At 43.1% G+C, this 72089-nt stretch overlaps 1 protein-coding gene across 4 annotated transcripts; it reads right to left on the reverse strand.

Moving 5' to 3' along the window:
* Window positions 1-7341: 7341 nt before the first annotated feature.
* LOC125457088 (cysteinyl leukotriene receptor 2-like) lies at window positions 7342-56460 on the reverse strand. Of its 4 annotated transcripts, XM_048540804.2 has the most exons (5): window positions 18157-18211; window positions 17986-18073; window positions 17846-17887; window positions 11073-11111; window positions 7342-8361 (listed from the first exon to the last, which is right to left on the reverse strand). In XM_048540804.2, exon 5 carries the CDS (start codon window positions 8323-8325, stop codon window positions 7342-7344), a length of 984 nt encoding a protein of 327 aa, XP_048396761.2. In that variant the 5' UTR covers window positions 8326-8361; window positions 11073-11111; window positions 17846-17887; window positions 17986-18073; window positions 18157-18211. The 4 variants fall into 4 exon arrangements, with proteins under 4 accessions (XP_048396761.2, XP_059506026.1, XP_059506024.1 ...); XM_059650043.1 differs by lacking the exons at window positions 17846-17887; window positions 18157-18211 and adding an exon at window positions 56434-56460; XM_059650041.1 differs by lacking the exon at window positions 17846-17887.
* Between the last annotated feature and the right edge of the window lie 15629 nt (window positions 56461-72089).

The raw sequence follows: 72089 nt of genomic DNA on the forward strand, positions 1-72089 counted from the left end.
GACTGAATTTCTTTCATCCACTGGGCGAGCAGATTCTAAAGATTCACCACACTGAGTGAAGAAGTTCCTCACCATCTGAATCCTAAGTGGCTTCCCATTTATTCTGAGACCATGTCATGTGGTTGTAGACCTTTACAGTCAGGGGAAACATACTTTTTTGATATACACTTCCTGTCTCTAAACTCTTGAGAATACAGGCCTTGTCCCCTCCATAACTCCTCATAGGACTGTCCCACAGCTCCAGGATAAGTCTGGTGAACAGTCATTGTACTCTCTCAATGGCAAGTATATCCCTCCTGAGGCAGGGAGTTCAGAACAGCACCACAATGATGTGGTGGTCTGACCAGTGTTCTATATGTTTGAAGCAAAACCTCTTTGCTTCTTTACTCAAATCTTCTTGCATGGTGGTTAACATATTATTTGTCTTCCAAGTTGCTTGCTCCACTTGCATTCTAGCTTTTGTTGGCTCTTGAAGAAGGACATCTAAGTCCCATTGGACTGCAGCACTATCCAATCTCTCACCATTCTTCTACTAAAATGGATAACTTATCCACAGTGTATTCCATCTGTCATGCTCTTGCAGTCTATTTGAATCTCTGGAAGCCTCTTTATATTCTCCTCACAATTCACATTCTTGCCAATTTTGTATCATCTGCAAATCTGGAAATATTGCAATAGATCCTCAAGCCAAAATCATTGATATGGATTGTGAAAACCTCGGATGGAGCACTAAGGCTTGTGTTACTTTACCAGTCACAGTCTGCCAACTTGAGAATGACACACTTGTCCCTACTCTCTGCTTTCTGCCTGTAAACTAGTCCTCGACTCATGCTAGTATATTACCCCAAGTCCCTTGTGCTCTAGTTTTTTTTAACTAACCTCATATGTGGGACTTTATCAGAAGTCTTCTGAAAATCTAATTCCCCACGGTGGCGTAATTGTAACTTCACTGGGGCTAGTAATCCAGAACCACAAGCTAATGTTCTGAGGACACGGGTTCAAAATTCCGCGATATCAGGTGGTGAAATCAGAATTAAATTTTAAAAAGAATCTAGAATTAAAAAGTTAGTCTCATGGCAACCGAGTAACTACAGTTGATTGTTGTAAATGCCATCTGGTTCATTAATATCCTTTAGGGAGGGAATTCTGTTGTCCTTAACTAAAACAAAGAACTATGGATGTTGAAGATCTAAAAGAAAAACACAAACTGCTGGAGAAACTCAGCAGGTTTGAGGAACCATTCCACTTCCATGCTCTTGCCAACTCAAGAAGCTGCAAGAACTGCAGACACTGAAAATTTGAAGCAAAAACAGAAATTGCTGCAAAGTCTCAACAGATCTGGCAGCATCTGTAGAGGGAAATCAGAGTTAATGTTTTGGTCCAGTGACCCTTCATCAGAATTGATGATGGCAAGGAAACGGATCGTATTTATACAGAAGATGGCGTATGGGGAGGGGGAAGAGTAAATGATAGTTGGAGATAGAGCCCAAAGAGAGAGAAAAAACAGTTTGACTGACAAAGGAGTGGTTAAAGGTCAGTCCGGGGGAAGTAATAGCTACTAATGGGGACAATTAGTGGTTGACAATACATAGTATGTGGTAGCAGTCCATGTGACAACAGAGCCTAGTGTATGGGGGTGAGGGAAAGCATGGGGAAAGGTGCTCAAGCCCTAAAATCATTGAACTGAATATTAAGTACAGAAAGCTTCAGGGTTCCCAAGTGGAAGATGAGGTGCTGTTCTAGCTTGCGCTGAGCTTTGCCAGAACACTGCAACAAGCCTGAAACAGAGATATTGGCCAGAGAACATTGTGGTGCATTAAAGTGCCAGGCAATTGAAAGTTCAGGGTCTGTCTTGTAGGTGTTGTTCTGCAAAGTGGTCACCCAATCTGCATTTCGTTTTCCCCATGCAGAGGAGACCACATTGTGAGCAGTGAAAACAATAGAATAGATTTAGCGATGTGTTTGGAGCCTTGGGTGGTGAGGAGGGAGGAAGTAAATGGGCAGGGGTTACACCTTCTGCGATTGTGGGTGAAGGCTCCATGAGAACGTGGGAACTTGTTGGGAGTCAAGAAGAGGTGGACCATTGTGTCCCAGAGGGGGCGGTCTTGGGGGAAGACTGACAAGTAAGTTGGGGGATATATATGGCATCGCACTGGAGGTGGCAGAAATGGTAGAGTTTGGCTGGAAGAAAGAAAACCAGCTCAACCTTTGCCATTTTTTGAGAAACCCTTTTGCCAACTCACTCAGTCTGTCTAAGACTCTGGAAGCCTTTTTGCATTCTCTTCACAATTCACATTCCTATCAATTTTTTTTCTGAGAGACCTGCTGAGTTTTTCCAGCATTTTCTGTTTTTCATTCTGTCATCCTTACCTGGTCTGGCCTCTGTGCTACTCCAAATCTACAGCAATGTGTTTGTCTCTTAACTGCCGTCCAGTCAATTAGGAATGAGCAATAAATGCTGTCCAAGCCAATAATGCCACATCCCATGAATGAATTAAAAGAAGTCCAAAGTTTCACCTTCAATAGCTCTGCCAGTAACACCCTCACAATCTCTCAGGTTTGGCAAACAGAATTTTCCCTTTATAAGTCCATGCAGACTCTGCCCGAACAGACAGAAATTATTTAAATACCCAGCAAGCACATCCTTTATTTGGATTCTAGCATTCCTTACTACTGATGTCAGGCTAGAAGGTCCCTGTTTTATCCCTCTGCCTTTTGTTAAACAGAGCATGAGGTTACATTTGCAACTTTGCAATCTGCAGGCAACATTGCAGAGTTAATAGAATTTGGAAAGATCACCAGTTCATCAGCTATGTTTGTCTGTTGCAACTTTTAACAGTTTAAGGTAAAGATCATTGGTACTAGGGAATTTTAGCTTTCAATTTCATTAATTTATCCAGTACCTTTTTTTTTACCTAACATAATTTCTTTCAGTTCCAGTCTCATTCGATCCTTGGGTTTTAATTATTTCAGGGAAACGTTGTGTCTTCCTTATCAAAATAAATTACTTAGCTTTGTGCTATTTCTCTGTTTCCCATTATGGATTCTTCTGTGTCTGCCTGCAATGGAATCATAGATAATAAAGTGTGAAGCTGGATGAACACAGCAGGCCAAGCAGCATCTCAGGAGCATGCTGCTTGGCCTGCTGTGTTCATCCAGCTTCACACTTTATTATCTTGGATTCTCCAGCATCTGCAGTTCCCATTATCTCTGATGCAATGGAATCATATTTGTCTTTGCTAATGTCTTACTTTTAAATACCTATATAAGGACTTACTGTAAGTCACATGTCACACGTTTAAGTTTATGGCTGTCCAGAGATTGGCAATTTGATACTGCTTTGGAGTTCAGTCAGAGAGTAGTTTGTAACTTGGTGGAGTGTAGCTGGAAGAAGAGCAACCAGCTCGGCATTTGCCACTTTTTGAGAAATCCTTTCAAGGAGCCTGCATGAGAGCTGAATAGCCAAAATAGCAAAACACAAACGGCTTCTCCAAGTTTCCATCTCAACATCCTGAATGAACTGCATCTGAAGAGATCCCAGCAGGATGACACTGCTTGCGTCTTGTGACCCATCAACTGGTTTAGTGACACTGGACTGAAAGTAATCTGGGATATTCTTTTCACTTCTGTTCGGAAGATTCATTCTTTTTATTCTGAGAATTAAGAAAACACTTTGAAACTATTTGATAACAAAACTCCATCACCGCAAGAAAGTTTCATTTTGTTTTAAACGTGTTTTTGGAGGTGGGAGGTTATGTAGATGAGTATATAGTTAATGTTTAAATGCTCATTTCAATCTCTGTTAGTTTTGCCTATTTGTTGAATAACTTACGTAATTATAATAAGTCATCATTTTATGTATTAAAGAAATTGGCTTGACTGATCTTTTTAAACTGAACATACTATGGATAAATTACATTATTTACCATATTAGTAATTAGGTAAAACATTTATATTGATATTGTGACAAGTGGAGTGGTGATACTAGAAAGGTAGTGCACAGTTCCAACCTTGGCCATAACATTGCCAGCTAATATAAAAAGCCTCTAACAGTAAGAAGGCAGTAAAAGGAGGATTGAGCCCTGTTAAGGATCAAAATCTAGATTTACACAAGGAGACAGAGACCATGCCTGAGGTATTAAATGAATACTTTACATCTGTCTTTATAAAGGAAGAAGATTATACCCAGGGCTTGATGAAACTAGAAATTCAGTCATTATAATGGTTTAAAATTGATAGAGGAGGCATTGGATACACTGTCTGTATCTTTGATCACAGGTGAGGTTCCAGGGGATTGGAGATTAGCCAATGTTGTTCCCATGTTTAAGAAAAGAAGCAGGGATAATTATAGGCTGGTAAATCTATCGTCTGTGATGGGGAGGCTCTTGGAGAAGATACTGAGAGACAGGATATAAGCACATTTGGAAGAAAATGGACTAGTTAGTGACAGGCAATATGGTTTTGTCCTGAGATGGTCATGTCTCACCAACCTGATGGAATTTTTTGAAGAGATAATTGAGAGACAAAGTTAATTGGTAGAAGAGCTGTGGATATAGTTTATATGGACTTTAGTAAGGCATTTGATAAAATCCCACATGGCATATCAGTACAAAATCTAAAATCACATGGGATTTGGGGTGGGCTGGCTAGAAGGATACAAAACTGGCTAGGTCACGGAAGACGGAGGGTAGCGGTACAAGGGTATTTTTCAGAATGAAGACCAGTAACTAGTGGTGTTCCACAGGGATCGGTCTTAGATCCTAGATAATAAAGTGTGGAGCTGGATGAACACAGCAGGCCAAGCAGCATCTCAGGAGCACAAAAGCTGACGTTTCGGGCCTAGACCCTTCATCAGAGAGGGGGATGGGGTGAGGGTTCTGGAATATTACAAGAGAGTTGCAATGGGAGAGTGATTCCCTGAGGTTGGTCCAGAGGGAGGAGGGTAACTTCTTCAGGTTAGTAGGTCTTAGATCCTCTGTTGTTTGCAGTATATATAAATGATCTGGAGGAAATGTGGGTGGCATGATTAGTAAGTTTCCTGATGATATGAAGATTGGTAGAGTTGCTGATAGTGCCAACGATTGTGAAAGGATATAACAGGATATAGATAAATTGGTGACTTGGGCATAGAATTGGCAGATGGAGTCTAACCAGACAAATGTGACGTGATGCATTTTGAAGGATCAAATTTAGGTGTGAATCATTATGTAAATGACAGAACCCGTAGGAACATTAATGTACAGATGGAGAGATAATGAGAACTGCAGATGCTGGAGAATCCAAGATAACGAAGTATGGGACTGGATGAATGCAGCAGGCCAAGCAGCATCTTAGGAGCATAAAAGCTGATGTTTTGGGCCTAGACCCTTCATCAGAAAGGGTCTTAAGCCCAAAACGCCAGCTTTTATGCTCCTAAGATGCTGCTTGGCCTGCTGTGTTCATCCAGCCCCACACTTTGTTAATGTACAGATGGATCTGGGTATGCAGGTCCAAAGGTCCCTGAAAGTGGCAACAAAGGTGGCCAAGGTGATTAAGAAGGCATATGGCATGCTTGCCTTCATCGGATGGGGCATGGAGTACAACAGTTGGAAATACGTGTTGCAACTATATAAACCTTTACTCGGCCACATTTGGAGCATTGTGTCCAGTTTTGATTGCCACATTACCATAAGGTCATGGAAGCTTTGGAGAGAGTGCAAGAGAAGGCTTTCCAGGATGTTGCCCAATCTGGAGGACATTGGCTATCAGGAAATATTCAAAAGACCAGGAATGTTTTCACTGGAAAGATGGTAGCTGAGTGGAGGCCTGATCGAGGTCTACAAAATTATAAGAGGCCGGATAGGTTGGATAATCAGAGGCTTTTTCCCAAGGTTGAAGTTTCAATTACAGGGGGGCACAGGTTCAGGATGAGAGGGTAAAAGTTTAAGGGAAGTGTGAGAGGGAAGTTTTTCATGCAGATTGTGATAGGAGCCTGGAATGCACTGCCAGGAGGAATGGTGGAAGCAGGCATCTTGCTGACATTTAAGAGGCGTCTGGATGGCTACGTGGATAGGGAGGGAATGGAGGGGTACAGACCAAATAAGGGCACAAGGTTTGTCTTTTAGTTTAGTTTGGGCATGATTTTCGGCACACTCTTGGCGGGCTGAAGTGCCTGTTCCTGGGCCGTACTTCTTTTTTATTCCTTTGTTATTTCAAAGTTAACAAAGGACCACAAGCAGGTTAAATGTATCCAAAGAAACTGAAGAAAGTGAGAATAAAAATTGTGGAGGCACTGGCCATAATTTTTCAGTTTTCAGGAGTGATTTCAGTGACTGAAGAATTGGAAGCATCATACCCTTGTTCAAAAAGACTTTACCCATAGAGGCACAGATTACAAGAGCAAGACGTTTCTTCTGTACTTGTGTAAGGTATTATTAGTCCTTAGCTGGATTATTGCTTCCAGTTCTGGACACCTCTCTCCAGCAAGGAAGTGAAGCCATTGGAGACCATGTAGAGGAGGCCTCTGAGATTAGTTCAAGTACCCTTGAAAGGATTGACCATGAGAGGACACAAATTCAAAATAATAACTGAAAGAAAGAAAAGTGATATGAAGAACATTTTTTCACACAGTGAGTGGTTGGAGGCATGCATTGCCAGGCAACATGTTGCAGGCAGGTTCAGTCAGCATAATCGAAAGGGAATTGGATGATAATCTTGAAAAGAACAATATGCAGGTTTTCAGAGAGAAGGCAAGAGCATTGTACTAAGTAATATATTTAATTAAACAGCTGATGTCGACATGATAGCTGAATGACCTCCTTCTGCACTGTAACAGTGCTATGATTTTGTGATTCTGTGATAAGGAATTTGGATAGACACAAGGAAAATTATCTTGCAGGCCATGGCAATAGTAGATTGCTCTTCAGAGAACCTGCATAGACTCCGTGAGCCAAAGAGTTTTCCTCTGTGCCATCGTGACTCCATGATTTCATGGGCATCTTTACAAAATTTTCTCATCCTTCTTTCTGAACAGGTTTAATCTTGCCATCAATTTTCTGACTGTGATTTACTAACTCACAAAGCAGAAAATCATCATGGATCTCATGATGGTTATTGCCCCATGTCACCCTCCACAGTTTAGATTTGCAAACCTGACACTGACGCTGTATAAAATTATTGTTGCAGGATTTTGGACTTACCAAAATTGACTTTCAATACCCATTTTTTAAAGAAAGACTGAAAGAATATATTTGAAAATCTTGATCACTTTCTAAAGATACGCTGAATTATTATCTTAAGCCAGATCAGAATGCTTGAAAACTTAGAATAATAATTAGACATGAAAATGAATTCTGTGGGGGTTCAGGTTTGACGCATCAAGGCAAGAGACCCTCTGAATGTGGTCTTGATTGTGCTTCTCACCTTACTTCGGAAGGTTTCCGCAGCAAAGTAATATAAAAGGGGGTCCAAACAGGGATTGATTGCCACTGCACACAGGGTAACCACAACCCCTTTGTGAGAGGAACAGCTGACCTGGGGTGAATTTACCATACTCCTTGTGACAAGATAGACTGTTCGTAGAATGTGATATGGCAAAAAACTGGTTAGAAATATAATCATTACAATAATAATCAGTGCAATTGCTTTTCTGCGGGAGCGCTTTTGCTGGTGGTGCTTTGCTTCTGAAGTTAGCAAAGTCTTAACAACAAATATGTAGCACACAATGATGGTTAAGAAGGGAATAATGCACCCTACTACTAGGGAAAAGAAATTCATAATAGATACGTTAGGCGTCAGGCTATTTTCATTCTTAATCTTATTGTTGAGTTCAAAGCATTTTTCTGTATTCGAAACATTTTGCTCATTTTTTTTAATCACCAAAGGGACGGTTGAGACTCCCACAAACACCCATATTACAACACACATGATTTGCACGGATCTGACACTTCTGTACTTTAAAGTTTTCATTGGATGCACTACAGCAAAGTACCGCAATATACTCATTAGGGTTAGAAAGTAAATGCTGCAGTACATGTTCAGGTACAGAGCATAAGTCAGGAACATGCATAAGGAACATGAAAAGTGCCAAATTCTGTCATTCCAATAGTAATGCACCCGCCAGGGCAAAGTGCAGACGAAGAGCAGATCTGATATTGCCAGGTTCACCATGACGATGCTGAATGTTGTGTTGCTCTTGTATAACTTCAGGAATATGTACAAACAGAAGACATTTTCAGTGAATCCAAAAACAAATACGATGATATAAGTTTGTATGTAAGTGCTAGTTTTGAAGTTTGTAATGTTCCCGCATGAAGCATTGTTCAGGTTATTGTTGTCATTAACCATTCCCTGCTTTGAGTAAATCTGTGTGATCAGATGTTTCTGTAGAAAGAAACCATTAATTATAGTAATAGCAAATGGGTGAAAAATTAAGCATTTTTAAAAGTTGGCTCCATTTGTTGCCAACTAACTTTCATTATATTCACAGTTACTTGAGTATAGTTAAGGACATCTTTTCAATGCTGTCTCCGGCGAAGTTTGAAAGAAAGTGTTTGTTATTTTGGCAGAGATAGTAGGAGCTGCAGATGCTGGAGAATCTGAGATAACAAGGTGTAGAGCTGGATGAACACAGCAGGCCAAGCAGCATCAGAGGAGCAGGAAGGCTGACGTTTTGGGCCTAGACCCTTCTTGGCCTGCCATGTTCACCCAGCTCTACACCTTAATTATCTCAGATTCTCTGGCATCTGCAGTTCCTACTATCTCTGAGACCATCATTTTTTTGACAGGTTTTGTGGTGGGGTTCTCACTGCAGTGCTTAACAAGTTTTCTCATGCAGTTATTCCAAACAGCCTCATTATCTATGCCATACCCCGAGGCACCCTATTCATTATATTCTCCTACTTAGCATAGGCGGAAATGTTTGCCACTGCTGAGATGTCCAGAAGTCCTTGACACTGGCACCATATTTCAAAAGCAGTTAGGAGTTGCCCTTCACAGGTTGTTTTATTTGACTTGGATGTGGCAGACAACTCTACTTGGCACCCTGCTTTGAGGGATCTTGAGGTCCCAGTGGTATTAGGAGTGATGTCCCCTCCTAAGGATGCCGTGATAGCAGACCCAGTCAGGCTAGTCTGAGAATGACACCCGTGTCAGTGCAATGCAGGTGAATGTACAGCAATGCCACAAGATCAATGACCTTCTCTGCTCCTTCAGGGCAAATGTCACCACCTTCTCTCTGCTACCTCAATCCATCTATCTATGTGAGTTCAAGGGTCTGAAGAAAGTCATTTTGGACCTGAAACATTAACTCGGTTTCTCTTTCCATAGGTACTACCAGACCTGCTGCGTTTCTGCAGCAGTTTATATTTTTATTTTAGATCACCAGCATCCACCGTATTTTGCTTTAATTATTTCATAAGCATTTGCTTATTTCTCATTCATGATAGCTGTTTAATGTAGGACTTCTAATCATTAGTCTTTAGGCCAGGAATGAGGTTCAGGATGCTTCCAGTCAACATTAATGAGGGACATCTACATAATTTATTTCATCAAAGCCATCACTGATGTCTTGTAGATGATGGGCTGGTTTTGAGGACTCAGCAAGTGAGTTACGAGCCACAGAAATCCCAGCCTTTGAGCTGCTCTTCTGGCTGCTGTATTTATACGGCTGGTTCAGATTTCAGAACCCGTGCTTCTGATCAATGCAAATGAATCACAATCAGCTATTTTGCTCTCTACTGAAGAAATTGCTTATACAATTATCCCTTGTCAGTACCTCCACTTTTGCTGGTATTCCACATTATCTTTTCCATGCCTCCCTCCCTTTATCATGTTTTACTTTGTATTCCTCATTATCAATCGTTCTCCGGTCTTTAACACCCTATCTGTAAGTTTTAACTTTTCTCTGTCTGGCATATACTTTTGTCTGCACACTTTGTTTTCCTATTATTTTACTTTATACTCTAAATCAGTATCCAGAAGCCTGAGAAAGGATGAAGCCAAGAGACATGGATTGGTCTCTTGTAAGCACATGATCAATATAAAACTGACATTTTTCAATATGTCATTACCAGGAACAGCTCATAGAATCCCTACAGTGTGGAAATAGGCCCTTCGGCCAACAAGTCCACACCGACCCTCAAAGCATCCCACCCATAACCCATCGCCCTATAGCACTCATCCCTGAGGACTGTGAACAATTTAACATGGCCAACCCACATAGCGTGCATATCTTTGGACTGTGGGAGGAAACCGGAGCATCCGGAGGAAACCCACGCAGACATGGGGAGAACATGCAAACTCCACACAAACAGTTGCCCGAGGGTAGAATCAAACCCGGGTTCCTGGCCCTGTGAGACAGCAGCACAAACCACTGAGCCACTGTGCTATCCTGAGCTCATTTTATTGATTAACCATACTTTAAAATTCCCAATTAAACAACAACATTTCTCACACCTCAATGTGTATCAGGTGGGCAAAACACTCGATTGTATCTTTTTTTAACATAGCTGGATTTTCCTGGACATGTTGCTAAGCTTTTACTTGAGGTTACAACTTGAGAGGCATCATTCCATATCAAGCATGGGTGACCAGGAGACTTTTCCGTTTATTGCCATCAGCTGCAGACTTTTAAGAGGTCAATTATAAACCTGTTTAGCCATGTCATGATGTACCTTGTGTGGCCATCAGCTGCTGGAGTGCCACTTGAGTGCAGACCTTCAAGCTTAGAGGCAAGGACACACAACTAATTACTTTACAAAACCTTGCTTTTTCTTGCTGATTTATAATATATTAAGTTGTAATGTTTACAATTTTACTTTTGCAATATTGCATCAAAGACCTCAACATTAAATACCTCATAGATAGTATAAAAACCAAACTTTGGAACAGATAAAACTTTGCTATTATGCAAAAATTTGTCAGTGACCACAATAATGACAGGGAGGTAAAGATGATATGCAATATAAAACTCGCAGTGACCAAAACTAATTTTCCATTCATCCAAATTCATTTTCTGCATACCAAACTATACAAACAGCTGGGCATGTAAAATAAGCTCATTAAAAGTTATTATTACAATAAATTGTACTTACAAGAATGTGATCTCTTTCTGTTGAGAAGGGGACGGTGCACTTGAATGAAAATGTGGACAACATTACCGACTTAACATTGTCAGATATACGTCAAAACACTTCATAAAATAGATTACTTGATTTTTACTTCACATTTATCAGCTCCATTTAACGAATGGCTTACAAAAGCTATTATATATACCCGCAAAGCTTGTTAGTTCAGGGCGCTGTAGTCAGAGATAAGGTTAACTGCTTTTGCACGAAGATGTTTGAGGAATTTGAACAACTAGAAAGTACAAAACCATCGATGCTCTTTCTTTCACTTTTCACTACCACCTTCTCAAGGGCAGTTAGAGATGCCAGCAAAACTCAAATCTCAATAAACAATTTTTAAAAATCTTAAACATTGCTAAAAGGAGAGAAGGGTTTGTAGGTTCTTATCTATGTTTCTTTAATTTCCGTACTGAAACATTTACTTCTTAAAAAAATCTTTCTTCCTTGTATCAAATCTCAGATTGTCTGAGAATTTTCACAGCGTAGATATTTGTAGACTGTCAACTATTCTTCAATTAGAGTAAAATTAACTGTTAAACATTCTGTATATGCCCAAGAGAAATGGAAATAATAGCTTGGAATGATTTCCAGTAGGAACCTGCCTTTGTTTAACAATGTTTGAATGGCCACTATTGTATAAACGACAGTTGCTTCCTTGCATAAATTGAAACAATTGCAACAATGGAAAATGACTTCCTCAGAATCTGGCAATGAAATAGATACAAAAGAATCTTTAAAATGCTCAACTTATTATTAAAGCTGAGTTTAAGTGTCATTAATCATTTTGCAATGTTTTCATGTATTCTAAGTTTGCATTTTTAAACATAACTGTGAAGATATGTTGATTGTTGTAACAACAACTCAACCAGTCCCAATTTCTCCATCTTTTGCTGTGGACCTGCAAGTTTTTCCTTCACAGATGATTATCCAATTCTCTTTTCAAATACATGATTGAAGTTGCCACCTCTATACTCTGAAGCAGTGCATGCCACATCCTCAGCAATTACTGTATACAAACTCTCTTCCTCATGATTCATTTGTCAATCAACTTAAATCATTGCCGTTTGGTTCTCAACCCCTCAAGGAATGAGAATTTTCAAGATTTACTCTTTCCAGATGTCTCATGATTTTGATCCCTTGTACTAATCTCCATTCAATCTTCTATTTCCAAGGAGAATAAGCCCAATTTCATCAAACTATCCATATAACTGAAGTCTGTCATCCTCAGAGGTGTGAAAAACTCTTTTACAGCATCTCCAATGGCATCATATCCTTCTTGGAGCGTGGTGCTTCAAATTAAAGACAATACTTCTATTGAGGCCAAATCAATGCTTCATAAAGCTTTATCACAACTTATTTGCTTTCTTTAACTATACTTCTGTTGATAAAGTCTAGAATCCGTTATGCCTTAGAACATCTTGTTTAATATGACTTGCCATCATCAATGATTCATGCACATTTACTCCAAATCATAGAATTGTTTTAGTATAGGAGACTATTTTGCTCAACACCAGCTCTCTGAATGAACAATTCATGTCATGCCACTCTCCCACCTTTTCTAATCCGATAATCTATAACATTCTATCTTTTCGTATATCAATCTAATTTCCTTTTGAATGTTTCAATTGAACCTGCCACCACTACAGACCCAGGTGAAGCATTCCAGATCTTAACCATTTACTGTGTGAGAAAGAAGATCTCACAATGTTGTAACTGCTTTGTCTAATTACTTCTCATTCTCAAACCTTTCATCAATGGGGACAGTGTCTCTCTGACTACGCTGTCCAGATCCCTCATCATCTCGAGCACCTCAATCAGATCTCCTTTTAGCCTTTTTCTCCCCAAGAAAACAGTCTTAACTTCTCCAAGCTATCTTCAAAATGAAATTCCTCAAACTTGCAACTACTTCTGTGAAACTTTTCTGCACTGTCTCCAATGCCTTCACATTCTTACTAAAATGTGAAATGGATGCAATACTTAAGTGTTTTAAACACGTTCAACATATTCTCCTTACTCTTGTACTCTATGCTCCTACTAATAAATCCCAAGATGTTGGTATTCTTTATAACTATTTTATCAACTGCCCTGTCACCTTCAATGACTATTATGCATATACATCCAAGTCCTTTGCGCCCGCATCCTATTTAACTTCTGCTCTTTGTTTTGGATTGTCGCTTCAAGTTCTTCCTACCTAGCTGAATTAATTCACATTTGTTTGCCTTGAAATTCATCAAAATATGGACGTACAAAGTAGAAGAAGAAGTAACCCATTTTGTGTTTCAGGTCTGCTCCGACACTCATTAAGGTCATGGCTGGAATGGGTAGGAACGTTTCCTCATGTGGGTTAATTCAGAACTACAGTTACTGTCTTAAAATAAGCGGTCACCACTTGAGGAAAAAGATGAAGAATTTTTTTTTCTCTCAGGGGCATGTGAGACTGAAATTCTCTGCAGCAGAAGGTGTGGAGGCAGGACCATTGAATATTTTTAAGGCACGTGCAGATAGACTAGTGTTAGGCAGGAGTATCAAGGATCATTGGGGTAGAAGAGAAAGGGGCAACACATGGTCCTCAATTTGCATCTGTGTCACATTCATGCCTGTTTATTTTGCTTACTGCCAAATCCCTGTCACTACCGTTTTTCCAGTCTTTGTTGAAACCAACACCTGAGCCACTCATGATGCCAGGGACCTTGCTTTAGCTACATTTTCCAGATGAAACATCACTTTCAGCAATATTTGCAACTGAACACTACAAGAAGAGTGGAATGCATTCAGAAGATGCCTGCACTACCTACCTATTCTTGTTTGTCTGCCTGATGGTCTCCCATTCTGTCTGTCTTTCTTTCTACATACTTTTAAGATGTCGGTGAACCACATCTGTAACAGTATTATCCACAAAGCTCTTGACTTTATGGTTCCACTATAGTGTTGCCATCCACTGTTCAAGTTCCAGATTCCAGACATTGCATTGCTGTGACTGATAAGACTTTCTGTAGAAATGGTTACTGATATTCTGGAGTTCCAACGGGATGTGGATTGTTGAGGTTGGAACAGACTTGCCTTTGCTTTATTTATTAATAATTCTTGCTACTACAAATAACATTACCAACAACAATAAGCCTTACTGTTATAAATAAACATTACTAATTTTGAATAGTTGTACTAATATCTGATGAATCTTACTGATATGTACTTGTAAATCTTACATAAAAAATGAAAATATAACATAATATCAGCCTCATACTTGTTAGATCATATTGTAACTTAATCATTTTACAGTTCTTAATTGGCCAATTGTTTGAATTTGATATTTTCCTTTTAGAATTGTAGAAAGATTGTCTTTCCTCATTCTTTCTGCAGAAATATATTAGGTCACAGATGTCTGCATAAATTTCATTGTTTATTTGCCTGCCCCCTCCACCTAATGTTTTGAAACCTGCCACTGACTTCCTCACAGTTCTTAATACTTTCCAATTTAGCTTTGAACTTCTGCCCGGTATGTTGAAGTTTAGGTCATTGCCTTGGAGCAAGACAAATAATGATCCTAATACTAGTGCTTGAGGAGAACCACTGCATACATTTCTCTAATCAGAGAAACAACAGTTTGCCACAATTCACTGCTGTCATTCAGCCAACTTCACACTGCCACTGCATTTTTTATCATGTCATTTCAACTTTACTGACACATCTGTTCCATTTTGGAGTAGATCTGTAGCTCAGGTTGTGGGTGTTGAGGTTGCTTGGTTCACCGAGCTGGTTTATTGTTAGAGTCGAGTTCAATATGTTTATTAATAGCCTGCTTCGTGGAGTGCCATGCTTCTAGGAATTCTCATGCCTGTCTCTGCCGAGCCTGTCCGAGGATCTTGGTGTTGTCCCAATTGAAGTGGTGGTTCTCCTTGTCCATGTGGATTGAGATGAGTGAGTATTGGTCATGTCTTTTTGTAGCCAGTTGGTGTTCATGTTCTCTTGTTGTTAGCTTCCCTCCTGTTTGTCCAATACACATTCCACTACGGAGGAAACCTGGAAGTGAGGCAATCCATCGCAACGGACCCCAGAGTTTAAAAACCAGGCGGGAAAACACACCGACGCTTCATCAGAGGCTGCACTGAGGATGCTACCCAGCACGGTGACGAAACGTCTGCTGAACAGCAAACCAGCTCAGTGAGCCAACCAACCTCAACATCTGTTCCAAGACACTTTATCAATAAAGTTTTGCAGTAAACATATACGTTACAACAACCAGATTACTCTTGGTATCCTTTCTATTCGCTTTTTGAAAAATTCAATCAAATTCATTAAATGGGTCTTCCCCTTAACATACCTCTGCCACTTTTTCTAATGATTCCATATTTGTCTAAGTAGCTTGTAATTTTCTCCATCACTGAGATTGAAGGAGCAGGCCTGTAGTAACTAAAATTATCTTCACACCTTTTTATCAAAGAATGTGTAACATTTGTACTTCTCCAGTCCTCTGGCAATATGCCCATATCAAAGAAGGTTTGGAAAATTGTTACAAGGGCTTTCACAATTTCTACCTTTACTTCAATATCCTTAGATGCGATTGAATTATGCTGGTGACTTCAGATATTATCTCCCCATTAACAGGGTGATGGGGCTCTGAAACTTACTGCCTGTAAGGGTGGTATTAATAACTTAGGAAGAAACGTTATTTATTACTGAACACCAAAGTACAGCCACAATTCATGGTGTCCATTGGCTTGCCCCATCCTGGGACAGATATTTCTGCAGAACCATCCTTAGGACTGCTTTTTAAATTTTTAATTAACCTATTTTTCTAGTCAACCTGATCAGAGTTTTTTTTATACTTCTGGAGTAGGTGGGCTTGAACCTGGGCCTCTCAGTTCCAGGGTAGGGACACTACCACTGTGCCACAGTGGGGCACCTGGAGGCACAAGATGCTCAGGTCATGAGTTCCAGATGGGCAGGCCATTATCTGTTACAGAGGGAACTCATACTCAGCGACCTCCACAAGAAGATTAGTGATTGCCCATGGGCATTGTAGGGATTATCATAGTGGTGGAGACAGAAACCCTCAAAACATTAAGAAGTATTGGATGTACATTTGCAATGCCAAGGCATACAATGCTCTGGACAAGTGCTGAAAATTTGGTTTAGAATACTTAAATAGTTGTTTTTGACCACCGCAGATCTAATGGGCTGAGGGGCCTTTTCTATGCTGTAGACCTTTACGACTCTTTGGCTGTTTCAATTTTTAACCCATTCAGTGTCTGAATCATCTTCTCCTCCAATACTACTTCAGCAACACTTTCTTCCTTTGTAGAAGCAGGTGCAAAACATTATCTAGTACCATAGCTGTACTCTCATTCTCCACGAATAAGTCCCCTTTTGGTCTCAATGTGGTCAACATTACTCCATTTATTATCCTTTTATATTTATAAGCCTATAGAAAATATTTGCATTCCTCTTTAAATTGGCTGTCAATCAATTTTCAGACATATGTTTTGTCTACCAATCTTTGATTTCCATTTACCTGGTCAGATCTGTCTTTGCCATACTGAAATTGGGCCTCCTCCAATTAATTATTTTTATTCTAGATTACTCCTTATCCTTTCCTGTAGCCAACCTAAACCTTATGATATTATACTCACTAAGCCCTGGATATTCTCCCAAAGACATGACCCATTTGTCTTATTTCATTCAACAGAAACCGATTCAGTAACATCTCCTTTCTCTTGGTCTGGAAACATACTGATATGGAAAATTCTGTTTTATAAACCTAGATGTCGTTCCCCCTCTCCGCAATGTACAGATTATATCCCAATTAATGTTAGGATAACTAATGTCCTCAATTATAACCATCCTAAAGGTTTTGCACCCTCTTAATAACTTGCAACTTTACTCCTCTGTATCATTCCCATCGGTGGCCAATAGAGTACACCCAATAGTGTAATAGTATCTCAATTGTTTCTTAGCTCCAGTCAAATAGATTCTTTCCCTGACATGTCTTTATCCAACTATATTATCCTTCACTTTTATATTATCTTTAATGTAGACGTGTGGATGTTGCACTGGGGTAGATAAAGTCAGAAGTCACACAATACCAGGTTATAGTCCAACAGGTTTATTTGAAATCACAAGCTTTTGGATTGCTGCTCCTTCATCAGATGAGCCTTAATTTTCATGCATGTAATTCTATGTGGCAATCTATGAAAGCAGCTGGAGCGCTCAAATCCTTTTTGCCATGTTTACAAACTTGCTAATTTACTTCCTTGCATTTCAAATCCACCCAAGCCTAATTTGCATCCCATTCCTTCTGATCCTTCCTATTTCTGAATTACATTCGAGTAAACACTGAAGAAAGGTTCTCTGTAACACATCCACAAGGAAAAATTAATTAATTAGGAAAGTCTAAAACTGAATCTGTATGGTGTGCAACCAGCATATGTGGACACTACATGGAATCTCTGTGGCATGAGTATATAAATTAAGAGATAATGGGAACTGCAGATGCTGGAAAATTTCAAGATAATAAAATGTGAGGCTGGATGAACACAGCAGGCCAAACTGCTTGGCCTGCTGTGTTCATCCAGCCTCACATTTTAGTATATAAATTAACATTGTTTATTTGTTCTGGTGGTGCTGACATAAATTAACTACATCCTCATAGTAACTTCACCTCCAGTGCTGAAGTTAGCAAACACCAATGTTACAAAACTAGTTTCAGACTCAATACCATCTCAAGTTCCAGTAACTCTTACCGTTTGTAGTTCTATTCACCAAAAGAGTTAAGCCAAAGGCGTCTGTAAAGTGCACATAAAACCAAAAACAGTTTAGTTTTTACAAATAACTTTAAAATAAGTTAGCAATGGCTCTAATAACACAGTTGTAATGTCCGTACCTCTGAGCTGGGTTCAAGTCCTGCCTGCTGCAGAGGACTGGTGGAAAATATCCGAAACAAATAAGTCTTGCATTCAATCAACCTGGATCTTCAAAAAATAAAACAGGATTCAAAACTTTGATATTTGACAGTTCTCTTCAATTAAGTAAAGAAAAGGAGTTTCAGTAATACCTGTCCAAAAATGCTTTCAAAATGTGCTATCCAGTGATATGACGGTGAATCTCTGTGAAATGGTGCTGCACAGTTAAGACCCGCTCACTTTAAACCAGCAGTGGAAATGACTTCACTAATTGCTTTTAACACATTCAACAACTGGAAGCTGAATAAAGTAACTGAACGAACACAATAGACTGTGTTCAATAAGCCAACATTCCTGTTATTAAACATCAGGAGTCCTTTGCTGCAGTGTGCTGAAGAATTGTCTTGTTTATGTTGTATAGATGCCCACAACAAAATTTAATGCCTAGATCAGACAGCTTCAGGGTTGGACGCCTCCTGCAGTGCCATAATGATGCCACCCATAGGTTGCAGGAACAGCAACTCATATTCCACCTTCGAACCCTGCAGCCCAATGGTATTAATGTGGATTTCACCAGCTTCAAAATCTCCCCTCCCCCCACTGCATCCCAGAACCAGCCCAGCTCGTCCCAGCCTCCCTAACTTGTTAGGTTGCAGGAACAGCAACTCATATTCCACCTTCGAACCCTGCAGCCCAATGGTATTAATGTGGATTTCACCAGCTTCAAAATCTCCCCTCCCCCCACTGCATCCCAGAACCAGCCCAGCTCGTCCCAGCCTCCCTAACTTGTTCTTCCTCTCACCTGTCCCCTCCTCCCACCTCAAGCCGCACCTCCATTTCCTACCTACTAACCTCATCCCGCCTCCTTGACCTGTCCATCCTCCCCAGACTGACCGATCCCCTCCCTACCTCCCCACCCATACTCTCCTCTCCACCTAACTTCTCCTCTATCCATCTTCAGTCCGCCTCCCCCTGTCTCCCTATTTATTTCAGAACCCTCTCCCCATCCCCCTTTTCTGATGAAGGGTCTAGGCCCGAAACGTCAGCTTTTGTGCTCCTAAGATGCTGCTTGGCCTGCTGTGTTCATCCAGCCTCACACTTTGTTAACTTAGCTTCAGGACTGGAAATGGACAGTGAGCACATTACTGCAATATAGGGATCCATGGAAAGATTCATGGCCCTTAGATTTTACAAGAAAATGATACTATGAATTTAGGGTTAAGTTTACAGACGCATTTGAGTTTGCAATGAGTTATATAAGGAACAACATTCAGATTTACAGTGGCTTTGGTGAAGAAATACTATTGACTTTATAGTGTGTTTGCAAGGAAGTATGTGGGAATTTCGGTGGTCTGAGAAGGTGGCAGAGTAGGATTCTTCAACTGGAGCTCATCTGCTCTCTCCGTTTCTTCTTCCTCTTTCTTCTTTCTTTTCCTCTTTTGTGTTTTTCTTCTTCTTTATTCTTGGCCTCGGGATCCATGCTTCAGTGTGGGCTTGGACACCCGGCTTTGGACTCTTGTCTTTGGACACCTGACCTCAGACTCTTAGCTTCAGATACCTGGCTTCAGACTCCTGGCCTAGGAGTCCCTGCCTCAGCACAGACTGGGGCAAGGCATCCTCTTGGCCTGACCCACAACCTCTCAGCCTGGCCAACTAGCCTAGTGTGGCAGTCTGGCATGGCTACGTCTTGGCCCAGCATGGTGTCCTCTTGGCCCAGTGTTGTGTAACCTCAGCCCAGCCTGGCGGTCTCCCAGCCTGGCATTACTTTCTCTCAACAGCCCATCATCGTGCTCTTTCGCCCAGCACGATCATCCTTCTGCCTGGTGTGGTGGTTGTTCAGTGGCCCATGGCAGTTTTTTGTTCTGGCATGGCCTCAACATGGCTTCCAGTCTCAAGGTGATTCCAGAGTGGTCTCCCAGCCTCGAGAGGTTTGAGGTGAAAATCAGCACAGACTGGAGGCTAGGATCCTGCGTGGACTGGCTTGGAGGGACCATTGTTCTGAACTTTTTATTTCTATATTTTCCATTTTCTCTCTTAAGAACTTGGACTGAAGAATCTGCGCCTAGGTATCCTTGTACCTAAGTGACAGCTTGAAGACTTTTCACTGTACTCATGCGAGTATATGTAACAATAAAGCTAACTAAATCCATTCTCTCTCAAACCTCTCTGATGAAGGGTCTAGGCCCGAAACGTCAGCTTTTGTGCTCCTGAGATGCCTCTTGGCCTGCTGTGTTCATCCAGCTCCACACTTTGGTATCTTAAATCCATTCAATTCATTTATAATGGACAATTAGAATGTAAGAAAAAGGAGCAGGAACAGATCATAGGGCCCATCAATTCTGTTCTGCCAGTCTATATTATCATGTCTCATTGGTTTTCCTACCTGATCCATATATCCCCTGATTCCCTGTGAGAAAAAATATAGATAAATCCATATCTGACCTTAAATATTTTCAACCATGAAGTATCCACAATTCTTTGGGCAGAGATTTACAAAAGTTCACAATTCTGTGAGTGAAGAAATGTCTCCTCATCATGTCCTAACTGATTCTCACATTATTCTGAGATTGCCCTTGTATTCTATGTTCCCCAATTAGGAGAAACAACTTCATAGTATTTACCCCATTAAGCTTCTTCAGAATTGTGCATGTTTCAATAAGATCACCTCTTATTTTTCGAAGTTCCATAGAGTATGGGCCAGTTTACTCAGACTGTCATCAAAGGACAACCCTCTTATCACAGGCACCAAGCTAATGAACATTCACCACATTGCCCTGTATATCCTTACTTAATTATGGAGACCAAAGCTGTATACAGACCTCGAGACGTTGTCCCCAGGTGTAGGCATGACCCTCTGCAACTTTAGCAAAACTTGACTTATTCTTATACTCCAATTCCTTTACAATAAAGGCCTTCTTAATTACTTGCTGTACATAAACACCAAGCTTTATGCTCCTTATATGAATAAACCCAAGTTCATCAACATCTACAAGTTTCACACCTTTACAAAGTAATTACTTCCCTATTCTTACTAAAAAAAAGTGAATAACGTCACACAATAAAAACCAAAAGAACTGCAGATTTTGTAAATCAGGAACAAAAACAAAGTTGCTGGAAACGTTCAGCAAGTCTGGTAGCATCTGTGAAGGAGAAAACAGAGTTAACGTTTCCGGTCCAGCAAGTCTGGTAGCGTCTGTGAAGGAGAAAACAGAGTTAACATTTCCGGTCCGGCGACCCTTCGTCAGAACTTCACACATTATTGTTCATCTGCCACATTTTATCCATTCATTTGAAATGTCTACATCTCTTTGCAGCCACTTTGTATCCTCATATCATCCATTGCCACCTAACTTTCTTTCTTCAGCAAACTTAGATACATTGCTCCTTGTATTTTTACTTGTAGTTAGTACAGATTGTAAATAGCTAAGACCCTCGGACTGATATTTACACAGTCCATAAGTTACAGCCTGCCAATTTCAAAATCCTCCATTTATCTCTACTTTCTATGTTTTGTTCATTACCCAATCCTCCAACCATGCAAATGTGTTATCCCATAGTCCACGAGCCCCTAATATGGAAATTAGCATTTGTATGACACCTTATCAAATGCCTTTTAGAAATCTATATCCAACATATTTTAATTTCCTATTATCTACTGTACTAGCTACATCTTGAAAAACTCTAAAAACATTATCAAACTGCATTTCCTTTTTGCCTGATAATACTATCATTTTCCAAGATAACAAGGTGTAGAGCTGGATGAATACAGCAGGCCAAGCAGAATCATGACCAGTCTGTCTCCTCTCCACCTATCGTCTCCTCTATCCATCCTCTATCCGCCTCCCCCTCTCTCCCCATTTATTTCAGAACCCCCTTCCCCTCCCCCATTTTTGAATAATGGTCTAGGCTCAAAACGTCAGCTTTCCTGCTCCAATGATGCTGCTTGGCCTGCTGTGTTCATTCAGCTCTACACCGTGTTATCTCAGATTCTCCAGCATCTACAGTTCCAACTATCTCTATCATTTTCCAAGTGCGTTACTTAAAAAGAAATTCCAAAATTTTACTTATGGTAATAATTAGCTAACTATCCTGCAGTTCCCTGCTTTCTCTTCCCCATCTTTCCTGTAGCACAGTTATATTTTCTAATTTTCAATCCCTTGTTTGCAAAATGCCTTTTAGAAATCTATATCCAACATATTTTAATTTCCTATTATCTACTGTACTAGAGAGGCAATAAATCCCGGTCAATCAGCGATGCCTACATCCCTCAAGTGAATAAAAAGAAAGAGCCTTCCTTCATAGCCTGAAGTTTGAATGGAAGACGTTACTGAATTTGGAGAATCAAAACTACGACATAGCTCACTTTTTTAGCATAATGGAATATGTAATACATGAGATTAATAGCTATGTGCTGATACTAGAACATCATCAGTGATTTCAAATCACATGGAATGGTGACCTAATTGTAGAAGGGTCCAGAGTTGAACATACTTAAACCACTCCTATACATAGTGTAAGTAGTTAATATAGGATGTTAGTTTTCACTAAAATGCCTGCAGACTCTACTTCCAAGAGCTCCCAAGCATCAATCCTGACGTCACAAAAGGGTGGCATTGTAATATACCCAGCCAATGCTGTGACAGGCAGTAGGCAGTAAACTAAAGAACAGTCAGCCAAGCAGAAAATACTCAGGGAATGTCTGCAATAATACATCATTTGATGAATTGCTAAACGAGTCGATCGCAGATACAAGGAGGGGTGGAGGAACCCTTACCCTGATCCAAATGCTACACCATGAAGGAGGCCTTGACCAAGCTTTGCATTGGATCAAATGGCATCACCAATACAACCACAACTCTATCATCCACAAACTTTCTCAAAAATATGCAAAGTTTAAGTCAGTGCACCCCTGTATGTAATAGGCTATTGCATTGACAGTAGTTTACGAAGACAAGGGGTTAATGGAGACACCACTGAGTGTGAAGAATTCAGTAACGTCTTCCATTCAAACTTCAGGCTATGAAGGAAGGCTCTTTCTTTTTATTCACTTGAGGGATGTAGGCATCGCTGATTGACCGGGATTTATTGCCTCTCCCTGGTTCTCCTTGAGAAGATAATAGTGAGCTGCCTTCTTGAACTGCTGCAGCCCATGTGCTGTAGGTTGATCCAGAATGCACTGAGGGAGGAAATTCCAGGATTTTGACTCAGTGACACTGAAGGAATGGCAATATACTTCAAAATCAGGATGGTGAGTAACTTAGAGTGGAATTTGCAATTGTGGTGTTCTCATATATCTACACCTTGCCCTTCTAGATGGAAGTGGCTGTAGGTTTGGAAGGTGATGGCTAAGAATGTTTGGTGAATTTCTGCACTGCATCTTATAAATAGTACACACTGCAGCTATCAAGCATCAGTGGTGGAGGGAGTGGATGTTTGTGGATATGGTGACAGTCAGGGGGCTGTTTTGTCCTGGATGGTGTAAAACTTCTTGAATGTTGTTGGAGCTGTATCTATCCAGGCACATGGGGATTATTCCATCAGACTCTTGACTTGTGTCTTGTAGATGATGGACAGGCTTTGGGGAGTCAGGAGGTGAGTTACTCGCCGCAGTATTCCTAACCTTTGATCTGCTCTTGTAGCCACTAGTGAGTCCAGTTAAGTCTTGGGTCAATGCTCAGCCCCCGGATGTTGATGGTGGGAGATTTTGTAATGGTAACATCATTGAACATCAAGGAGTAGTGGTTAGATTGTCTTCTGTTGGAGATAGTTATTAACTGACATTTGAGTGGTGTGAATGTTGCTAGTCATTTGCCACTCCAAGCCTAAATATTGTCTAGATCCTTTTGCATTTGAACATGGAATGCTTCTGCATCTGAGGAGTCACAAATGGTGCTAAATATTGTGCAGCCATCGGCAATCATTCCCACTTCTGATTTACAGACTGAGAAAATGTGCACGTGCATGAACATATGATCAATGAACAAGAGTAGGTCAGTCAGCCCTTGGAGCCCGCTTTGTCATTCACTGATGTCATGGCCAATCTGATTTTAACTTCAGCTCAATGTGTCTGCAGGCTCCTGATAATCTTTTGTCCACGTGGTAATCAAAAAGCTATTTATCTCTGCTTGAAAGATATTTAAAGATTCTGTATCCACTGCCTTTTGAGGAAGTAAATTCAAAAGGCTCGCTGCCTCTGAGAGAACTGTTTTTCCCTCATTTCTGCCTTAAATGGATGACCCCTCATTTCTGAACTTTGGCTCCTAGTTCTAGATTGTCCCACAAAACATCCTTACAACATCCACCTAAGTCCCACAGGATCTTATATGTTTCAGTTGAGTCTCATCTGATTCTTCTAAACTCCAGGCAATACAATCTGCCCTATCGAGCCTTTCCTTATAAGGTAATCTGCTATTTCCAGAGATTAGCACAGTAAACCTTCTCTGAGCTGCTTCTAATGCATTAAAATCCTTCTGTAAGTATGTGACCAGCACTGTACTCAGTACTCTAAAGACAGCCTTACCGGCACCCTTCACAGAAACATAGAACTTCACAGCACAAGTAGGCCATTTGGTGTTTAAGCCTGCTTTGCCATTCAGTATGATTAAGGTTGATCATCCAAATCTGTACCCTTTTCCAGTTTTCACTTGAGACTCTATGCTCCCTTTAGCTCTAAGAGCTATATATAACACCTTCAAGGTCAATGTTTTGACCTCAACCACTTTCTGTGGCAGAGAATTCCACAAACTTGCCTGGCCGATATGTTATAACTGAAGTACAACCTCCCTATTCTTCATTCAATTCCCCTGCAATAAAATATAACATTCCATTAGCTTTTCTGATTAGTTGCTGTACCTGCATACTAACCTTCTGCAATTAATTCACAGTGACACCCAGACCTCTCTTCATCTCCACGTTCTGCAGCCTCTCACTATTTAGATAGCATCTTCTTTTTATTCTAGCTGCTAAATAGACAGTTTCACACTTCCTCACTAGCGTAACTTATCTGCATCCCTTTGAAGGCTTTTTATATCCTCTTCACAACTAACTTTCCACCCTATCATGTCACCAGCAAATTTAGTTACCCTACCTTTAGTCCCTTCATTCAAATTATTCATACAAATTGCAAGGAATTGAGACCCCAGATCCCTAGATCATGCCATTTGAGACATTCTGAAAAAATCTTATTTATTCCTACTCTCTAGTTTCCCGTTAGCTAGCCAATCTTCTATCCATTCCAATATGTTACCCCTACACTATAAGCTTTTATTTTTCACAATAACCTTTGATATGGCACCTTATTGCATGCAGTCTGGAAATTTGTGTGCAGTACATTCACTGGTTCCCACAGCACAAATTACTCCATCAAAGAAATTCAGTAAATTAGTTCAATATGATTTCCTTTTGACAAAACCATGTTGGTACTGCCTGACTACAGTGAAATTATTCAAGTGTTATAAATGTCTTTAATAATAACTTGTAGCTATTTTCCCTATGGCAGTTGTTAAACTAACTGATCTGTAATTTTCTGTGTTTCCCTTCCTTTTTTGAATGAAGATGTTAAATTGGCTATTTTTAAATCTAAATTAACCTTCCCTGAATCTAATGCATTTTGATAATTTGAAACCAACACATTAACTACCAGACCAAGAGATATGTGAGTCTGCAGTTCCAACAATTTATTCAGTGATGCTTCCCTGGTAATTGTAATTTTCTGAAGTTTGTCCCTTCCTTCAATTCCTGAATTTCAGCTATTTCTTATGTTATGTTATGTTTCTTATGTTCTTTGATGTTACTTGTATCCGCTAGTGAAGCACAACAAAATGATTTGTTTAAATCATCTGCTATCTTTTGATCTTTGAATACTAATTACCCAAACTAATTTTTAATTGGATTAACACTTAGTTTGTTAATTCTTTTCCTTTTTAATATTGGAAGGATTATTTTTGAGCTGTTTTTATATTTTGGCTAATTTTGATTCCTTACAGCCTCAGATTTTAGCTAGCTGCAGAGATGGAAGGGCTGTAGAGTACTTGCAATATTTCAGAGCAGGAAGGCAGAAGGCACACTATCACCTTTGCCCTGTGTCTGCAGTATGGCTGGCAAATGCAACATCAAACTTGCCCAGTCATTAATGGAGAGTGCCTTTTGCAAGAGGGAGGGGCATTTTAAGACAGTATGCCACAGCAAAAAACATCTAATTCTCATTCAAAAATTTAAGGACGATCAGTTAGGTTAACCAAAGCCCTGAAAACAGAGAATGCAGATGAACATGAAATGCCTTTCTTGGGCAAGGTTGCAAAATCCAAGGAGAATCTTTGGAATGCTAACATAGTGAATTACCACAAATTTCAAATTAGCCTCTGGAGCAAGATTGTCAGTTCTTTCGGACATGACACAATAGCTGAAGCCTGATTTTCTCCAGTGATCAACTTTACGACTTCATGGTCCTGGAGCATTCGACTGAAGGTTTAGGTGAAGGGGCAGTTGACTGCTACATTTCAATATAATGAGAAAGAAATTACAGAAACTCTTTGTTATTCAAGATCAGGGTTGCTCATTATGGAGCTGATACTTGCAACCAATCCACAAACTGGAAGAGCAAAACAGCCAGGACAAATTGGAGAAACTCCGGTTAGACCTTCCAAACTACTCGAAAGCCCAGGGCGCTGCAAATGGCTCACCAGATTATATTAAGGCCAGATGCCAAACCACTCATAACTTTCAGCTAAACTTTAGAAATACAAGCACTTTCTGAAATAATTCTGCATAACCGTGGGGAATCTTATCAAATGCCTTGCTAAAATCCATATACATGACATCCACTGTTCTGCCTTCATCAATGTGTTTTGTCACATCCCCAAAGAATTCAATAAGGCTTGTGAGGCAATGACCTGCCCCTCACGAAGCCATGCTGACAATTTTTAATCAAACTGTGCTTTTCCAAGTAATCATAAACACTGTTTCTCAGAATCCTCTCCAATGATTTGCCCACCACAGAAGTAAAACTCACTCCAAGAAAGGCTCCTTACTTGCTCTTGAAAATGTTAGACCAGACATTGAAACCATGCTACACTAGGTGGTAACGTCACCACTAACACAGCCCACTCATTGGTGCTTAGCCATGGGTCCTGTACTATAACTCCATGGCACACTTCACATTATTGTGGACCTTATGCAGCTGAACATGGCTGAGAAATTGAAGAACCATTTTTGGATGAAATCTCACAAAAACCACCAAGGAGTTTGACTTTTAACAACTTGGAGACAGACAACAGATTTTGGCAGCTACCATGGATAGAGTAATCCAAATTATTGTTGACATTTATCACATCCTTTGATTACTTCTATCAGCTGGGATTTGGAACTGCCATGCTGCCTGATAGTTTTCAATATTCCATAATTTGGAAGGGCATGATGAATCTGCCATATGAGCAATACTCTTTCTAACATTTTGGAGCATGATGTTGGATCAGAGTAGAGCTGCACCACTTACATTCTGCAGGCCCAAAATCGTGAGTTCTCCAAATCCAGAACCAACTTTTCAAACAATGCTTGTGCATCTGGCATCAAGACTAACGATTGGAGGGTGGCAAATGTCATTCCCTTGTTCAAGAAAGGGAGTAGGGATAATCCTGGGAATTACAGACCAATCAGTTTTACTTCTGTGGTGGGCAAATCATTGGAGAGGATTCTGAGAAACAGTATTTATGATTACTTGGAAAAGCACAGTTTGATTAGAAATTGTCAGCATGGCTTCGTGAGGGGCAGGTCATTGCCTCACAAGCCTTATTGAATTCTTTGGGGATGTGACAAAACACATTGATGAAGGCAGAACAGTGGATGTCATGTATATGGATTTTAGCAAGGCATTTGATAAGATTCCCCACGGTTATGCAGAATTATTTCAGAAAGTGCTTGTATTTCTAAAGTTTAGCTGAAAGTTATAAGAAGTTGACACCAGCTGACTTTGATTGCTTGGTCTGTATTTGTCTTCTTCAAAAATATAAAAATAAAAAGTTAAAATGGTATGAGTTTTGTATGAACCATTAATATGCTACAGTCAAACTGATATGTGGAGCACAATGCTCCTGAATGTGTGTACTATCTACAAGATGCACTGCAGAAATTCACCAAAGATCCTCGGACAGCACCTTCCAAACCCACAACCACTTCCATCGAGAAGGACAAGGGCAGCAGATCTGTGGGAATGCCACCAACTCCAAGTTCCCCTCCAAGCCACTCACCATCCTGGCTTGGAAATATATCGCCGTTCCTTCACTGTCACTGGGTCAAAATCCTGGAATTCCCTCCCTAACAGTATTGTGGGTCAACCTACAGCAGGAGGAATGCAGCGATTCAAGAAGATAGCTCACCACCACCTTCTCAAGGGCAACTAGGGATGGGCAAGAAATGCTGGCCAGCCAGCGACACCCACATCCCACAAAATGACTAGAGAAAAAAAAAATGTTCATAGTGAGCAGTGAGTTAAAAACTCCGTAATCATATTGCAATGCTGTGTACATTTTGCCTGCGTAACTTTGTTGGGTTAATAGGGAAAGTTGCAATTCCTTGCTTGTTACAGCTGACGTTGTCTGGTAGTTCAATGGGAAAAGCTTAGAAGAAAAGAGAACAGTCAAAAGCAACAGTGTGCTGTGATGGGATAAGCAGGTGCACAGAGCAGGAGGTGTATGGGAGACAGGACAAAGTCATAAGAGCCATTTCACTGTCATACAATCAACTGATAGATACTCAGCTTCTGTGATCCCTCAGAAGAGCAGTACTTCTGCAGGCAGAGGTTTCATATTAGGTGGTTATGAAAATCTGCAGCCTTGTAGAGGAAAATCTTTTCGAATTGGTAGCCTGTGACTGTGAAGTTCACTCCCACCCTCAATTTCTTGGCTGAAGAAGTATCAAGTGTCTTACAGTCAACTACTCATGAATGTACAGGACAAGTGATGCATAGATTTTTGGCCAGGGCTGTGCATTATCTACACTTCCCCCTTATGACAAAAGCCACAATAAATGTGCTGTCGGACTCTCCTCTCTGATGGATCCCCACAAACCAAGGAACTCATCAGTAGTAACAAGTGACAATCTGAGTATAATAGGCAATTTTTACAAAATCCTGGGAGGTTTTAACCCATAAATGTGTGGCTAGTGTGAAGCCACAAGAAAAGATTAATTCCACACTGCACTTCTGTAGAATATTCCACTCATGGCTAAGAAATTCCCTCCCTACCTCCCCACCTATACTCTCTCCACCTATCTTCTTTACTCTCCATCTTCAGTCCGCCTCCCCCTCTCTCCCTATTTATTCCAGAACCCTCACCCCATCCCCCTCTCTGATGAAGGGTCTAGGCCCGAAACGTCAGCTTTTGTGCTCCTGAGATGCTGCTTGGCCTGCTGTGTTCATCCAGCCTCACATTTTATTACCGTGACATGTCCATCCTGCTTGCAAAAGCTAGTTGTTGGTTTTCCATTTGATAGTTCTGGTTAACTTTTATTGACCTGTTTTCTGACTCGGAAGACTGCTGAGAAAATTATTTTGCTGTATATTATGTTTCGGTGTGCTTTCGCAATATGGGTGTTCTGGTAGCACTGTCTGACCACTGAAGACGAAAGGAGAGAACAGAAACAGTTAGGAACAGGGGATGAAAATGAGGCTGGATCTAACGTAAATCTTATGGAGCAATTCTCATTCCTGAGTATCCAAGAGGTGCAATGTGAGAAGCTTTTGTGCTTCACTGAGAAGTCTGTCAGTGGCTCATAGATCACCTGCTGCAGCCACAACCCGAACATTGCACTAGCAAATGGACATCACTGCCTATGGCTTTCAAGGCCACCATCATCATAGAGTCATAGAATAATAGTCATACTGCATTGGAATAGACCCTTCGTTCTAACTAGTTCACACCTATCATGTTCCCAACCTAAAATAGCCCCACTTGCCTGCATTTAGCCAATAACCTTTCAAAGCTTTCCTATTCATGTACTTATCCAAATGACTTTTAAATGTTGTAACTGAACCTGCATCCTCCACTTCCTCTGGCAGTTTAATCCACACGCGAACCACTCCTTTTTTTTTTAAAAAGTTGCCCCTTATGTCCTTTTTAAATCTTTCTCTTCTCATCGTAAAAATATGCCCCACCTTAGGGGAAAACCTTTGTGATTTTCCTTATCTATGTCCCTCATGATTTTCTAAAGCTCCAGAAGGCCACCTCTCAACCTCCTACGCTCCAGTGAAAAAGTTCCCAGCCTACTTTTATAACTCAAACCCTCCATTTCCAGCTGCATCCTGGTAAATCTTTTCTGAACCCTGTCCAAACTAATAACATCCTTCCTGTAACAGGATGCCCAGAACTGCTTACAGTGCTCCAGAAGAGGCCTTATCAACAACCCATGCAACCTAATCTGGTGTCCCAACTCTTGTACTCAAAGGAGCAGCGAAGGCAAGTGTTTGAAACACGTTCTTAATCACCTTGTCTACCTGTGATGTAAATTTCAAAGAATTATGTACCTGAACCACCCAGGATTCTCTGTTCTACAAGAGTACCCAGGGCCCTACCATCATTGGTATAAGTCCTGCCCTTGTTTGTTTTGCCAAAATGCAATACCTTGCATTGATCCAATCGTCAGTGACTACTCTGTAGGTACATTTTGGGCTGCAGCAAGTAACGTGAGTGACATATCAGTTCAGAGTAAACCATTGTATGGAAAATAAGAGCAGGACTAGGATGTGCAGGCCTTTGAGCCTGCTTCACTATTCATTACGATCATAGCTGATCACAACTCAATAGCCTATTCCCTTTTCCCTCATATCCTATTAGCCCCAAGTGCTATACCCAACTCCTTCTTGAAATCATACAATGTTTTGGCCTCAATTCCTTTCTGTGGTAGCGTGACTGTCACTGAGGCTGTCTAAATCAGAGAGAACTTTCCACTTTAATCTGTCCATGGCAAAAATGACGTCAATGAGAGAACATTAGGCTTCATATTTATCAGAGATAATGGGAACTGCAGATGCTGGAGAATTCCAAGATAATAAAATGTGAGGCTGGATGAACACAGCAGGCCAAGCAACATCTCAGGAGCACAAAAGCTGACGTTTCGGGCCTAGACCCTTCATCAGAGAGGGGATTGGGGAGAGGGAACTGGAATAAATAGGGAGAGAGGGGGAGGCGGACCGAAGATGGAGAGTAAAGAAGATAGGTGGAGAGAGTGTAGGTGGGGAGGTAGGGAGGGGATAGGTTGGTCCAGGGAAGACGGACAGGTCAAGGAGGTGGGATGAGGTTAGTAGGTAGCTGGGGGTGCGGCTTGGGGTGGGAGGAAGGGATGGGTGAGAGGAAGAACCGGTTAGGGAGGCAGAGACAAGTTGGACTGGTTTTGGGATGCAGTGGGTGGGGGGGAAGAGCTGGGCTGGTTGTGTGGTGCAGTGGGGGGAGGGGACGAACTGGGCTGGTTTAGGGATGCAGTAGGGGAAGGGGAGATTTTGAAACTGGTGAAGTCCACATTGATACCATATGGCTGCAGGGTTCCCAGGGGGAATATGAGTTGCTGTTCCTGCAACCTTCGGGTGGCATCATTGTGGCAGTGCAGGAGGCCCATGATGGACATGTCATCTAGAGAATGGGAGGGGGAGTGGAAATGGTTTGCGACTGGGAGGTGCAGTTGTTTGTTGCGAACTGAGCGGAGGTGTTCTGCAAAGCGGTCCCCAAGCCTCCGCTTGGTTTCCCCAATGTAGAGGAAGCCGCACCGGGTACAGTGGATGCAGTATACCACATTGGCAGATGTGCAGGTGAACCTCTGCTTAATGTGGAATGTCATCTTGGGGCCTGGGATGGGGGTGAGGGAGGAGGTGTGGGGACAAGTGTAGCATTTCCTGTGGTTGCAGGGGAAAGTGCCGGGTGTGGCGGGGTTGGAGGGCAGTGTGGAGCGAACAAGGGAGTCACGGAGAGAGTGTGCTTATTTGTGTTGCTAACTTCAGGCTGTCCAAATTATCAGTTGCAATCCCTAGTAGGATCACAAGGTGAGGCTTTAGGGTCTGTAGCTCCGAGTGAACCATGGCTACCGTGAACTCAGCCTGATTTCCAACAGTTATGTGACCCTTCAAAGTCTTTTTTGGTGAGTGAGGCCTTATGGACTGCATTTCCTGCGGTTGCAGGGGAAGGTGCCGGGTGTGGTGGGGTTGGAGGGCAGTGTGGAGCGAACAAGGGAGTCACGGAGAGAGTGGTCTCTCCGGAAAGCTGACAGGGGAGGGGATGGAAAAATGTCTTGGGTGGTGGGGTCGGATTGTAAATGGCGGAAGTGTCGGAGGATAATGCGTTGTATCCGGAGGTTGGTAGGGTGGTGTGTGAGAACGAGGGGGATCCTCTTGGGGCGGTTGTGGCGGGGGCGGGGTGTGAGGGATGTGTTGCGGGAAATACGGGAGATGCGGTCAAGGGCGTTCTCGATCACTGTGGGGGGAAAGTTGCGGTCCTTAAAGAACTTGGACATCTGGGATGTGCGGGAGTGGAATGTCTTATCGTGGGAGCAGATGCGGCGGAGGCGGAGGAATTGGGAATAGGGGATGGAATTTTTGCAGGAGGGTGGGTGGGAGGAGGTGTATTCTAGGTAGTTGTGGGAGTCGGTGGGCTTGAAATGGACATCAGTTACAAGCTGGTTGCCTGAGATGGAGACTGAGAGGCCCAGGAAGGTGAGGGATGTGCTGAAGATGGCCCAGGTGAACTGAAGGTTGGGGTGGAAGGTGTTGGTGAAGTGGATGAACTGTTCGAGCTCCTCTGGGGAGCAAGAGGCGGCGCCGATACAGTCATCAATGTACCGGAGGAAGAGGTGGGGTTTGGGGCCTGTGTAGGTGCGGAAGAGGGACTGTTCCACGTAACCTACAAAGAGGCAGGCATAGCTGGGGCCCATGCGGGTGCCCATGGCCACCCCCTTAGTCTGTAGGAAGTGGGAGGAGTCAAAAGAGAAGTTGTTGAGTGTGAGGACGAGTTCAGCTAGGCGGATGAGAGTGTCGGTGGAGGGGGACTGGTCGGGCCTGCGGGATAGGAAGAAGCGGAGGGCCTTGAGGCCATCTCCATGCGGAATGCAGGTGTACAGGGACTGGACGTCCATGGTGAATATGAGGTGTTGGGGGCCAGGGAATTGGAAGTCCTGGCGGAGGTGGAGGGCGTGGGTGGTGTCACGGACGTAGGTGGGGAGTTCCTGGACCAAAGGGGAGAAAATGGAGTCCAGATAGGTGGAGATGAGTTCGGTGGGGCAGGAGCAGGCTGAGACGATGGGTCGACCAGGGCAGGCAGGTTTGTGGATTTTGGGAAGGAGATAGAAACGGGCCGTGCGGGGTTGGGGAACAATGAGGTTGGAGGCTGTGGGTGGGAGGTCCCCTGTGATGATGAGGTCGTGAATGGTGTTGGAGATGATGGTTTGGTGCTCGGGTGTGGGGTCATGATCGAGGAGGCGGTAGGAGGTGGTGTCGGAGAGTTGGCGTCTGGCCTCGACGATGTAGAGGTCAGTGCGCCGTACTACCACTGCGCCACCCTTGTCTGCGGGTTTGATGGTGAGGTTGGGGTTGGAGCGGAGGGAGCGGAGGGCTGCCCGTTCTGCGGGGGAGAGGTTGGAGTGGTTGAGAGGGGTGGAGAGGTTGAGGCGGTTAATGTCTCGACGGCAGTATATTTATGTCATATGTCATATTTATGTCTGTTTTTTTCAGGATGGAAGGTAGAGTTGCCTTGTGTCTCCCTGTGACCTGCATGACATCTTTATTTCTCAAGGTTTTCCATCCATTAGCTCATTGTAACTGCAAACAGTACATATAGCTGATCTGAGCAGAATATTCTGGAAATATTCATGCCTCATCCTTCCTGAACAGGTACTTTGTGATGCTTTCATTTCAACAATAAGTCAAGTTACAGGCTAGCCACTGGGTCACAAGGGATATCATCTTCTGACAGGGAATAAGGACACAGCTACAGATCAGGCGTGCAATGTGAGCCGTTCAGTCCAGAAATGTAATTGAGTCATTAATTGTCATTATCCTACTGCTCCAAGTGACCAGGTGTAGGATGGGTTTGTAGACCCAGGCGATGAAGCTAAGAAGCCATTATAGCAAGAAAGTTCCAGGTTGAGCAGGCTACCAAACCTACTTCAGTTCTCTGGAACTTTGTCCATGTCGTCTTAGAAGTTGTTAGACCCCTGGAACTCACTCCGAACACATTCTCACCTTCCACCAACCTTCCTTCTGCCATGGCTCCTCATACTGTCCATTGTCATTACACAATATCCACCATAGTCACATCTCAGAGGCCATGTGGAGATATCGAAAATAGATCTCTACAGCTCCCATCCAACACAGTAATGAAACACTCCCATTTGTGACAAGCGTTCAAAGCTTTCAAATCTCAAGTGGATGACCTCTTGTAAAAACCAAACTTTTATTAAGGCCCCACATCAAAGACTGCTAATTCTTTAGTATTCACTTTAAACTGTCAGCCAAACTGCCGTTTCTTTTCGTTCCTTCATGGGACATGGGTGTCACTGGCTGGCCAGCGCTTTTATTGCCAATCCCTAGTTGCCCTTGAGAAGGGATAGTGAGCTGCCTTTTTGAACCACTTCAATCCACATGCTGTGTGCTGGCCCACAATGCTGGTACAGAGGGAAATCCAAGATTTTGATCCAGTGACCGTGAAGAAACAGCAATATATTTCCAAGTCAAGATGGTGAGTGGCTTGGAAGGAAACTTGCAGGTCATGGTGTTCCCATGGTGTTTTGGAAGATACTGTCTAAGGATTTTTGGTGAATTTCTGCAATGCATCTTTTAAATTGTGCACCTTGCTGATGCTGATCATTGGCAGTGGATGCTGGTGGATGTGGTGACAATTAAGTGGGCTGCTTTGTCCTGAATAGTGTCAAGCTTTGAGTGTTGTTGGAGCTGTACACATCCATGCAAGTGGGGAGTATTCCATCAGAAGAAGGAATCTGGTGTGTTTACATATGAAAAGTAAATGAAAAGCAATTTCAGTGGAGCCTGTGCAGGGAATCCTATACACCTGTAAAACACTCTGCGTAAGAAACAACTCAAACATTTGATGAGTATGCCTCGTATGCAACATTTGATTTTAGCACACCCTTACACATTTCGGAAATGTATTACTGGACTGTGGGAGGAAGATCCTCCAACTCTACACATCAAACTAGAACACTTAAAACAAGGTGTGTATCCACACATAGGGTAGGAGGCAAGCATGTGAGAAGATATTATTGAAAGTTAAAGCGCTGGGGGAGGTTGGGGTTTGTGGAAAGATGCTGGTGTTTGCTGACCCACTAATGAAATCTGCATGAGTACATGAGCAAGGTGGATATGAACCAACATTTTCTCCCTGATATGCCATTCACACTTGTCCTGCATCACAAGAGATTTAGCATGATGTTGTTGGGTTTGGAAGGTTTGAGTTATAAAGAAAGGCTGGATAGGCTGAGACTTTTGTCACTGCAGCGTAGGATGTTAAGAAGTGACCTTATAGAAATTTATAAAATCATGAAGGGTATTTTCCCTAGGATGGGGCATTTCAAAACTAGAGGGCACATTTTTAGGGTTAGAGGAAAGAGATTTTAAAAAGACATGAAGGGGAAATTTTTCAAACAGAGGGTGGCTCACGTATGGAATGAATTTCCTGAGGAAGTGGTGGAAGTGGGCAGAATTACAAAGCTTAAAAGACATTTGGGTAAGTACGTGAATAGGAATGGATTGGGGGATGAGCAGGTGGGTGGGACTAGTTTAGTTTGGTATTATGTTCGGCATGAATTGGTTGGACTGAAGGGTCTGTTTCCCTGCTGTATGACTCTGTGACTCTATGACACAATAAAAATAAGTCAGACTGAATACAATCCTAGCTGATGAAGGATGTTTTGGCCAATCATACACCCAGCATTGAATCTACTCACTGGAAGTCCCATGGCCTAGACCTTCCAATTGGAAGATCATCATTGCTGAAACATAGAGAGGAATTGAGCATCAGGTCCAGTTGACTGCAGGAATTGCCCAAGAAGTTGAAACAGTGTATCTTGGCCCTTGCTGCTGATGCTGTGTACTGAGCGGATTTCTCGCTGGTTTCCTATGATGGCTGCATTGGGATAGATGAGACGTGGAATATTGGCTGTAAAAGTCACTTATAGGAAAGTGGGCAATGTTTAATAGGATTACTATTGGTCAGATCTGTACTGGTGATAATGAGAAGATCTGAGCCAGAATGTCACAACAGGATTAATGTTTATCTAATTTTAAATTTTAAGCATATTTTTAGTCCTCAAACACCATGTAGGCCATTGTTGTCGCAGCCTTGGGTCTGCTAATTTTCATAGTGACTCAACCATCCTGTCTTGTTTTCAGTTTCCCTTTTCTGCTTGCTCTGTGGTTACACAGACTACTATTGTTAAACTGCTGAAATTAAATTTCTAAAACCACCTTATTTGAAGACTATCATGCACTTTAATTTAATCCCTACTAATTTGAACTCAATCATCACGACTTTACTCACATTATTCCTTGCTAGGGATCACTGAGGATCATGTCCTCCTAATGAGCTGCACATTTTTCCTGTCAAGCTCCAGTCAACTTTTACACTGTACCCTCATGTCCAAGAACTGATAGCTCATGCAATAGGGTACCTTTGTCATGCAGTACTTCCCCGGAGCGGAGAAACTATGCCATGTTCTTCACCACCTTCAACATGACAATGAACATTTTGCCAAGGTTTTTCCTACACTTCCACTTCTTGCTTTCAAACAACTGCCAAGCTTTAAACAGACTATTGTTCGCAGCAAACTACTCAGCCTTCAGGACAACATCAACCGCAACACTATACAGCCCTGCCACGGCAACCTCTGCAAGACATGTCAGATCTTCCACATGGACACTACCATCACACGTGGGAATATCACCCACCATATGAATGGCAGATACTCATGTGACTTGGCCAACGTTGTCTCTCTAACACGCTATAGGCAAGGATGCCCTGATGCATGGTACATTGGCGAAACCAAGCAGACGCTAGGACAATGGATGAAAAGACATTGCGCAGCAACCACCAGACAGAGATGTTCCCTCCCAGTGGGGGGAGCACTTCAACAGTCAAGGACATTCGGCCTTGGATCGTTAGGTAAATGTCCTCCAAGGTGTACTTTGGGATGCACAATAACATGAAGACTGATAGCCAAGTTCCGCATGCATGAAGGCAGCCTCATCCATGATCTTGTGCTACAGGTGACCCCACCACACTGTTCTGTATCTGTTACATCTTCCATACAGTCCTGTTTTGACGCCATCACCTTGATAAACTGCTATTATCTCCCTACCTTACTCAGTTTGCACAGTTTTGGTTTACTTAATACAGTCTCTCACACACACTGTCTCTCAAAAATTGCGTAACACCAGGTTACAGTCCAACAGGTTTATTTGAAAACGCCAGTTTTCACAGCTCAGCTCCTTTCTCAGGCATAGTGTGAGAATGAGGGTATAAGACACAGAATTCATAAGCAGAAAGGTTACAATCCAATACTGGCCACCTCTTGTTGAATCTTTAATCAGTTAGGAAGGAGTCTACTGATTAAAATGCAAAATCCAGATTCACCTTATTGCCCTGAGATAAGTAAAGGTATTATCAATGTATAAAAGAGGCGATATCTCAGGTCAGATAATGCATTTTAGGTGTGACGTCTTGCTTAGAATCTGTTTGTGTTTTAAATTGGAGTCAGGACGCAATAGGGTACCCTTATATATTTGGTCATATTTAATATATATATATATAACTTTATTGTTATCATTTATTATTAAAAATTCCCACAGTGCATCATTTTACAGTGCAATAAGACATATTTTCCTGGAAAAATTTCTGTACAAAGGTTTGAAGGTTACATTCCTCACAGATATACTGATGACTTGAAAGGACATGCAAATTGTGAGAAAAATAGGCCCTTTGCCAAGATGCAGCAGCCAAGTGAACAGGCTCGACTGGATCTCTTCCTTTGAAGAACCTTTTCAATGAATATGTTTGGCTGAGGCTCCAAAACACAGGAAATGCGGCAGGATGAACCTGAAAGGGATTGTCCTCAAAATAATGTCCAGTCTCTTTTCCTATATCAATACATTGGTTCAACATTGATGCTCTGCTGGCCTACACTCCACAGTCAATGTGAGTGGAGACTTTAAGTGAGTTAAAGGCTGAGTGAGTACATGTGGGAATTTGGTTCAAAGTGGTAATCAAGTGCAAAGTGAGAAAGAAGAACTTTCAGTAAGGGCTACTGCAAGAAGTAAAGTCTCCAGAGCAAGAGGTAAGTGGGAGAGAATAAAAGGTACAGTTTGAGAGGCTGACCTGCAGTGAGATCAATAGTGGAGTGATGCCAGGAACAATGCGAGTGCAGGGAAAGAGCTGACTGGTGAGTAGGATGGGCGAATATTTGTAGTCTTTAAAGGAACAGCAACTGTAGTAATTGTAATGAGGTCAGCCATGTGGAGATCACAGAATATGAGTTCTCTAATTGGGGCTGTTACTCTGGTCCAGTCAGAGATCCTTGACTGACAGATTAAAACAGGAGTGTCCGACATTCAGATACTTGAAGAGCTGGCTCTGAGGGAGCTAGATCAGTGTCAAGGACTCTTCACGTACAAATAGAGTGACCCGGTGACAGGATCCCAGCCTCTGTAGAATTATTTCAGTGCCAACGAGAGCAAAGTATCTCCTGAAGAAATTTGCTCACAACAATTGTCCTTGAGTTGGCATAAGCTATTCTGGCATCATGCTGGTATTTGGGAACTTGATTTGTTCAATCCTGCCATCAAAGGTTCCGCCTTGGAAATGGGCATGTAGCAAAGCCATAGCCTTCAGGGAAGTGAAGAAACAGCTGTCATCCTGTAAGGTGTTGGCACACCACGATCCCAAGTGAGACCTGATTATGACAATGAGATGACTCCCAGTTTGGTATCAGGGCTGTATAGGTGGCCCAAAGGACAGGGATACCCAATAGCGAATGCATCCAGGATTTTAGCTACTGAACAGCGGGAATACACCCAAATCGAAAATGAAAGTTTGGCTCTCATATTTGGAGTCAGGAAGTTCCACCAATAGCTTTACAGACAATTTGTAATAATAGTGGACCACAAACCCTTGTTAGGTCTACTTAAAGAGGGCAAGGCAGTGCCGCTCATATCTTCAGGCCAAATTCAGTGGTGGGCTGTAATGCTAAGCCCATATAATTACAACTTGGAACTCCAACTGGGACGCCAAATGACAAATACAGATGCATTGAGTCAGCTCCTGCTGGTAGTTACACCACCAGTGGTACTGCCACTGGTAGAGCCTCTAATGGTCTTAAATTTTCTAGACATACTTCGACTAACAGCTGACAATATCAGACCTTGTTTGCAGAAAGATCCGGGCTTGGCAAAACTGAAACAGCTGGAGATGATGGGGAAGTCAAAGCACCATCACAACCAGAATTGAAACCTTTTTTGACCCAGAGAGACCAGATCACAATAGAGGACAGCATATTATTATGGGGAATAAGAGTGATTGCCCCAAGCAAAGGCCACAGCCAGATACTGGCTGAATTCTCCATGGTCATCCAGGGGTTTCCAAAATGAAGATGTTTGCGAGAAGTTATGTCTGGTGGCCAGGATTGGATGCAGACATAGCTTCATTGGTGGGGCAGTGCCCAGAGTGCCACCAAGAACAAAACTTACCAGCAGCTTCTTCACATTTGTAGAAATTGGCTGGGTAAAACCTGCACTCATCTACACATTGACTGTGCAGGTCCTTTCATGGGTGCAGTGTTCTTACTCATTGTGGATGCCCACTGAAAGTGGTTGGACATGCATAGAGTTCATTCATCAAACACAGTGAAGACAGGAGAAAAACTCCATGCATCTTTTGCAATATATGAACACCCAGAACTGTTCATCACAGATATCCAGATCATTTACCAGCAGGGAATTTCAGTATTTCGTTGAGTCGAATGGTGTTTGACACATAAGGACAGTCCATACTATCCATCATCCAATCCATACTTTGAAGGCAGGTTTAAAGAAACAGCCTACAGCTTCACTAGATACCAAGCTGCCCTAGTTCCTATTTGATTATAGAACCACCCCTCATGCAACTACAGGGATAGTTCCAGCAGATTTGCTGATGGGGAGAAGACTCTGCACCAGGTTTACTCTGATCTTCCTGGACCTGGTGAAACAGCATCAGAAGTGCTGGACACCACACTCTGCTAAGCGAGAGAGACAGTTTACTTCAGGTGACAAACTTTTAGTGTTGGAACCACAAGAATGGCCCCGCATGGTTGATGCAAGGTCAGGTCTGGTGACGCACAAAGTTCGGGTAAGAGTGATAGTCCTGAACAAGCTCATGGAATATAAGAAAGCTGTAAACTTGCAAATGGGGCAGGAACAAAATATGCCCACCTCCTCACAACAGTCTGAAAGGGTGGCTGAACCTATGGTTCATTCTCTCCATCAAGCGTTGTAGATACGTCAGAATCTGCGATGTCACCACCCCGATGCCTTTGCAACCCGAAGAAGAGGACAAATTTCTTCTGAGATGCGCTGGGCACAACAGGCAAATAATATGTGTTACGTGCCAGCCTTCTCTCAGGCCGAGTTGGAGGGACTTGATCCAGTGCTAAAATACCCAGGCAAGCTACAAGAGAAAGAACCGACCTATGTCCTTGGACTCAGAGGGGCTTAGATATCGTGATTGTAATGAGGTCAGCCAGGTGGACCTCATAAGATATGAGTTCCCTGAGTGGAGCTGTTAATCTAATCCCATCAAGGAGCCCTGGCTGATGGATAACTAACAGGAGTGTGAGTCATCCTGACACACTTAGAGCTGGCTCCGAGGGAGCTGTGTCAGCGTCAAGGACTTTCCAGGTGTAAATAAAAGGTGACTTGGTTGGCAGAATACCAGCCTTTGTGAAGTTATTTTGGTAAGGTCTTCAATTTGTGTTTAGATCTGTAGTTGTTTCGTTCTGTTAAAATGTGTACCATCTGTAAGATGCACTACAGAAATTCACCAAAAATCCTTGGGAAGCACCTTCCAAACCCTCAACCACATCCATCTAGAAGGACAAGAAGAGCAGATACATGGGAACAGCACTATCTGCATGTTCCCCTCCAAGTCACTCACCATCCTGTCTTGGAAATATATAACCATTCCTTCACTGTTGCTGGGTCAAAATCCTGGGATTCCCTCCTTAAGGGCATTGTGGATCTACCTACTGTATGTGCACTACAGGGGTTTAAGAAGGCAGCTCATCACCACTTCTCAACAGCAACTAAGGATGGGCAAGAAATGCTGGCCAGCCAGCGACGCCCATATCCCACAGATGAAGATAAAAACTTGACAAATGAGATTGGTACTTATTTTTTAATAATTTTTTTAAGATTGCAAATAAGGTATAAAGAGCCCTGACACTAGAGTAATTAATGAATAAATTAAATTAAATTAAATACAATAGCAACAGCGCGACAGTTGAGGTGTTGTTCCTGCAGAATGTGGGAGCTGCTGGACTCCAATGTAATTGATATAATAAGTGTTTGGATCTCAAGGAACTTCAGATCAGAGTTGAGGGTTGAAGTTTGAGCTACAGACACTGACTCACATTAGAGACATGGTAAGTTAAATAGACTTTTCAGATAACTCTTGCTCTGTGATGCAGTTACATTTCTCAGAGTAGGTAATTCAAACTCAGATTTGATCAATGATCAGGGACAGAAAGGTATGACTGCAGGTGAGGCAGTATAGAAACCTGATAGTAGTATTCATGGAGCAACGGCCCTTGCAATTGGTCAATAGTTACAAGGTTCTTGCAAGATATGCAAATAAAAGTAGAGACTGCAGGATTGATGAGCACACTGACAATGCCACTTTGGAACAGGGACCCATTCAAGTGAATGGAGGAAATAAGGGATACTATAATTAGCGGATCATCTCTGTAACTATGACCCCAAATTGAGGAGGCTGTGTTAGCTGTCCAGTATCATTGCTAAGAGCATCTCCTCAGGACTGGAGAGGAACTTTTGAATGAGAGGGGAGGGATCAAGTCATTGTCATCCACGCTGGTGTCAATTAAATTGATAGTTCTGGAATTTCTGCTGAAAGAATTTGAACAGTTAGGGGTTAAATTAGAAAGTGGAACTTCAAGTATAATCTCAGGATTACTATCTGAGCTGTGGTCAAACTGACAGAGGGAAACAAAATCCAAGTGTGAAGTGCAAGACTCAAAGATTAGTGTAGGAGGAATGAGTTTCAGTTCCATGGCACTGCCACTAGCACAGGGTTAGAAGAGAGCTGTTCTGGTCTGATAGGCTTCACTTGACCTATGTTGTGATCAGTGTCCTGGCATATAAAATAACTACTCCTGTAGAGAGAGCTTTAAATTAATTAGAAGGGCGAGGAGTTTGGAGAGGGAAAACATCAGTTTGCAAAACAAAATGATATGACAGAATTGAGAGCCAGCTACTTGGATAATGATGTAGAGAATTAAATTTTCTCATGAGAAGTGGAGGAGGTTGAATTTGTACTTAATGGGTTTAGAAGAAGGAAAGGTGACCTTATTAAAATAGAGATAATGGGAACTGCAGATGCTGGAGAATCTGAAATAACAAAGTATGGAGCTAGATGAACACAGCAGCGGAGCTGGATGAACACAGCAGCAGAGCTGGATGAACACAGCAGGCCAAGCAGCATGTTAGGACCGCAAAAGCTAACGTTTTCTAGGCCCAAAACGTCAGCTTTTGTGCTCCTAAGATGCTGCTTGGCCTGCTGTATACATCCAGCTCCACACTTTATTAAAATAGATAAGTTTTTTACGGGGTTTCACAGGGTAGATGCTGAGAGGTTGTTTTCCATTGTGGGGAGTTTAGGACCAGAGGGCAAAAAACTCAGAGTTAGGATATAAGACAGATGAGGAGGAATTTCTTGTGTCAGAGCATAGTGAATCAATACAATATAGTGACATATAGACACAGATTTAACCAGTGAGGTAATCAGGAATTAAACAGAAACAGCAGGTAAGTCCATCAACCATGGAATCATTAAATGGTAGAACAGGCTCGATAGGTCAAATTGTCTGCTTCTGCTCCAAAGTCTTATGGTTTTATAGATTTAGGTGGAATGGGTCTGTGAAAATCATGAAGCAGATATCGGTGAGTAATGAGATCAGCCATAATTTTATTGAATGGCGATGCAGGCTTGATGAGACAAATGACCTACTCCTGTATAGAGTTATAGAGCACAGAAACAGATCCTGCAGTCCAACTCTTCCATACCAACCAGACGTCCAAACCTGACTTAGTCCCATTTGCAGCATTTGGCCAATATCCCTCTAAACCCTTCCTATTTGTATACCCAGTGTATTTTTTTTTAAATCGGAAATGGCCTGTTGGAACTAATTTTGTTTTTGTTCAGAGATGCAATTACACACCTCTGCATGTTTTTTTATTTTACCGCCACCAAATGACCTATGTTACAAGTAAAATTTCCAGATGGTTTTTATTGAATTTAGATTCCACAATCTCCAGTTATAGGATTTAAATCCAGAATTCCGGGGCTTAGCTATTGACCTTCAGATGGTGCTGGTATACTTGTTCACGCGGATATGGACAGGGAAACAGAGGGAACCGACAGCTGCTGGGAAGTGTGGAGGGCGCAGTCTGACTATAGGACTTTGAGATTGTCTGGCAGCTGATCCTGAAGCTCAGCTCACATCTCTCAGCAATAATGAAACAGAAGGAGCAGGTTCCTGATCTGGCTGTAAGCATCTGAAATGTGATTGTAGTGTCTGATCTGGTTATACACTGCCATCTCCTGAGCCTCTGACAAGGGTCTGAGTTATTCTGGTCACCTGGTAAGCTCTCTATAACATGGGCCTCCAGAGGGGTGTGGACTTTGAGGACTGTGAAGATTTAGCAGGAAATAGCTCATCGGGGATGAGCATGGCCAGGAGGTGAAAAAGGAGGAGGAAGAGGAGGCGGAGAGTGATGATGTTGAACAGCGAGTTGCCCTGTTGCATGATAAGGTCTTCACTCCCTCCAACTCTCTGGTGAAAGGAACTTTGTCTTCTCCTTTACAGGATTAAATCCAAGTGGGAATCAATGAAGTGAAGACTTCTCTCTCTTTTTATTGCTTGGCTTCCTCGTGAGACCTTGCTTCCACCTGGTGAAATGCAAGGTTTGCCTCAATTAACAAATCTCTCCTTGTGTGGAATTGGATGTATCAGTCATGTTGTTGCCCAATGTCTAAATGAGTCACCCACTTCATCAGTCCCCCTCTATAGCCACTGCCACCACGACTGGCCCAGTGGTGCTGTCTTGACTATTAATCAATGTCACACCGGAACACAGGTTTCTAATTCAAAAACAGACCCAGCTATGTTTTTCTTTCTCTGTGGCGAAAATTCAGCCCATAATGTGGGGACGTCACGTGAATATGGACTGCTGGGGATGGCAGAATGCCTTCCTTAAAAGACCATGAGAAATAGTGGCAAGAGTCGGCCATTCAAACCTAGGTATATTGCCAAATTGAAGACAATTGTGGCAATGTTAACCCTGTCTGCCCAGAAGAAAATGGGCAGGTAGACACTTAAAATCTAGCAGGTTATTTGTCCACTGAAAAGGGATTAGGATCACTGATTTATGAGTTTAACTGAACTCTACTGAACAGACAGCGAGGATGGCCACTCAAATATTGAGTCTTTCTTTAAACATACATGTTGGGCTTCTACTGATATCATTGATACCCAACTTGAATTTTAACTCACAGACCTATACAAAGAAACTATCTTAGATTTTCTGTCAGGTTAAGGTCAAGTAAGAGTTGCCAGAAAGAAGAAGAGCTGGAAGGAAGTAAACGCTTCTTTTCCTTGATTGGACTTGCGGTTATTTCCTCTCTGTCCAAAGGAAATTTAGCCTTCTTCTAATTGAGAACCCCATCATCCCCTACAGACCCCTGGAACATGAACCTGACACACATATTCCATTAGTGATTGACTTTTGGGCAATGCATCTGTCTATTGCTTCCAATTAAATTTCCAGCAGGAATACTTTCAGAGTCAATCAGTGAGATTTACAGGAGACCTCAGAGTTAAAATACCCTGGGTCTCAATTCTTGAGTCAGCGTGCATGTTTTGCTCTGAAGCCACTACTGGGCCACTCAGAGTTAAAATTGGGCTGATGTGTCAACTTTGGTTGGTGCAATGGATTGATCGTTGTAATATCATAGGATCATTACAGGCCATCCTCACAAAAAGAGACAATAATCCAGGCAAAATGCAGTCTATATTTTGTTGAATCATAAGTGTCTACATTCGTGTTTCTGGATTCCGTTGTCACTTAGGCAGTAAAGCCTCTATTCACCAGAAGTACCTGTTTGAAATCAAATGAGTTATTCATTTAATTTGCTTTCAGTTTTAAATATTGCTACACTCCATTATAGATACCATGAAAAGTACTTGTGGATCGGATATCTGTTTTGGAATGAAGTGAGTAGGTAGAGCTTTTGATCAGTGAGTTCATACAATTTTCCATGAATAATGTATGTGGACTATTGTACCTATGCTTAAGGTTTGTTATCTTTCAGCAATATTTTGAGATTGGAGCATTTGTCTGTTGTCACGTGTTCTGTTAACCAAAGGCTATAAGGATAATTTCTCAAATAAATTTGGAATGAATGAAAAGTCTACACAACTCCTGGTCTCGAGCTCAGTTTGTGCAGCAAGTTGCTTTCCACTACTAGCAAAGGAAAATCAAAAGATGCATTAACCTGAAATACTCATACCACCTGCACACTGGGATGTGGGTTGCAGAACACATGCTGTTCTCTCAGGCATGAAGTATTACTTGAAACATGAGAAGAAAGGCACAAAAAAAGTTAATCAGTCTCATGTGAAGTTTGTGAATTGTGCAGCTTAGAAGAGGGGTAATAAATCCATCATTTTTATGTTAGCTCCTTTAAAGACAAATTCACTTCATTCACCTTTGCCCATTCTCTATAACACCGTAATTTTTATTTTCAACTACACATCCAATTTCTCTTGCAAAAGTTAATATTGAATTGACGGCTACTTCCCTGTGAACTGTATATTCCAGAACGTTGTTCTGCTTCCAATTTTATTGCTTTTGGAAAGGGTTCAATTCTCAGAAAACTTCCTTTTACAATCAATTATTGAGACACAACTAAAATGGAAGCTCTAGGGGTTGTAATCTTTAAAGATTGTGTTATTTTCAATCCAAACAGAATTGCAGCAGGATGACAATGTTTTCACAGTGATAGCAATGGATCAAGGTCACTTCTAACAGATTTCTGAAACTTGATCTCTCGTCAAGTCTTGTTGCAGCCCTGTTTATTCATTGCAACCAAAGCGAAAGCCTTTAATGTGTCTATACACATTTTCCAGGCCACTTTGTAAAGGGAAGAAGGCAGGACATGCCTCAGTGGAATTCTATGCAGAACTTTTGACTAAATAGATTTAAATACTCTGCTTACACATAGATGTAAATCACATAAATCTTTATCTCACATAGATTTTAAAGCTCATCCATGGGCCATTCAATTCAGTTGGTCCATGTCATATTAATGTTCCATGTGAACATTCTTTCACTCTGTCATGTTCGTATATTCTTCTGTGATAATGGGAACTGCAGATGCTGGAGATTCCAAGATAATAAAGTGTGATGCTGGATGAACACAGCAGGCCCAGCAGCATCTCAGGAGCACAAAAGCTGACGTTTCGGGCCTAGACCCTTCATCAGAGAGGGGGATGGGGTGAGGTTGGACTGGTTTTGGGATGCAGTGGGTGGAGGGGAATAGCTGGACTGGTTGTGTGGTGCAGTGGGGGGAGGGGACAAACTGGGCTGGTTTTGGAATGCGGTGGGGGAAGGGGAGATTTTGAAGCTGGTGAAGTCCACATTGATACCATTGGGCTGCAGGGTTCCCAAGCGGAATATGAGTTGCTGTTCCTGCAACCTTCGGGTGGCATCATTGTGGCACTGCAGGAGGCCCATGATGGACATGTCATCTAAAGAATGGGAGGGGGAGTGGAAATGGTTTGCGACTGGGAGGTGCAGTTGTTATTGCGAACTGAGCGGAGGTGTTCTGCAAAGCGTTCCCACAGCTACCTAGAATACCCCTCCTCCCACCCACCCTCCTGCAAAAATTCCATCCCCTATTCCCAATTCCTCCGCCTCTGCTGCATCTGCTCCCACGATGAGGCATTCCACTCCCGCACATCCCAGATGTCCAAGTTCTCCAAGGGCCGCAACTTTCCCCCCACAGTGGTCGAGAACGCCCTTGACCGCGTCTCCCGCGTCTCCCGCATTTCCCGCAACACATCCCTCACACCCCGCCCCCGCCACAACCACCCAAAGAGGATCCCCCTCGTTCTCACACACCACCCCACCAACCTCCGGATACAATGCATCATCCTCCGACGCTTCCGCCATCTACAATCCGACCCCACCACCCAAGACATTTTTCCATCCCCACCCCTGTCTGCTTTCCGGAGAGACCACTCTCTCCGTGACTCCCTTGTTCGCTCCACACTGCCCTCCAACCCCACCACACCTGGCGCCTTCCCCTGCAACCGCAGGAAATGCTACACTTGCCCCCACACCTCCTCCCTCATCCCTATCCCAGACCCCAAGATGACTTTCCACATTAAGCAGAGGTTCACCTGCACATCTACCAATGTGGTATACTGCATCCACTGTACCCGGTGTGGCTTCCTCTACATTGGGGAAACTAAGCGGAGACTTGGGGACCGCTTTGCAGAACACCTCCACTTGGTTTGCTATAAACAACTGCACCTCCCAGTCGCAAACCATTTCCACTCCCCCTCCCATTCTTTAGATGACATGTCCATCATGGGCCTCCTGTAGTGCCACAATGATGCCACCCGAAGGTTGCAGGAACAGCAACTCATATGTTGCTTCGGAGCCCTGCAGCCATATGGTATCAATGTGGACTTCACCAGCTTCAAAATCTCCCCTTCTCCACCGCATCCCAAAACCAGCCCAGTTTGTCCCCTCCCCCCACTGCACCACACAACCAGCCCAGCTCTTCCCCTCCACCCACTGCATCCCAAAACCAGTCCAACCTGTCTCTGCCTCCCTAACCTGTTCTTCCTCTCACCCATCCCTTCCTCCCACCCCAAGCCGCACCTCCATCTCCTACCTACTAACCTCATCCCACCTCCTTGACCCGTCCGTCTTCCCTGGACTGACCTATCCCCTCCCTACCTCCCCACCTATACTCTCCTCTCCATCTATCTTCTTTTCTCTCCATCTTCGGTCCGCCTCCCCCTCTCTCCCTATTTATTCCAGAACCCTCACCCCATCCCCCTCTCTGATGAAGGGTCTAGGCCCGAAATGTCAGCTTTTGTGCTCCTGAGATGCTGCTGGGCCTGCTGTGTTCATCCAACCTCACATTTCATATATTATTCTATTTCTTTTTCCCTTGTACCCTGTAAGTATGTCCTCCTTTTCACTTCTGTTACTCTATCTGGTAGCAAGATCCACATTTTCTCCACCCACTGAGGAAGGACATTTCTTCCAAATTCCTTATTAGATTTATCACTAACTGCCTTACATCAATAGCCCCTAGTTACGGACTCCACTACAGCAAAAACATTTATATTTCTATCCTATCAATCTCCATAATAAATTTAAGAATGGCCAAATCTTATATTTCTTGACAAAGCATCAGTTGTGTAAAGTTGTTTTTTGGGAGTTTTCCTGGCAAGATTCCATGACATCCTTCTTTTCTAATTCTAGCCCTATCTTACCAAATACCATTCCCAGAACAATTCTCCACTCAGTGGATATCGGCCGAAAGGCTGACATCCCTGCTACCTGTGGCATCTTTCAAAGGCTACTGTGTGCCCAGAAAAGTAATCTGGTATTGCCCCTCAACAGCAGCATAATGGCATAGTAGCCATAAAACCATGTTGTTTGTGGCACACAGCTGGCATAGCTGACACTCTGTCACATATTCAACTGTGTGCTCCCACTCTAACTGCTAACTAATTTCCAGGCCACACACACTTGGTCTGTCCTTAACTACCTTTTGTCTAAACACCCTCTCTAAGTCACTGTTTCTCTGTCTCCAGTGCTCAGTGGAGGCTCGTTGCTTGTTCAGTAGGAAAACATCGCATACCGGTAAGCAAAATGACAGTTCCAAAGATGAGCTTTTATGTACAGACAGCAAAAACAAACACAAATGAAGTGTACGGAATCTGCAGTTTGACCCCACAATGCAACCCAATGCTGGCATTTTGACCAATTGAGGATAGTGATGAGGGCCGCCAAAGGAAACAGCAAGATATTGATCGGTTGGTGACTTGGGCAGAGAGATGACAGATGGAATTTAATCCAGAAAAATGTGAGGTAATGCATGTTGGAAGGTCTAATCCAGATGGAAAATTTACAGTAAATGGCAGAACCCTTAAGAGTTCTGATAGGCAGAGGGATCTAGGTGTACAGGTACGTAGGTCACTGAAAGTGGTAACACAGATGGAAAAGGTAGTCAGCAAGGCATATGGCATGCTTGCCTTCATCAGCTGGGGCTTTGAGTGTAAAAATGGGCAAGTAATGTTGAAGCTTTAAAGAAATTTAGTTCGGCCATATTTGGAATATTGTGTTCAATTCTGGTTACCACACTACCCGAAGGATGGGTGGCTTTGGAGGGGGTATAGAAAAGATTTACCAGGATGTTGCCTGGTATGGAGGGTATTAGCTATGAGGAGAGATTGAAGAAACTTGGGTTGTTCTCACTGGAATGACGGAGGCTGAGGGGCGACCTGACAGAGGTCTACAAGATTATGAAGGGCATGGATAGAGTGGACAGTCAGAAGGTTTCTCCCAGGTTGGAAGAGTCAGTTACTAGGGGCCATGGGTTTAAGGTGTGACAGACGAGGCTTAAAAGGCGATTTGCCAGGCAGGTTTTTTACACAAACAGTGGTGGGTGCCTGGAACTCGCTGCCAGGGCAGGTCATGGAAGCAAATATGATAGTGACTTTTAAAGGGCGTCTTGACAGATACGTGAATTGGATGGGAACAGAGGGATATGGTCCCTGGAAGTGTAGGGGGTTTTAGTTGTGACGGGGAGCATGTCACTGCAAGCATGTTAGCTTCTTCCTCAATTATAACTATACACTGTAATTTAGTGCCATCTGCAAATTTTGATGTCATTCTTCAGATTCACAATTCCAAATTACTTTCACAAGGCACAGCTGAAAGAGACAGTGAAAGGGCTAGAAAATAAATTTAAATTGGGGCTGCAGAATCAGGATGACTTCGGAATTTATGTAAACTGCAAAACAGCAAACTTAGAAAAAATGTAACAGTGTAGCAGAAGAAGAAAAGTCAAAAGAAACTAACAATTTAAAAGAAGCAAGAACAAGATTTTAACAGGAAGTTTTAAGAAGGCTGCAGCCAGAGAAAGTTAATGAAAATTTTGTGTTGAAGAATGTGCATGGTGTTTTAGACACTAAAAGGTGGAAAACAGTCATTTTACACGGTAAGAAGTGGGGAAATTCCATCCACTGCTGGCAGGAAAACCTCGAAGAAGTGATTACCCGCTATTTTGATCATTAAAAACAGTAGTAAAGCTCAGTAGACAGCTCAGGAAGATAACCTTACAAACTCAACATCAATTCAATTTGAAACAACATTAGTAAGTACAAGAATTAAAGTAGATTTAAAACAATATTGAAATGGTACAGATTTACAATGATAAGATTAATCAACAGAAGGAGAATAAATGGAAAAGGAGATAATATTTTCTGGCAGATTCACCATCAGAAATGGACCATGCAGAAGACAAAATTGTAATTCATGGGGTGCCAGTTCCTAAGAGGGGGCATTGCCTCAAATTCAAACACTAATGATAGCATCATACCAGGCTCTGAGTGATGTTTGCTAGGTCAAGATGAGTGGTAGAATCAAATTAAATGTTCAATGAGCCTTACCTTGAGTTGAGATCATCTCACTGTATCTTGTACATTTTTCTCATGTGGTGTGGCAAGTTCCTAATTTTCACTCATTATTAGTTGTTAATTCCTTGCTAACAGCCCAACTTGACATGGGTTGTGATCTTAAGCTCACCACCAGGAAATCTAGATGTAGAAAACAGAGCAGACACTTGCCAGGTTCAACTCGCCTATTGGTCCAAAAGACCTCTATGTTGGATACTGGGCACCAACACCCTCCATGGGTACAGGCCTCCAGTTTGAAAAACAACTCTCTGTCACCACCCTCTGTCTCTTACCTTCAGGCTAATTTTGCTTCCATTGGCTTGCTCCTGCTGGATCCCATATGATCTAACCTTACCAAATAGTCTCCCATGTGGAACCTGTTGAATTCTTTGCTGAAGCTCAAATGAACAACTACCATACAAATGAATGTCTGCCACACTGCCTTCATTAATCTACATTGTTTCCGCTTGAAAAAATGCAATCAAATTAGTGAGGCACGATTTTCCACACTCAAAGCCATGTTGACTACTCCTAATCAGTCCTTGCCTTTCCAAATGCTGCCCCTCAGACTCCCCTCCAACAACTTGCCCACCATTGACATATGGCTCACCAGTTTAGTTGCCTAGCTTTTCCTTACAACCTTTCTAAAATAATGGCACCACAGTATGCAATGTCCGGTTTTCCGGCACCTCACTTTTGGCTGTCAATGTGATACATATCATAGCAAAGGGTCCAGCAATCTCTTCCCTAACTTCCCACAAAGTTCTAGGAAAAGTCTGATCAGGTCCCGGGGATTTATCCACCTTTGTATGTTTAAGACATCCAGCATCTCCTATTCTGCGATAAGAACTTTTTTGAAGACAAATTTCCACAAATACCCTAGCTTCCATATCCTTCTCCACAGTAAATATGACACAAAATATTTGTTTAGTGTCTCACCCATCTCATTTGATTCCACGCATAGATAGCCACATTGATTTTTAAGGGGCTCTATTGTCTCCTAGCTTTGCCCTTAATGTACTTATAGAATCTCTTTAACACTATGTGCCAGAGCTATCTCATGTCCCCTTCTTACCCTCCTGATTTCCCTCTATGTGCACTCCTACTGCTGTTATACTGCTCTAGGGATTCACTTGATCCCATCTTTCTATACCTGATGTGTAAGACCTTTTTCTTTCAGTGTTGGGTCCACCGCTTTTCTTCAATAATATGAATGATTTGGATGTGAGTATAGGACGTATGGTTGGTAAATTTGCAGATGACACCAAAATAGCTGGTGTAGTAGACAGTGAAGAAGATTATCTCAGAGTACAACAGGACCTTCTTCAGGTGGACCAGCGGGCTGAGAAGTGGCAGATGGAGTTTAATTTAGATAACTGTGAGGTGCTGCTTTTTGGCAAATCAAGTCAGGACTTAAACAGTTAATGGTTGGGGAGTGCTACTGAACAAAGAGACCGAGGGATACAGGTGCATAATTCCTTCAAAGTGAAGTCGCAGTTAGACGGGGTGGTGAAGAAGGCATTAGGCATACTTGCCTTCATTGATTAAAACATTGAGTATAGGAGTTGAGATGTCATTGTTGCAGCTGTACAGGACATTGACAAGGCGCATCCCAGAATACTGCACACAATTTCCCGTTGCCCTTCTATAGGAAAGATGTTAAACATGAGAGGGTACAGAAAAGGTTTACAAGGATGTTGCCAGGTTTGGAGGGTTTGAGGGATAGGGAGATGCTGAATAGACTGAGGTTTTTTTCCCTGGAGTATTGGAGGCTAAGGGGACACCTTACAGAGGTTGAGAGAATTATGAGGGGCTTGAATAGGGCAAACAGCCAAGATCTTTTTCCCAGAGTAGGGGAGTCCAAAACTAGTGGGCATAGCTCTTAAGGTGAGAGGGGAAAGATTTAAAAGAGACCTCAGGAGCAGATTTTTCATGTAGAGGGTGGTGCGTGTATGGAATGAGCTGCCAGAGGAAGTGATGGAGGTGGGTACAATTACAACATTTAAAAGGCATCTGGATGAATACATAAATAGGAAAGGTTTGCAGGAATATGGGGCAAGTTCTGGCAAATGGGACTAAATTAATTTAGGATATCTAGTCAGCATGGACGTGTTGGACTGATGTGTTGTCTAGTGATTATAACAAGACCAGCCAGGTAGACCTCATAGAATATGAGCTCCTTGGTTGGGGCTGTTAATCTAGTCCAATAAGGGAGCCCTGGCTGACAGATATAAACAGGAGCATCAGAGGTGCTGTTCACTTTGAGAACTGGTTCAGATCATGCTGGATCAATATCGAGGACCACCATGTGTAAATAAAGGTTGAGTTGGTCATGGGATATGGGCCTCTGTGGAGTTACTTCAGTGGTGATGACAGAAAAGTACAGTCCTGAAGAAATTGACTCATAACATTCATCTTTGAATTGGGGTAAGCATCTCTGATATCATGCTGTTATTTGGGAAGCGTGACTCGTTCAATCCTGCCATCGAAGAATGCATTGCCTTTTCTCGGCAAATGAGATTGGGGTGGATGAAAAACAGTGAGTAATTCTCCTGACAGCTTCTGGACTGCAGAGTGGAACCACAGAAATGGCCCTGCATGGGTAAGAGGTACGGCCAATGCAAGGTCAGGTCCACTTACATATAAAGTTTGGGAAGTTGCAATGGTCCTGAACAAGCATGTGTGCCATATGAAAGCTCAAAGTCACAAATAGTACGGGAGAAAAACCTGCCCAACTCCTCCTTTCTGAGATAATGGGAACTGCAGATGCTGGAGAATCCAAGATAATAAAGTGTGAAACTGATGTCCATTTCAAGCCCACGGACTCCCACAGCTACCTAGAATACACCTCCTCCCACCTACCCTCCAGCAAAAATTCCATCCCCTATTCCCAATTCCTCTGCCTCCGCCGCATCTGCTCCCATGATAAGGCATTCCACTCCCGCACATCCCAGATGTCCAAGTTCTTCAAGGACCGCATCTTTCCCCCCGCAGTGGTCGAGAACGCCCTTGACCGCGTCTCCCTCATTTCCAGCAACACATCCCTCACAGCCCGCCCCCGCCACTACCACCCAAAGAGGATCCCCCTCGCTCTCACACACCACCCCACCAACCTCCGGATACAACGCACCATCCTCCGACACTTCCACCATCTACAATCCGACACCACCACCCAAGACATTTTTCCATCCCCACCCTTGTCTGCCTTCCAGAGAGACCACTCTCTCCATGACTCCCTTGTTCGCTCCACACTCTCCTCCAACCCCACCACACCCGGCACCTTCCCTTGCAACCGCAGGAAGTGCTACACTTGCCCCCACACCTCCCTCACCCCTATCCCAGGCCCCAAGATGACTTTCCATATTAAGCAGATGTTAACCTGCACATCTGCCAATGTGGTATATTGTATCCATTGTACCTGGTGTGGCTCCCTCTACATTGGGGAAACCAAGCGGAGGCTTGGGGACCGCTTTGCAGAACACCTCCGCTCGGTTCGCAATAAACAACTGCACCTCCCAGTCGCGAACCATTTTAACTCCCCCTGCCATTCCTCAGACGACATGTCCATCATGGGCCTCCTGCAGTTCCACAAGGATGCCACCCGAAGGTTGCAGGAACAGCAACTCATATGTCGCTTGGGAACCCTGCAGCTCAATGGTATCAATGTGGACTTCACCAGCTTCAAAATCTCCCCTTCTTCCACCGCATCCCAAAACCAGCCCAGTTCTTCCCCTCCCCCCTCTGCATCACACAACCAGCCCAGCTCATCCCCTTCACCCACTGCATCCCAAAACCAGCCCAGCCTGTCTCTGCCTCCCTAACCTGTTCTTCCTCTCACCCATCCCTTCCTCCCACCTCAAGCCGCACCTCCATTTCTGACCTACTAACCTCATCCCACCTCCTTGACCTGTCCATCTTCCCTGGACTGACCCATCCCCTCCCTACCTCCCCACCTACACTCTCCTCTCCACCTATCTTCTTTTCTCTCCATCTTCAGTCCACCTCCCCCTCTCTCCCTATTTATTCCAGTTCCCTCTCCCCATTCCCCTCTCTGAAATCAGGGTCTAGGCCCGAAAAGTCAGCTTTTGTGCTCCTGAGATGCTGCTTGGCCTGCTGTGTTCATCCACCTTCACACTTTATTATCAATTCCTCCTTTCTGACTGTTCTGGAATCCATGGGTTCTCTCTCTCCAACAAGCGTTGAAGATACATCGGAATCTGAAATGGACACCGCGGATGTCGCCACCTCAATGCCTTTGCTGCCTGAAGAGGAGAATGAATTTCTTCTGAGATGCCCCAGGCACAGGAGGTGAGCTACTGTGTGTTACAGGTGCTGTATCGGAGGTGGAGTTGGTGGAACCTGACCCGGTGCTGAAGCACTCCAGGAGGCATTCAAAAAACAGAATCGGCCTACGTCCTTGGATTCACAAGGGGAGGATGTAGTGATTGTAACAAGGCCAGCCAGATGGACCTCATAGAATATGAGTTCCCTGAATGGCGCTTGTTAACTTGGTCCAATCAGGAAGCTCTTGCTGACAGATATAAACAGGAGTGTCAGGTGTTCCGTTCACTCTGCGTGCTGGCTGTGAGGAAGCTGGATCAGTGCCAAGGACTCTCCATGTGTAAATAAAGGGTGACCTGGTGACGGGAAACCAGCCTCTGTGGAGTTATTTTGGGTCTGCCTCCATGCTGTATAACTCTGACTCTGTAACTCTCTTCTGAGGTGAAAGTTTCTCCCCATCTACCCATGACTCCCTTGTCAGCTCCACACTCCCACCACACCTGGCTCCTTTCCCTGCAACTATAGGAGGTGCTACACCTCCTCCTACATCTCCCCTCTCACCTCCATCCAAGGCCCCAACCAATCCTTCCAAATCCAGCAGAGATTTACCTGCATTTCATCTAATCTTATCTGCTGTATCCGTTGCTCCCAATGTAGTCTCCTCTATATCAGGGAGACCAAATGTGGACTCGGGGACTGGTTCACGGAGCACCTGCGCTCTGCATTCACCAGCCAACCTGGCCTTCCAGATGCCATCGACTTTAAGTCCACCCTCCCGCTTCCCCCGGTGACTTGTTCATCCTTGGCCTCCTCCACTGTCAGAGTGAGGCCAAATGTAAACTGGAGGAACAACACTTGATGTTTCATCTTGGGAGCTTACAGCCCAATGGCCTGAATATCGAATTCATGAGCTTCAAAATCTCTGCTCCCAACCCGTCCATCTTCCGATTCACCTATCTGCTCCACACTTCCCACCTACCAGCCACAATAATCCCCTAACTGCACTTACCTATCTCCATCCTATCTACTCTCCCCCTAGCCCTAATCCCTCCCTCCCTCTATTTATTTCTGGGCTCTCCTTACCCCTCCCCAGTTCTGATGAAGGTTTTTGGCCTGAAATGTTGACTTACCTGCTTTTCGAATGCTGTCTGACCTGTTGTGCTTTCCCAGCTCCATATTTATGGACTGCAGCTGAGCGGAGTTTGGAGAGGCCTGCAACAAAAGTCTATTTATTGAGTTGATTCTTCACGGAAATGTTGCCAAGACATTTCTATAGATAACAGTCATTGCATTCCTATTTACCAGAAACATGTTTCTTCATTGCTAAATATTGCAGAAAACATTTGGGTTCCACAGTTTCAAGCCTTCAGATCTTTACAGAATCCAACAAAATGTAAGAAAACTGACCCCTTGAGTTAATCACAAAAACAGTTGATTAGCAGCGACATTCTGGTAAAACAGGATGTAATGACAGTCAATTTCTGTCTGAGTGTTTCAAATAACCTTGGCAACCTTGCAGCAGGGAGGTGAAAATCTTATAGAGTCAATAGCCATAGGAAACCGTGCCTATGTTGTCTTTTTGAAAGAATGTTCAGTTTCCTTGTCTTTTATTTCTCTTATGCCTATTCTTCTTTTCAACTATATATCCAATTCTTTTTTGAAAGTTATGATTGAGCCCTTTTCCACCGTCCTTTTGAAGCGTACATACTGTTTGAACAGCTATTTTACTCATTTCTGGTTCTGGACCAATTATCTTAAATCTGTCATCTTATTACGAAGCTTCCTGTCATTGTGAGCAATTCTCACGTCTACTCAGTTAAAGCGTTTCATAAGTTTTAATGCTGTCTCCTCTTCCGTCCAGGAACAATTATGATATTTGCTTCTGAGGCCATCCAGTGGAAACAGATTGAGCTTTGATGTGGCTACACGTTGGCTGCACTTACAACTAAAGTAAGGCATCTAGAACGCCAACTACAATTCTGTCATCTGCCCATCAGTGTGGAAAATTGAACAGCATGTCCTGTTCACTAAAATCTGTCGGGCAGGAGACAGGTTGTGTGAGTCAGCAAGAACATGGCCAATTAAATATAGTTGGAAAAATTAAGGATCCACTTAGTTAAGAAGGACAAAGTACAGTTTATTTCTTAAATAAGGAGAGACTGAAACTTACTAATGTTCTGGTGTCCTTCATGAGTCACCAGTATCTGACAAGCGAGTGCAGCAAACAGTTAGGAAGCAAAGAGTTTGTTCGCCTTTTTTATAAAAGGATTTAAATACAAAAAAAAATTCTTCCAGAATTGAATAGAATCTCCATGAGGCGGAAAGATGTACACAGTTTTGGTATTCTTACATAGGGGAGAATATACTTGGTGAAATATGAGGTCCAGCTAGTTGACCTCATTACAATCACTACACTTTAAATTGAGGGAGTGCAAAGTAGTTCACGGACTGATTCCTGAAATGGTGAAGTTGTCCTATGAGAAGCAGTTGAGGATACTAGACTGAAAACAAAAAATGCTGCAATCTCAGCAGATCGGGCAGCATCTGTGGAGAGAAAGCAAGCTAACCTTTTAAGTCTAGATGACTCTTCATCAGAAGAGACTACAGTTGCATTCTGTAGAAATTAGAAAAATGAGAGGTGATCTAATTGAGGAACACAAGCACATAAGGGCTTGACAGGGGAGATGCATCCCCTGATGAGGGAGGAGTCTAAACTTAGCCATCTTGGCTCAGAATAAGAAGTAGGAGATTTAGGACTGAGAAAGGGAGGATTTTCTTACTGAGTGAGTGGTGCATCTTTGCAGTCCTCTATCTCAGAGGAATGTGGAGGTTCAGCCATTGAGTATGTTAAAGGCAGACATCACTAGAATTCTAGATATTAAAGATTTCAAGAAAATATCGGAAACTGCCATTGACATGGAAGATCAGCCATGATCTAGCGATTGGTGCAGCAGGCTTCAGGGGCTGAATGGCTTGTTCTTATTCCTCATGTTCCAATGTGATCAATTAAGCACTTGAGGGAATTTGAATTGGTTTCATGACTAAGGGATGCCTTCTGGGGAAGGTGGGACCTGTACAAGAAGGACGGGTTGCATCTGAACTGGAAGGGGACCAATGTCCTGGGTGGAAGGTTTGCTCGAGTAGTTCGAGAGGGTTTAAACTAGTATGGCAGGGGGGTGGGAACCTGAGCTGTATACCAGAGGTGAGCGTTGATGCAGGTGAGGCAGTAGCAAGAGGTAGACCAGCTAGTGGGAAGGATTTTCCTGGGAAGGAACCAAGGGATCAGTTAAAGTGTGTTTGCTTTAATGCAAGGAGTATCAGGAATAAAAGTGATGAACTTAGAGCATGGATCAGTACCTGGTGCTATGATGTTGTGGCCATAACAGAGACATGGGTTTCTCATGGGCAGGAATGGTTGCTGGATGTTCCAGGGTTTAGAACATTTAAAAAGAATAGGGAGGGGGGGAAAAGAGGAGGGGGTGTAGCACTACTAATCAGAGAGGGTATCACAGCTACAGAAGCTTCCTTTGTCGAGGAAGATCTGCCTACTGAGTCAGTATGGGTGGAAATTAGGAACAGCAAGGGAGCAGTCACCTCGTTAGGGGTTTACTACAGGCCCCCCAATAGCAGCAGGGAGATTGAAGAAAGCATAGGTCGACAGATTTTGGAAAAGTGTGCACGCAGTAGGGTTGTTGTAATGGGTGACTTTAACTTTCCTAATATTGATTGGAACCTCCTTCGAGCAGAAGATTTGAATGGAGCAGTTTTTGTAAGGTGTGTTCAGGAGGGTTTCCTAACGCAGTACGTTGACAGGCCGACGAGGGGAGAGGCCATTCTAGACTTGGTGCTCGGAAACGAGCCGGGGCAGGTATCAGATCTTGTGGCGGGAGAGCATTTTGGTGATAGTGACCATAACTGCCTCACATTCTACATAGCTATGGAGAAGGAGAGGATTAGGCAGAATGGGAGGATATTTAATTGGGGAAGAGGAAACTATGATGCGATTAGACATGAGTTAGGAAGCATGGACTGGGAGCAGTTGTTCCATGGTAAGGGAACTATCGACATGTGGAGACGGTTTAAGGAACAGTTGTTGGGAGTGATGAGTAAATATGTCCCTCTGAGACAGGCAAGAAGGGGTAAGATAAAGGAACCTTGGATGACGAGAGCGGTGGAGCTTCTAGTGAAAAGGAAGAAGGTAGCTTACATAAGGTGGAGGAAGCTAGGGTCAAGTTCAGCTAGAGAGGATTACACGCAGGCAAGGAAGGAGCTCAAAAATGGTCTGAGGAGAGCCAGGAGGGGGCACGAGAAAGGCTTGGCAGAAGGAATCCGGGAAAACACAAAGGCATTTTACACTTACGTGAGGAATAAGAGAATGGTCAAAGAAAGAGTAGGGCCGATCAGGGATAGCATAGGGAACTTGTGTGTGGAGCCTGAGGAGGTAGGGGAAGCCCTAAATGAGTTTTTTGCTTCTGTCTTTACGAAAGAAACAAACTTTGTAGTGAATGAAACCTTTGAAGAGCAGGTGTGCATGCTGGAATGGATAGAGATAGACGAAGCTGATGTGCTGAAAATTTTGTCAAACATTAAGATTGACAAGTCGCCAGGCCCGGATCAGATTTGTCCTCGGCTGCTTTGGGAAGCGAGAAATGCAATTGCTTCGCCACTTGCGAAGATCTTTGCATCCTCGCTCTCCACTGGAGTCGTACCTGAGGACTGGAGAGAGGCAAATGTAATTCCTCTCTTCAAGAAAGGAAATAGGGAAATCCCCGGCAATTATAGACCGGTAAGTCTCACGTCTGTCGTCTGCAAGGTTTTAGAAAGGATTCTGAGGGATAAGATTTATGACCATCTGGAAGAGCATGGCTTGATCAAATACAGTCAACACGGCTTTGTGAGGGGTAGGTCATGCCTTACAAACCTTATTGAGTTTTTTGAGGATGTGACTAGAAAAGTTGATGAGGGTCGAGCTGTGGATGTGGTGTATATGGACTTCAGTAAGGCATTTGATAAGGTTCCACATGGTAGGCTCATTCAGAAGGTCAGGAGGAATGGGATACAGGGGAACTTAGCTGCTTGGATACAGAATTGGCTGGCCAACAGAAGACAGCGAGTGGTAGTAGAAGGAAAATATTCTGCCTGGAAGTCAGTGGTGAGTGGAGTTCCACAGGGCTCTGTCCTTGGGCCTCTACTGTTTGTAATTTTTATTAATGACTTGGACGAGGGGATTGAAGGATGGGTCAGCAAGTTTGCAGACGACACAAAGGTCGGAGGTGTCGTTGACAGTGTAGAGGGCTGTTGTAGGCTGCAGCGGGACATTGACAGGATGCAGAGATGGGCTGAGAGGTGGCAGATGGAGTTCAACCTGGATAAATGCGAGGTGATGCATTTTGGAAGGTCGAATTTGAAAGCTGAGTACAGGATTAAGGATAGGATTCTTGGCAGCGTGGAGGAACAGAGGGATCTTGGTGTGCAGATACATAGATCCCTTAAAATGGCCACCCAAGTAGACAGGGTTGTTAAGAAAGCATATGGTGTTTTGGCTTTCATTAACAGGGGGATTGAGTTTAAGAGTCGTGAGATCTTGTTGCAGCTCTATAAAACTTTGGTTAGACTGCACTTGGAATACTGCATCCAGTTCTGGGCGCCCTATTATAGGAAAGATGTGGATGCTTTGGTGAGGGTTCAGAGGAGGTTTACCAGGATGCTGCCTGGACTGGATGGCTTATCTTATGAAGAGAGGTTGACTGAGCTCGGTCTCTTTTCATTGGAGAAAAGGAGGAGGAGAGGGGACCTAATTGAGGTATACAAGATAATGAGAGGCATAGATAGAGTTGATAGCCAGAGACTATTTCCCAGGGCAGAAATGGCTAGCACGAGGGGTCATAGTTTTAAGCTGTTTGGAGGAAAGTATAGAGGGGATGTCAGAGGCAGGTTCTTTACGCAGAGAGTTGTGGGAGCATGGAATGCGTTGCCAGCAGCAGTTGTGGAAGCAAGGTCATTGGGGTCATTTAAGAGACTGCTGGACATGTATATGGTCACAGAAATTTGAGGGTGCATACATGAGGATCAATGGTCGGCACAACATTGTGGGCTGAAGGGCCTGTTCTGTGCTGTACTGTTCTATGTTCTATGTTCTATGACTAGGAGTTTCTCAGTATCAGGTGTATGAATGAGAACTACATCAAATCGTTACAATTTTGTTTTCATCTCCAGTGGATCCCGAGACCTGCTTATGGTGGATGAGCATTTATGTGGTTGGTGTGGGGGAGGCCTAGACATTTTGGAGGGGAGCTAGGTAGGACCTGGAGTGGGCAAGGAAATTTCAGTGACTGTAAGAGGGCATGGGTCATGAGTTGGGATAGAGGGTCATTGGGGAGTAGGTGGGGTCTGAGTACTGAGGGCTAGAAGGTCTAGAAAGTAGGGACACCTTTTAACTAACCCATCTCAGCATTCACCTAGGATCAGCTGTGAGGCAGCAAAAATCTGCTGGCTATCTTCATCATGAAGGTGATTTCTCTCCTTTGCCTGGATTTATGCCTGATTAACACGTACCTTTTTTCATTAATCTATATTTGGTTTTCCACCTATTCATTTTTTTTCTGGTCAGTTGTCACAATGATAGCTGCAGGCTTTAGCTACTACGTAACATTGTAAAACTTTTACAGTCCGACCAGGTCTGCCTCCAGCTTTTCTTCTAATTCCCATGTATGTCACATAATTTTCCTGTCAAATCAAGGTTAGTCTTTTTGCATTTTAAATATTAACACCAGGGTAAAGAAATGTCATCATGAACTTTGTTTCAGTCTTGGCAACTAAATGTGTGGCGTCCTCAGTATTTCCAGCATTCTGTTTTTATTTTAGATTTTCAGTATCCAAGTCTTTTGCTGTCTTCAGACAAAAAGGTGACTCTGAATGTGTCCCGTTTCAATGGTCTAGCTACCCCTGCCAATGAAGCAGAATGTTGCAAAGATATTGGGAATTACAGTGGGACTACACTAATTTACAGTATTACCTACTGGATAATAATACAATTTATGCATATTCTAACGTGAAAATCTCCATTGGAAATACATATGAATTTTCATTTTAGCGCTTGACCCTCTTAATATGATTTCCTTTGTATCAGTGTTGATTCCATCTGATTATGCTCATGTAAAGCCCCTTGAAAGGATTTTGTACTTTAAAGGGGCTGAACAAATTCAAAGTATTCCTGACCTAGAAGCAATGTTTGGGAAAGTAAAGTACTTTTGGAAATGATGTGGTTTCAGTATCTGTGCTTGTTGTGGAGGAAGAGGGGGTGGAGGGCATGAGGTGTTATGATTATAGCTTTTGGTTTCTTAATTATTTCTGGACATGTTAACCCATAAATTACTTTGTGAAGCAGGACCCTGAACCGCCGAATATATCTCCTAGGAATTACAGACCAGTCAGTCTTACTTCTGTGGTGGGCAAATTATCGGAGAGGATTCTGAGAGATATTATTTATAATTATTTGGAAAAGCACAGTTTGATCAGAAATAGTCAGCATGGCTTTGTGAGGGCAGGTCATGCCGCACAAGCCTTATTGATTCTATGAGGATGTGACAAAACAAATGATGAAGGTAGAGCAGTGGATGTGGTGTATATGGATTATAGCAAGGCGTTTGATAAGGATCCCCATGGTACGCCTATTCAGAAAGTAAGGCACAGGATCCAGGGAAATTTGGCTGTCTGGATACAGAATTGGCCGTCCAATAGAAGACAGAGGGTGTTAGTAGATGGAAAGTATTTAGTCTGGAGCTCGGTGACCAGTAGTATTCCGCAGGGATCTGTTCTGGGACCTCTGCTGCTCGTGATCTTTATAAATGACTTGGATAAGGATGTGGAAGGGTGGGTTGATAAGTTTTCTGATAACACAAAGGTTGATGGAGTTGTGTATAGTGTGGAGGGCTATTGTAGGTTGCAACTGGACATTGACAGGATGCAGAGCTGGGCAAAGAAGTGGCAGTTGGAATTCAACCCAGTAAAGTGTGAAGTGATTCATTTTGGAAGGTTGACTTTGAATGCAGAATACAAGGTTAATGGTAGGATTCTTAGCAGTGTGGAGGAACGGAAGGATCTTGGGGTTCATGTCCATAAATCCTTCAAAGTTGCCACCCAAGTTGATAGGGTTGTAAAGAATGCGTGTGGTGTGTTGGCTTTCATTGGCAGGGGAATTAAGTTTAAGAGACGTGAGGTTATGCTGCAGCTCTATAAAACCCTGGTTAGAGCACACTTGAAATGTTGTGTTCAGTTCTGGTTGCCTCATTATTGGAAGGATGTGGAAGCTTTAGAGAGGGTGCAGACGAGATTTACCAGGACGCTGCCTGGATTGGAGCGTATGTCTTATGAGGAAGGGCTTTTCACATTGAAGCGAAAAAGGATGAGAGGTGAGTTGATTGAAGTGTACAAGATGATGCAAGGCATAGATAGAGTGGAAAGCCAGAGACTTTTTCCCAGGGTGGAAATGAGTATCATGAAGGGCATAATTTTAAGGTGATAGGAGGAAGATATAGGGGAGGTGTCGGAGGTATGTTCTTTACACAGAGAGTGGTGGGTGCATGGACTGTGCTGCCAGCGGTGGCAGTAGAGTCTGATACATTAGGGACATTTAAGCGACTCTCGGATAGGCACATGGACAATAGTAAAATGTAGAGTATGCAGGGTGGTTAGGTCTTAGAGTAGGATAATAGGTCGGCACAACATCGTGGGCCGAAGGGCCTGTACTGTGCTGTACTGTTCTATGTTCATCTTAATTTTTCTGATAATTACCAAAATCCCCGTAGGGATTGGTGATGAACACTACTTCATCCTGTAACTCCTCCATGCATCTGCACTAGAAAGGGCTGGATAGGTGGTATAATGTCAGGCACTCTAATTCCTGCTAACATTGCCTCCATTGTGCCCCTTCCCAATCCTTGAAATAGGTGTCGGGTCAAGGCTCAGTGTGTTTAGAAGGTCTATAGTCCTGCTTTGGAGTGTTTCTCCTCTCTGGGACACCATTCTCTTCAGCCTGCCTCTCACACAGTATGGCAAATTGACAGTGAAAAATTCGCCCTTTGTTTGGTCATGCTGGTTTTATGGACGATAATAGACAATAGACGATAGACAATAGGTGCTGGAGTAGGCCATTCGGCCCTTTGAGCCAGCACCACCATTCATTATGATCATGGCTGATCTTCCACAATCAGTATCCTGTTCCTGCCTTACCCCCATAACCATAAATGGGAATTACATACCTGGAATTTACTGCATTGGCTGCTACTGGGTCTTCAAATTAGGCCATTAAATCTGCAGATAATGGGATGGAACCCCATCACATTTTGTGCCATGCAACCTTCCAGAATGCGGGGACTGGTTAATCAGAGAAATCATGACAACCCCCAACAGATTGTAACAAGGTAACAGTGCCGTGAGCAGCATTGGAAAGGATATATTGCTCCATACCCTCAATGAAGTGCTGCCTGAGCAACGGAAGCATACAATGGCCAGCTGGAGGTAGTGGTTATGCCATATGAAGCTTAAATTTTGTCTTGTGTCTGTTCATTGAAGACTTCCGCATCTAGAAATCCTCAATCATCCTTGCCACTTCACCAGGAAAAGCTTTTCAAATATTTGGAAGTCTTCCACTTTCTGTATACAAACAGATCTCTATCAGCCAGAGTGTGTCTCAGAGACTGAAGCTTCACATTGTGACATGCTGCCCAGATATGGCATCTCCTCTCATAGGCTTGGCTCCATAGGCCTGAACCCATGGTTCAGGTATGATTTCCCCTTCATGAAACCATGCTGGCTCCTCTTGATTATATTAAGGGTTTCTAAACCAACAGCGCTGTCAAGCAGCACCAGCTCAGCAATAATCTGCTCAGAGATACCCAGTTTGGGTTATGCCAGAGCTGCTCAACTCCTGGCCTCATTAAAGCCTTGGTTCAAACATGGACAAAAGAGCTGACTCTAGAGGTGAGGTGAGAGTGACAGTCCTCAATATCAAGGCCACATTCAACTGAGTGTGCAGTTAAGGAGTCCCTGGCAGAACTAGGATCAATGGATATCAGTGGGCAAACTCTCCACTGGTTGGAGTCATACATGGCACATAGGAAAATGGCTGTGGTTATTGGAAGTCAGTCATCTCAGCTGAGGACATCTCTGCAGGAGTTGCTCAGGGTAGTGTCCTAGGCCCTAGCTGCTCCATCAATGACGTTCGCTCCACCATAAGGTCAGAAATGGAGATGTTCACCATTAACTGCACAATGTTCTGCGCCATTCACAACTCCTCAAATGCAACAAGATCTAGACAATATCCTGGCTTGGGCTGAGAAGCAGCATGTAACATTTATACCACACAAATACCAGGCAATGCCATCTCCAATAAGAGACAATCTAACCACCACCTCTTCACATTTGATGGTGTTAACTGTCAATGAACCCTTCCCCCCTCGCCATCATCAATATCCATAGGGTTACCATTGACCAAAAACTCAACCGGATCTGTCACAGAAACATACTGGCTATAAAACCAGGTCAGAGCCTAGGAGTACTGTGGCAAGTAACTTACCTCCTGACTCCCCAAAGCCTGTCCATCATTTACAAGGCACAAGTCAGGAATGTGATGGAATACTCCCCACTTGCCTGAACAGGTGCAGCTCCAAGAACACTCAAGACACTTGACAACATCTAGGACAAAGCAACCTGCATGATTAGCACCACATCCATGAGCATCCACTCCCTCCACTTTTGACAGTTAGTAGCAGCAGTGTGTACTATCTACAAGATGCATTGTAGAAATTCACCAAAGATCCTTAGACAGCACCTTCCAAATTCACTTCCCTCTAGAAGGTGAAGAGCAGCATTTACATGGGAACACCACCACCTGCAATTTTCCATTCAAGTCTCTTGCCATACCATCTTGGAAATATATTGCCTTTCCTTCACTGTCACTGGATCAAAATTCTGAAGTTCCCTCCCTAACAGCATTGTGGGTCAACCTACAGCATATGGACTGTAGCGGTTTAAGGAAGCATTGCATAACTATGTTTTCAAGGACAATTAGGGATGATCAATAAATGCTAGCCAGCCAGTGATGCTCACGTCCCATGAGTGAATATAAGAAAAATGCTCTGCTCATACATCCTTTAGAATAGACTGTAACAATAGATGTTAAGTTAACTGGCCTACACTTACCTGTTTTCTGACTTCCTCCCTTTTTTGAATAAGGTTGTTGCTAAGGATTTTTGGAAGATTACTACCAGGGAATCTTCCATCTCTGTAGCTGTATCTATTAAAATCATAGGATGCAACCCATTAGGTCCAGGGGACCAGAGATAACAAGGTGTGGAGCTGGATGAACACAGCAGGCCAAGCAGCATCTCAGGAGCAGGAAAGTTTGATGTTTCGAGTCGGGACCCTTCTTCAGGGGACCTACTGGCCTTCGGTCCCTTTAGCTTTCCTAGTACTTTTTCTCTAGAGATTTGTTTGTTTCCTCATCTCCTCTCATTCCTTGACTATCTTGTATATTTGGAATGCAGACTAACACAAATTATTTGTTCAATTTACCCTGTCATTTCACAGCTTCATTGCCTAAGGCCCAACGTATGCTGTGGCCTCTCTTCCTTTTTATACATTTGAAGATGTTTTTACTGTACATTTTTGTTACTTGCTAGTTTGCCCTCATAGCTTATTTTCTCTCTTAATTGTCATCTAATGTTGGCTTTTAAAGCTGTGTCAACACACTGATTTGCCACAAGTCTTTACCACATTGTTTATTTTTTCTTTTAATTTGATATGATTGTAAATTTCTATGGTTAACCATAGTTCATGCCTCTCCTAGAATCAGACACAGAGTGTCCACTTAGTGCAAGTAGTTTGGAAGAGGCATGCCCACACTGTGAGCGCACATACTCCGTCATAAAAAGACAGTTACCTCACCCACTCCAGGTTTGGTCACAGCCATTTCCAGTTTCCATAGTACAATTTGTTTGAGGATGGAAAGCAACAAAGGTTGCACTTCACCAATAGGGTTGCAGGCTCAGCCTGATAATCAAGGTCTCCCTTCCCCCTACCTCAACCTGAGCCCCCATGTTCCTTTCATCCTGAGTGTCCCCTTTTAGGCCCGTACATTCCCATCCAACTCGTTCATTTACATCGTCTTCCAACATTGTCCACTGAGTCTGAGCCCGACAGCTGAGTCATACCCATTGTCACCCCACACCCCTGCTGAAACTAAGGTGGTGGAAACCATCAATAACTTCTCTCCCACAGTAACCCATGACCTTCAGTGCTCATACATAGTAACTTGCCTTCCTTTGTAAGAAGTGTCCCCTCTGCATCCTATTACGTTGCTTCCAATCCCCAGAACTAACTTCTCCTTCCATACCATTGCAGTGGCCCCAATAACCCTCTTGATTTTCATTCAGCAGGCTAAGTGTGACCCCTGACCAACTTAGAAGGACAGGCCTGACTGATGACTAAGCAGACCCTTGACTGATCTCTCCCGACTGACTTACCATAAATCCACTGACTGGTTGCAATGGACCTGTGGGGCTGATTGTGGCTCTTGACTGGACACTGCCCTTGACCAGACACTGCCCTTGATCGGCTATGGCAGAGCCTAGAGACTGATGAAAGGCCCCATGACTGAGGGCTGTTCCCATCATAGACATAGTCTTTTGGCTGAAGAACACGCAGTGCATCTGCAACGTAATCTGCTGGCACATGGTATGGGTATAAGATTGACATAGTGCTGTACAGCAAGAAGTCCACAATAGCAACCCTCTCAACTAATCATGACAGATAGCAATGATGAGCTGCCTGTCTCTGTGTCTGCTGTAAATGGCAAGACAAGGCAACAGCGCTCTGAGCCTTTAACTTCTGAGTGAAGTGGCAAAGTGCAGAAAAACAAAGCAGTGCAAGACAGAGCTGCTGTGAACGTGAAAGTAGGCACAAACTGAACAAGCACTAAGAAAGCATGTGAGGCGTCCTGAGGTGCACGCTGGTCCGATCCATGAGCTGGGTGCCTGACCCTACAGGTAAAGTGTTTTGGCAGCAATATTGCAGTGAAAGATGCCAGTGTGCTCCAAAATACATCACTGAAATGAGAGGCAGCAAGAACTGCGGATGCTGGAGTCAGAGGCAACACAGTGTGGAGCTGGAGGAACACAGCAGGCCGGGCAGCATCAGAGGAGCAGGAAAGTTGACGTTTCAGGTCAGTACCCTTCTTCAGAAATGGGGAGCTGGGAAATAAATAGAGAGGAGGGGTGGAGCTTGGGGAAGGTAGGTGGGATGGTGATAGTTGAGTGCAGGTAGGGAGTGGTGGGGATTGGTCAGTGGGATTGGGGGGGCGGATAGATAGAAGATGGACAAGTTGTGTCAAGGAGGTGGGAAGAGAGGGAGGTTTAGACATGGGATGAGGCTGGGGGTGGGGAGATTTTAAAACTGGTGAATTCCATGTTTAGGCTATTGGGCTGGAGTCTCCCAAAGCAGTATATGAGGTATTGCTCCTCCAGTTTGCGGGTGGTGTCATCGTGACACTGGAGGAGACCCAAGATGGACATGTCACTCAGAGAGTGGGAGGGGGAATTAAAATGGTTGGTGACTGGAAGATGTCGTCATTTGTCACATACAAAGTGCAGATGCTTTACAAAACAGTCTCCGGTCTCATCAATGTAGAGGAGGCCACATCAGGAGCAGTGGATGCAGTAGACCAAGTTGATGGATGTGCAGGTGAACCCCTGTCTGATATGAAAGGTTTATTTTGTGCCTTGAATGGAGGTGAGGTTGGAGAGGGAGGGGGGAAGGTGTCAGAGCAGGTGTAGCACTTCCTGCATGTGCAGGGAAAGGTGCCAGGGATAGTGGGGTTAGTGGGGAGTGTGGAGCAGACAAGGGAGTCATGGAGAGAATGGTCCCTATGAAGGGCAGATAGAGGTGCAGAGGGAGATATCTCTGTGGTTGTGGGGTCGGATTGTAGGTGGTGGAAGTGGTGGAGAATGATACACTGAATGCGGAGGTTGGTGGAGTGATATGTGAGGACAAGGGGGATTTCTGTCTTTACTTTTGTTGAGGGGAGGGGGTGTGAGGGCAGAAGTGCGGGAGATGCAAGAGATGCGGTTCAGGGCATTTTCGATCACCGAATGGGGGAAGTCATGATTCTTGAAATAGGAGGTAATCTGGAATGTTCGGGAGTGGAAAGGCTCCATCTTCCACTAGATTCTGGGAACACTTCACCTGCACTTCCCAGAATCTAGTCTACTGCATTCACTGCTCAAAATGTGGTCTCCTCCACAGTGGGTAAATGAAGCGTAGACTGGGTGACTACCTCACAGAACGTAGATGTTCTGTTCGCAAAAAAGACTCTGAACTACCTGCTGCCTCCCACTTCAACGCACCACCCTGTTCCCTGGCCAACATCTCTGTCTCTGGCTTGCTACAGTATTCCATTGAAGCTCAACGTAAGCTGGAAGAACAACATCTCATTTTCCGCTTGGGGACCCTGTAGACCTCTGGGCTCACTATTGAGTTCAATAATTTCAGGGCCTAAACTCTCCTAAGTCCCAGCCCCCTACCTCGCACACCAGGCCTTGTTACCTGCCATTATACACTACCCTGTTATTTGTCACTAGTAGTCCCCATTAACAACTATTCACCCTCCTAGCCAGATTGTTATCAACTCTTTGTCTTTCCAACTGCGCTTCTCTCTCTTTAGGCTCCGTCCTATCATTTACTCCCTTCCCCAACCCACTCCCCCTTTTTTTCTGCATATAAACTGATATTTTCCCAGCCACCATCAGTTCTGACATGGGGTTACCAGACCTGAAACGTTAACTCTGTCTTTTCCTTCGCAGATGCTGCCAGGCCTGCTAAGCTTTTCCAGCAACTTTGTTTTTGTTCCTCAATAACTGATTGTTCTACTTACATGGAATAATTTTGACACATATTAATTGAAATTAGATTGCAGTTAAAGAATTTTGTTTTCTTTTAGTTTTTTAAACATAGAGCAATGTTCCTGAATTTTATGCGTGGACAACGAAGTGAAAGAATGAAACTGTCTGTGCTGAACTATCTGGGAGGTAATCTGACACAGTTGATCGCTTAAATAAAACAAAGAAACTGTGGATGCTGTAAATCTAAAACAAAAACAGAAATTATTGGAGAAACTCAGCAAGTCTGGCAACATCTGTTGGGACAAAGAGTTAACAGTTCCAGTCCAAAGGATTATTGGTCTTGAAACATTCACTGTTTTCATCTCCACAAATACTGCTTGAGCTGCTGCACTTGCCCAACAATTTCTGTTTTTAAGATAACAAAGTGTGAAGCTGGATTCCTCTTTGATGAAGGGTCTAGGCCTGAAACGTCAGCTTTCCTGCTCTTGAGATGTTGCTTGGCCTGCTGTGTTCATCCAACTCCACACTTTGTTATCTTGGATTCTCCAACATCTGCAGTTCCCATTATCTCTGATCACAATTTCTGTTTTTACTTTAGTTGTACAATTTGCTTGGATTTTGTTCTATTGATTTCAAAGGACTGAAAGACATTAGCAATGGTTTCATTGGTGACCTTTTTCCTCAGTCATTAATTTTTAGGTTGAGGTTCCATTGCAAGGATTCACATGCAGAATCCAGGTTTATACTCTGTGGAAGGTCTTGAACTGTTCGAATTGTCTTTTAGATGATATGATAAACCAAGTCTTTAAGTATCCTCTTAAGTAGATGTAGGAGATCCCATGACACTATTTTGAAGGAGAGTTAGGAGTTTCCTGTGACTGTCCTTGCCAATATTTCCCCTGCAACTGATATCATTAAAACAGATCACATTATCACGTCATCCTATCATTGGTGTCGTGGGGGCTAGTTCCCTGCAATTTGACAGCAGCGACTGAATTGCAAAGAGCAGTTAATTTATCGCTTTGGGATACCCTACGTTGTTACACTTCAAATTAAGTGCAAGCATAACCCTTTTCGACTGATGAAATAAAAATGATGTGTGTTCTATATCAGGTGAGCAAATCAGTGTGAACATTTACCCCCTACAGGTTAAATTTAGCTGCAGTGTAATAAAGAGCACATGTAATTCACTTTGAAGTATTTGAAATTTATTATAATTGGACTACATTAATCATTGTTACAATGCATGTTGTTATTTATCCCACAAGATCTAATTTGTTGCTATTCAATCTATGAATCACATTGTCAGCTTTTCAGCAAGCCTGGTATCATGGAATTAAACTCAATCAAGCAGAATAAAGGAGGTAGAAAATTCAGCCCCCTGAACCTGCCTAATTATGAGAACATCACTGCTCTTCATCCTCTAATTCTATTCAGCCCTTGAATAGTAAAAAATGTATTGTTCTCAAATTAGAAATCAATTGAATTAGTATCTTGGAGGGAGGTCTGGACTTTGATTGCCCATTGTGTAGGGAATTCTTTCCGAACATCACCTGTGGCTGTCCTGACTCTTGATTTTAACTTAAGTGCCCTTTGAGCTAGACCAGAGATTCACGAACTTTAATCATCATGCGCCCCCTTCCAGACATACTAGTTGCTCATGTTTCCCTACAAACAGGTTAAATGTTTTAACTTCTCTATTCCTATAAGAAGAATAAACAAGCTATACTTATATGTACAACTAAAATAATGTCTTAATAGTTCTACTTACCGTCAAGTTATTTTTTATTCACTTGATTGATATGGACGTTACTGGCTGACCAGCATTTCTTGCCTATCCCTAGTTGCCCTTGAGAAGGTGGTGGTGAGCTGCCTTCTTGAACTGCTGC

This window comes from Stegostoma tigrinum, chromosome 12, assembly GCF_030684315.1.
Source record: "Stegostoma tigrinum isolate sSteTig4 chromosome 12, sSteTig4.hap1, whole genome shotgun sequence".
NCBI classification, from domain to species: Eukaryota; Metazoa; Chordata; class Chondrichthyes; order Orectolobiformes; family Stegostomatidae; genus Stegostoma; species Stegostoma tigrinum.

Bases quoted from the DNA above. Each gene is read 5' to 3' on its own strand.
- LOC125457088 (XM_059650043.1), bottom strand. From the start codon at position 8,325: ATGGTTAATGACAACAATAACCTGAACAATGCTTCATGCGGGAACATT.